Source organism: Mixophyes fleayi, chromosome 11 (assembly GCF_038048845.1).
Source record: "Mixophyes fleayi isolate aMixFle1 chromosome 11, aMixFle1.hap1, whole genome shotgun sequence".
NCBI lineage: Eukaryota > Metazoa > Chordata > Amphibia > Anura > Limnodynastidae > Mixophyes > Mixophyes fleayi.
The window spans coordinates 78,746,984-78,810,748 of NC_134412.1; the positions used below are offsets into that span (position 1 = coordinate 78,746,984).

At 41.7% G+C, this 63,765-nt stretch overlaps 2 protein-coding genes and 2 non-coding genes across 4 annotated transcripts; 3 read left to right on the plus strand and 1 right to left on the minus strand.

Moving 5' to 3' along the window:
• The first annotated feature begins 4,665 nt into the window (after positions 1 to 4,665).
• On the plus strand, positions 4,666 to 14,195 carry LOC142106825 (L-amino-acid oxidase-like). The gene is made up of 6 exons (XM_075189852.1): positions 4,666 to 4,886; positions 5,307 to 5,416; positions 6,004 to 6,205; positions 7,421 to 7,489; positions 12,180 to 12,316; positions 13,380 to 14,195. Exons 1-6 carry the CDS (start codon positions 4,692 to 4,694, stop codon positions 14,161 to 14,163), a joined length of 1,497 nt encoding a protein of 498 aa, XP_075045953.1. The 5' UTR covers positions 4,666 to 4,691; the 3' UTR covers positions 14,164 to 14,195.
• Positions 14,196 to 32,996: 18,801 nt separating this feature from the next.
• On the plus strand, positions 32,997 to 50,583 carry LOC142106823 (L-amino-acid oxidase-like). Its single transcript, XM_075189848.1, has 7 exons — positions 32,997 to 33,101; positions 39,478 to 39,698; positions 40,123 to 40,232; positions 41,650 to 41,851; positions 44,301 to 44,369; positions 48,581 to 48,717; positions 49,780 to 50,583. The coding sequence occupies exons 1-7, from the start codon at positions 33,089 to 33,091 to the stop codon at positions 50,561 to 50,563; spliced, it is 1,536 nt and encodes a 511-aa protein (XP_075045949.1). The 5' UTR covers positions 32,997 to 33,088; the 3' UTR covers positions 50,564 to 50,583.
• Positions 50,584 to 55,452: 4,869 nt separating this feature from the next.
• TRNAR-CCU (transfer RNA arginine (anticodon CCU)) lies at positions 55,453 to 55,525 on the minus strand. The gene has a single exon. It is a non-coding gene; the product is annotated as a tRNA-Arg (tRNA).
• Positions 55,526 to 55,763: 238 nt separating this feature from the next.
• On the plus strand, positions 55,764 to 55,846 carry TRNAL-CAG (transfer RNA leucine (anticodon CAG)). The gene has a single exon. It is a non-coding gene; the product is annotated as a tRNA-Leu (tRNA).
• The last annotated feature ends 7,919 nt before the right edge of the window (positions 55,847 to 63,765 follow it).

Sequence of the window (63,765 nt, forward strand, 5' to 3'; positions counted from 1 at the left end):
TATTGTATTAGCTCATAATCCAATATTATATTGGTGATTCTATTGCACATTGTGGAGTATGCAGCTAGATATGCTGTAAATTACTCCATAAGGCAAAAATAAAAATAAAAATTAAACATAACTATTTGAACTTACCAAATCTCTCTTATACAGTGTCCTATACACTGTTGGTATCAATGGTGTCTACTAGAGGTACATACATGTCTATTATGTCAAAAAAAAGTATCTTCCAGTATTGTTAATTTAGAGATGCTACATCTATTAATGTTCATGTATTTAATGGTTATTAAGAAATGTTACAAGTTCTTATTATCCAAGCCTTATTTTATTATTTTCAAATTTAGTTATATTTTATTAAATTGAGTTGATACTTATCTTATCCATATTTTTTTATTTTTATTATATATTTATTGATATTTATTGTTACTTTTGATATTTTGATATTTTTATAAGTTTTTGTTTTATTCATTAATGGTAACCCCTCTAGACCTGGAGTGCTTTAAGATTCAACTCTCGCTCTTTTTTCCTCTTTATCATTACTATATGTTGAATCAAGCACCCATTCACCCCGTATAATACTAATAGTGAGGCAGGTCATAGCTTATTGTAGGGTCTCCTTTCCCCTTTTTCCCTGTTTCACATTATGGATGTGGGAATTGTAAGCTCTGTGTTCTGGTGAACACTGGTTTAGATATTGAACAGGACACAGGAACTAGTGGGAATCTCCCAGGAGAGCTATGAAAGTCTTACTAAAATTTTAAATAGCTTTGAATTTATTGTCAAAGAATATGATAAATTCTAGTGGCAGCACAAGCAAATAAATCAAATTTGTAAATTAAAAACTGTATTTATTAATAATAAAACTAAATAAAAAAGCAATTTATCAGTAATAAATTACCAATACAATATAAAATTCTGCAATAAAAATTAAAGATCAAATACAAAAATGTATCCAAGAGGATATAAACTGCAGTACATAATTTACAATGTATCCAAATATATAATGTCACACAGAAATAGTATGAAGGTAAATTGTTAATAAATCAAAAGTTCTTCATGAATATTAACAGCTAAAGCGTTGATGTGCATGTTAGCAAAATGAAAGTTTGTATTATTGCGGGAAAACTTACCTCGTGCCTCATTTTGCACAAATTCTAAATATAACAAACAGCAGATTAGCTGCTTAGTGAAGATGAATTGCCTTTTATTTAAAATGTATTTTTATTAGATAGCTTTTAATACACCAATTTGATTTATTTGTTTGTCGCACCACTGATCATGTTCTTTGCCTGTTTTTCTGATTATTAACTATTGTTAGAGAATCTAATTTAGATTGTATTGTCATTAGTTGATTTATTGAAGTTGAACTGCTTTATAATTAAAACCTACTTTTATTGCATACAGCTTTTAATACACCAATTTAATTTATTAGTTTATTTCTCACGACTAATGCTGATTATGTTCTTTACTGTTTTTCTGATTATTTAGGTGGGTTTGGCTATGGGCAGATTGGGCATTTGGAAAAGTTTGGATATGTGCCCAGTGATGCCACATAGGAGGCTTCTTTGTAGCATGAGCAGCTGGCACCTGGGATAGTCTCCTGTGGGGGCCTCGGGAGGGGCATCAGCATTGCTGGACCCCCTTGCCACTTGACTCCAGGCACTGCAGCGGCCGCACCTGCTGCACCCACTGTAGATCAGTATCTGCCACGGTTTTCCACGGTAGATTCGTCATTTACAGTGATAAACACTTTTTATCTCTGGTATAGGAATTCTTCCTTATTGTAGCTTTGTATATAGTATTATGCTTAACCTAATTAATATTTTTTTCTAATTAAACCAAGTTTAAGCTCATATAAAGTCCTTATCTCATGTGAATGATATGGGGAGATGGTCGGCTTGAATAAGCCTTGCTCTCCTATTTTAAATCCTATTTTGTCTGGGATGGTGCACCAACGAAAAGGCAGAACTACCACTGCAGGAAAAAGCTTCTTGCTGGATTCCATGACAACCAACAAACTTGGATAATTTATATTGTCACAGGAAGATTAGGTTTAGAAAATTAGACAGCTCTGTCCCAGAGTAAAAATAGTTAATTTAAGTTCAAACTATATGATTTCATAATGAATGTAACCAATCAGGGCTCCCCTTCCATCATTTTGAAATATTGGCACCACGGCAAACCAATCCAGGCTTACCCTGTCACCTCACAGTGTCGCGACATCCGCACGTGACATCGGGCTATATAAATCAGTGAGCGCCGCCATTTTAGGCAGTCTGTTGGCGGAGAGCGCATCAAGCAGATGTCGGAAAAAAAAAGACACCAAAGAAGAGAAAGAAGATGCTAGAGAAGACAAGAAAGATGCTGGAGAAGACAAAGAAGACGCCGGAAAGAAGAAACAAGACATTGCGCTCAAGAAAAAAAATGAAGAGTTCAACGGAGAGCGGTAAAGAACAGCGGCAGGGAGCCCTTGTAAGGGCTGAGAGCTACCCTGCCCCGAAGACGTCGTGATCAAGCGGAGGGGATCCAGAAGACCAGAAGAGGTCTGCGACTGATCCTGAGGATGGCGGCAAGACAAGGAGCGAGCGGAGGTGGGTAGCAGGAGACCCAAAACAAGTAGGGCCCTTGTGGGCAACCCCTCTAACAGGCCCCTGCCCACACCTACCCCCTATCCTTTCCTAAAACAGTGGGCATTAGGCCCCCGAGCCGCATACAGGGCACAAGGCCTGAGCAGCAGTTAGGGTAACCCACTAGGAGAAGAAGAAGAGCGCAAGGCCCATAGGCCAAATAGAGCCCTTAGGTTTAGCTGGCTGTAAGGCCTTAGACTAGGAAAGGCGCTTAGACCCTGTCTAGTTAGGGGGGCAGTAGGTCCCGTTTAGTTAGGATGGCCTTAGGCCCTGTTTAGTAAGAGAGCCTTAAGCTCTATCCGGTTACGAGAGCAGTAGGCTCAGTGTAGTTAGGGGAGCACTAGGCTCCATTTAATTAGCAGGGCCCTAGGTCCTGATATAGTGGGACCATTATTCTATTCATAGGGAGCAAAATTCTAGGCCGTTGAGGGGTAAGTACGGATCCCCTCAATTAGGTCCAAAAGGATACCAAAAGTCCTGTATTCCCTATGTGACATGCTTACTAGCCGAGGTTCCAGGCAGCGGGCAGAGGCCTGCTGTAAAGCGGGTGTCGGTGGATACTGGGAGAAAGAGTCTGGTGCATCCCATAGTCGCCCTTCAGGATCAGGTGAGTACCCGGTGCTGGGAAGGGGATTCGTGGGGTATGTGTGCCTTCTTCCATTTAGGCCCAGGTTCAGACCTACTAGAGGAGGAGAGTGCTGGATCAGTCTTGCTGCTAACAGCAACAAGATGCCAGGCATAACAAAGGACACTAGACCTGATAAGCGAACCCAAGGATCTGGGTCAAGCGTGTGACCAACATGGTGGAAGGTGTGATCCAATGTTGAAAATATAACAAAATCATATCTCTGTGCTTTAATGTAGACAGGTATGGTCACTTGAAACAAGTCACAATGGAGCTACATCACTGTACTATTAAATTCTTACCGGGCCTGTCCTGTCAACCACTTCTCTGCTGACTGCTAACTCTGAACTATGCGGGACTTGGTCTTTAGTGGTCATCGAGATCTCACCAGTAATACAGGTTGGCTTGCAAACATGAACTCCCCAAAAAAACTCAAACAGTTAATCGTGGAGGGAACAGGGGAATCCTGCTCTTAGCGTGGTTAAGCTCTTTTGATTGGAAATTTAAGGACTAATTGTTTTTCCCTCTTCTCCAGTAGGGGGCCTGAGGAGGATCCAAGCATCCGTGGCAAATGACGTGTCAGCCCTCTTGGACTTGCCGAGCCAATTATGCTCTGGTACTCTATCTACAGACAGCCTTCTACAAGCTCCAAACTCATGGGAATTCAAAGGCTTTAAAGGGGTAGTGCCAGCTCGGAAGCGGGTGTGTTGATGCAGACCTGACTACCTAGGGGTTTCGGCTACAGTGATCTGGAAGATTGATTGCTACACATCAACACAAGGCCCTCTGGTTTCAGCAAAGCTGTGAGCCTGCCAGAAGCAGGGAGACAGCAAGCAAGGACCCTACCTTGCAGAATAGGAGGAAAGAATTTTTGGTGTTGGCAGACAGAAAGTTGATCCACTGGGGCATCGGGGACTGCTGTGGAGTGAGGATTGCGGAGTACTTTGAGTTATGATGATACTCCTGGCTATTGTTAATTTACTCTGCTTTGCTAAGTGTTTGCATTTCTGAAAATAAAATCTTCCTAATTGGCTTTATTCAACTGATCTCTGTCTAAGTGATTTCCGATCCCATCGATGTACCAGGTCTTCCAGCTGGTATCTAATCTGCCCTGGGCAAACCAGCCAAGCTGAGGGCTATAAGGTCTGTTATTCTACTGGTATCTCTACATGACTTTATTATGGTGCATAGAGAGTCCCATCACAATTTTTCTATGGGGCCCAGACATTTCTAGTTTTGGCCCTTGGACAGTGTGTGCACGTGCCTAAGAGAACACAATTTGGAAAATTTATTTACAAAATATACTCAAATAAAAATTGTATTAGGTTTTCATTTTTAAGATAGATATATTTAAACACAGTCTGTCCATCTCCATTAATCTACTATACTTACATGTCCATTCCTTACCTGCAGTTGTTTTTAGCCTGGTATTCTGGGCAATGATCTGTGGGGCAAGGAGTGATCAGAACATTTTGGAGGACTGCTTTGAGGATCCTGAATATGAAGAGTTACTGGATATTGCAAAATTTGGATTGCCTTCTCCTAAGACAGTTCATCGGAAAAGCATTGTGATTGTTGGTGCGGGGATGTCCGGACTTTCTGCAGCCAAAACTCTACTAGACGCCGGTCACCGGGTAAGTTGTGGTCAGCATTTGTTTTCCTGATAAAATATAATCATATCTACCCTATATAATATTGTGAGTGTTAGAGACTCATTTACAAAGGCTGTTTTCAGGAGCCATGCTGATTTATACTGGTCATGGTCAAAGCAGCTGCACAAATGAAAGTCTGTTTAGTACGGCGCTTGGTTTCTAGGATATAGGGGAAGAATAAAGCTGGAACTGCTCTGGTAAAAGGATGATAGGAAATTGTGGGGCATATGGGAGAAAGTGAGAGGTTGTGATGATGACAGTTGTCTAAAACTATACCGGTCATTTTTCATCTACTATATATTGGGAAGACAAGTGGGACAACGGGATGTGATCTGAGAGAGGTTACGTTGGGGAATCAATAGCCATTAGATATGTCATATTACACTATGTTTTACATCCCAGGTAACCGTATTGGAAGCCAGTAACCGTGTAGGAGGTCGTGTACAAACATACAGAGACCCAGAGGGCTGGTACGCAGAGCTGGGGCCCATGCGTCTGCCAACGATTCATAGGTATCAGAAAATTTTATAGTCTCAACTAAGTTCATTTACTGGAAATGCTTGTGTGAATTAAATCAGTGGGTGGCACTGGCATGTTGTTTATAAGATATATAGATAATGATCATAATGCTGAATTGGACGGATATGCATAATTAAAACATACTCAAATCAAATGCATGTAAAAAATAGCGTATGTATGTGCACATGCTCAGTCAGACGCATCTCATGATGTGTGCAGCTCTGCACCTGCAGAGTATGTGCTAGATTTACGTCAGGTGCACATTAGATACACTTACACCCAAATCAACATATTTGTGCATTGAGAATGTTCTGTTACTGCTCCACTAATATCTCACATTAATTGCATAAGAACGCATTCACTTCATTAAATTAAATACATCTAATGTATGTTCACATAAAAAACAGATTGAAATAAAAATGTTCGTGCATCGAAAAACATTTATGAAGGTGATGATGGAAGAGTGATAGGCAACTGGCCAGTGCTAACAGTCACTATATATGCTATGCAGAGGTGGATCATTTTAAGAATCCCAGCATGTAATGATCTGATATGGATGTGCATCTGCTTATGTTTACAGGATTGTGTATGAATATATTAAGAAGTTTGATTTAAAGCTGAACCCTTTTATTTCATCGGATGAAGACAATTTCTACTTGTTCAATAATATAAGACAAGTACACAAAGACATTATTAAGACACCAAACTTGTTTGCATTTGATCTCACTACTGGGGAAGAAGGAAAATCTCCTGATGATCTGTTTACTGAAGCAATATACAAGGTACACCATTTTCTATTATTAAAATGAATGCAGATGGGGTACATAAAGTGTACTTTTTGACCCAACATTAACTGCAATTAATTCTTCTCCATCTGTACCAGTGAGCATATGATCAGAATAATTACCAACTGCTGAAGCTTTTTTTTTTGTTTTGTTTTGTTGTTGTTATACACCCTTTGCGGGAACAGTGTTACACATGGGCAAACGCAGGATGTGCAGAGGGGGTTTCCACACCACGCCACCAGTAGGCGTGACCAGCATGCATGGGGGTGTGGTTATATTAGACAGTGCTTGTCTGCTCTCCAACTCTTCCTTTCCCTATAATATACATGGGCAATGCTGCATGCACTACTGTTAGGTGCACACAGCTCTCCCTTATCAAGCAGAGCCATGTGAAGCGGGGGCAAGGTCCAGCCACCTCAATTATACAGTGTCCCAGGCTTGGGTGGGGGTTTTCAGGCACTAGGAACCCCCCCCCTCCCCTCGGTTTGCCTATGTTACACCCTACAATTAGAAAGCACACTTATGCATGCAAGGTCAGGGTAAAAAGCAACTACTTTGAGTCAGGGGCGGATCTAGAAAGATTTTCTACCCAGGGCGATTTAGGGGGGGCGATTTAGGCCCCGCCCTCTTTCTGCCTTTTAAGGCTGCCGGCGGCTGCACAGTATGTGCAGGTCCGCTCGGCAGTTTAAAACACAATCGGAGCAGCCGGGCAGCACATTGTCACTGCTGAGCGGACCTGCACATAGTGTGCAGCCGCCGCAGCAAGCCCCTGCAGGGGGGGCGATTGCCCTGATCGCCCCCCCCTGGATCCGCCACTGCTTTGTGTGCAACAAATCTGGGAGCAAAAACTGTACACAATCTGATTTTCCTTTTCTTCAAAGGTGCAACAGGAAACGTGTCTGCAGTGCCAGATCTGCACTTGATCATCTGCAGACATGTAGATTACTTACTTTTCCATCACTTGTTACAGTTATACTGCATTTATATGCAGTCTATATGGCATTACACCATTTATGAAGACAGAGGGGGATGGGAATGGTTTTCTTTCAGTGATTAAACACTTTGTCCAGACACTTAGTGTATGACCTGACTTTAGATCTTCTGCATTACATTTAATAACTGTGTCTCGTGATTCCATCTTGCTTTCCTCTAATAAAGCAGACATCTTTCCTAATTGGCTCCTTCTCATATTGTTCATATTTTTTCCTTTAGTTCCTGAAAGACGTCAATGGTAAAGATTGTTCTGACATCCTGGACAGATTTGACAGAGCTTCTGCGCAGGTAAACATATTCGGCCATAGACAAAAAAACTTTGTTAAATTTGTTTAAATTGTTCACAAAAGATTTTAAAACTATTATTCATAATAAAGGATTATAAATGCCTTTTAATTCCTATTCTTCCTGTTTGTGAGCACTTGGAGTTTTGTATCTACGGGAAACACACCAACAGATGTATGGATGTGATACAGATAGAGCAGCGGTAGCTGTAGAGCATAGTTGCCTACTCTCCCAGAATGTCCGGGAGACTCCCGAATTTTTGTGAGTTCTCCCGGACTCCCGAGAGAGCAGGCAAAAATCCCGGAACCAGCATCTCCCCGTTGTTGTAGATGGCGGGGCCACGATGCTGCGGTTAGCCCCGCCCCCTGCTATGGTTGGCCAGAATTTTATAAGGTTGACAGGGGCGGAGCCTAATGGTGCATCACGCGTGGCCATGCACCCTCGACGGACCCCCTCCCGGACAGCTGGTCTCAAAAGTAGGTAAGTATGCTCCGGAGCAGGCCTGTCCAACCTGCAGCCCTCCAGATGTTGTGATACTACAAGCCCCAGCATGCCCTTCCTGGGGCTTATAGTTTCACAACATCTGGAGGGCCGCAGGTTTGACAGGACTGCTCTAGAGCCACATGTGACTCTGTGAGCTTTGAAATGTGAGTCCTGTAAGGGGCAAGTAAGCTGCATCTGAGATCTGATGGAATGTAAATCAGTTGATGGCTGTTCTGTCCTCACTATAACTTCCCTTTAGCCTGAATATAATCAGACAGACAGCATAACCACTCCTACTTTAATAATCCAGTCTAGATGTGAAAATCTGAAGAATGAGCATACTTGCCTACTTTCTGCAACTTGTTTCTGGGAGAGGGGCGTGACTGGACGGCGGGAGGGGGCGAGGGAAATGCTGTTTTGTCACGGGGCGGGGCCAAAATGACGCGATTCACCGCAAATTGCGTCATTTTGGTAGAGCAGTAGCGGGATGCGGGAGATTTGCCAGCTCTCCCGGGAGTCCGTGAGACCGACTAGAATTTCGGGAGTCTCCCGGACATTCCGAGAGAGTTGGCAAGTAGGAGAATGAAGTTTATTCAAGTAGCTTAGAATGTGATAATTCTAGTGGTAAAACTGTAATACAGAAATAATGGCATACATTTACAATATGAACAGATGCAATGTAATGCAAACATGAAAAACATAGCAAAAGTGCATAACTAGGGAGCAATCTTACCATCGATGCTGTGCTAAGGAGAGATATACTGCACCTTACTTCTAGATATTTAAAATGGGCACTTCCTGTGATTCCCATGATGCACTGAAAACTAAACTACAGTGGCCCTGAGAGTTCAATTTTAAGCTAATACCAGACTGGCCCCTAGATGGAGTTTACACAGAACACATGCATATGTAAATATAAAAATGCTGAAGGCATAACAATGGCCATGTAAGAAGATGTGATGGCATTTGGGGAATGTGTGTAGGTCTGTAGGTATGTGGAGGGGTTTGATTTTCAGGTAGGGAGTATGTGGGGAGGTCTGATGGCATATGGAGAGGTTGATGGTCATGTAAGGGACATGCGGGAAGGTCTGGTGGCATGTAAGGGACATGTGGGGAGGTCTGATGGCATGTAAGGGACATGTGGGGAGGTCTGATGGCATATGGAGAGGTTGATGGTCATGTAAGGGACATGCGGGAAGGTCTAATGGCATGTAAGGGACATGTGGGGAGGTCTGATGGGCATGTAATGGCATGTGGGAACATCTGATGGCATTTAAGGGGCATGTGGTAAGATCTAGTGGCATGTGGGAAGGTCTGCTGGTATGTAAGCAAGGCCTTGAAAAAGCACACAAGCGAAACGCGCGTCGGCGTTCGCTGTGCTTCTCACGTACTGCTGTTGTTTTATATCTGCAGCTAGATATCAGTATTCTAATTGTACAACCAAGCTTAGTTCCAGCAATTATAGGTCGGAGCTATATTACGCTAGTCACTGCTCATAATGAGATGATACAGACCTCCTAGAGATGTTATAGATTTAGCAATTGGGCAACACTTAACTAGCGGATGACACTCGTATTTGTGTCTCATTCGCGTTGTTTGTAATGCAGCAACATACTAACATTAGGCAATTAGAGCCACGACTATTCAATTAGCCAGTAATTAGTAACTATAACACTTTAGTTGATACCCGACTAGCTACAAGAGCACTATACTTGCGCCTCAATAATGAATTACTGCTGAACGAGTCTAGTTGAAAAGCTAAATCTCAATATATACTAACTGATATCAGCTGTAGACAGCTAAATCGCCGCCTTAACAATTTAGCGAGCAATGCTGCCTTGTATATTATCCAGATAGTTATCTCAACTCACTACAGTGTTCTACTTTACCATATGAATGTGTTATCAAGCACTATTACACTGACACTATCGGTAAATGAGTGATTCAACAGCTATATAAAATCAGCAGAATAATAACCCATTTAATATCCAGTACAATAACGTGAGAACACAGCGATTTTGCAGTTAGATCTGCATATGTTTTTATTTATATTTCCGCTAGTTGTATGAACCAATATTTTAAATGTATACCAATAAAACGTCATTTTAATCCCATACCCCGGAGTGCCTCTACATATACTCTCTTTCTTCTGGCCCTCTATTTAAATGTACAAGTATAAGGGAGCACCCTCCAGTTATGATAAAGATAATGATTTGGGAAATACACTATTAGTGATATTGGGGTTAAATACTGTTTACTTTATTAACCCACTTAGTGCAGTAATTTTTTCCTTTAATTTCCTAAACAACAAGATCAAAATCAAATTTTTAAAATCAAATCTTGTACAACAAGAACATTGAAACATTATACAAAAAAAAAGAACAGAACACCGGTGCCAAGCCTAGAGAAAATCTGAAATAAAAATATTTACTAATATAAAAAAACAAATACATTAATAAAAATATAAAGTCCACCTTCTAATCAAGAAAAATATTTGTATTACTATCAACAATGTAAAACAGTAAAATTCTGCCAAAGTATAATAAAATATCCCTACAGTGCACACTGTAAATCACACGTAAATTTGTGCTCAAATGAGCATGAAGTACATTTCCATCGAGATAATGGTGGTGGGTAAAGTCACATCCTTTTACATACTGTATGTAAAATATCTAAACAATGAACTGTGCCTAATTGGATACAGCGCAACTTTCCCAAGAAAAAAGGAAAATACTTATGCAGACTCATTGGTGCTTTTTTAGATTGCGTAGACTTAATAGTAGGGAGTATGATAACTCTTTAATAGATGTTCCACTCACAACAACAACATAGATATATAACCCATAGTTGCCGACTTTCTCACGTTGACGTCCGGGAGCTGCCTGGTCGTTTCGGGGGTGGGGTTATGCAAATCATGTCATTTTGGCCCCACCCCCTGGCGCAATGACACATAGGGCTAGATTTACTAAGCTGCGGGTTTGAAAAAGTGGGGATGTTGCCTATAGCAACCAATCAGATTCTAGCTGTCATTTTGTAGAATGCATTAAATATATGAAAGCTAGAATCTGATTGGTTGCTATAGGCAACATCCCCACTTTTTCAAACCCGCAGCTTAGTAAATCTAGCCCAAAGTGTTGAAACACTTAGCCTGCGGGGTCCAGACATTGCCGCTTTAAATGACCATTCATCTAAGTCGCGCACACGTCGCACTGAAGTGTCGGAGAGCTGTCCATTCGGAATCACTGCCTGTCAGCCTGCGGTGCCAGCGGACGTCTGCCTCTTCGACTTTCAGGTAAGTCTGCTTGTATTTAGTTTGTGTTTTTTTCTGCCATCGTGGTTTTTTTTTTGTAGGTATAAGACACGTCGGAATTGTGGTAATCGGTAATACAATTACCACCGTTGTGGTATAACAGCTTCATACAAAAATCCAATCTGCCTTTTATTATCAAACACACAAATGTACAGTCCATTTAAACACTTTGTGGTATAACTGCTGGATTGTATAGTTGTAGATTTTAGAAACAAATTGCATTTTACGAGAAAAATCAGAAAGTTACAATTAGTGAGAGAGGAGGGGCTAATATGATTGTAGCATAGTTGCCAACTCTCGGAAACAAGTTTCCGGGAGAGGGGGCGTGACTGGAGGGCGGGAGACTGAACCGAATTTCGGGAGTCTCCCGGACATTTCGGGAGAGTTGGCAAGTATGGATTGTAGGCAGAGATGAGTGTTGTTATTCTTACTGTACCCAGTGATATGACTAGAAATATGACCTGCTCCTCAGGGCCGGATTTACCACTAGGCAACCTAGGCAATTGCCTAGGGCCCAGCTGTCCCTCCCAGCCGGCGGTGAGACCACAATTTAAAAATGGGCAGCTACTTATGGGCCAGTGCTATTTGCTTGCCCCCCCCCTCCCGGGCTAAAGTCTGCCAGACAGCCCCTGAATAGGGGTATATGTTATGCAAAAAACTATAGTGCTATGGATTTTATCAGGGAGGGGGCCCCAAACCAGTACCTTGCCTAGGGCCCCATGAGGTCTAAATCCAGCTCTGCTGCTCCTGCAACACCATAGCAGATGGATAGAGAAAGGGGCATTCACTTGTGTGTATGCTGACCCATCAAAGTAACACTCACACTGTAAATGTGCTCCTCTCTGTAAGATTTATAAAGAGTTAATGATTGCAATTGTCTTTTTATATCTTTTATCACAGTCTATCCTGGTGGATGAAGGACGTGTGAGCGCAGGAGCTGTTCAAATGCTTGGATACTACATGAATTCTAATGGGCTTTACTACACCTCATCCATAGAATCAATTGAGGATTTGACTGTGTTTAACAACATGACCAGGTACAGTCAACAGGAAACTGGCTTTGCACTTAATAGTTTATATATTTCTCTGCTGGTATTTGCACCAGGCAAACCTTGATAAAGATATTATTGGACCCCTAGGACTGTGAATTAAATACAATCTGGGCCCTTCCGTTGTACGTATGTCCCTGATAGTCATATCTACCCATTCAAGTTTATTTGATAGAAAATGTCTATCTGCAGAACTTGTGACAACATAATAACCAGTTGAGAACTTTGGAAACCAATTTCCAGGAACACATTTTTCAATGTGAATGCACTACATCTATTAACCTTCCAAGCATAATAATATCACTGGAAATAATTATACTACAATCCTATCACCAGGTAGAGATGTTGGGAAGGGCAAAGTGCCAGCAACCATCATGGCAGTCAGCAGCCAGCTCACGGAATTCTAACTGACTAATGTCACTGAGATGCTTGTAAACTGGAATCTGAATCTACGATACAGGGAGCTTCCTACATGTCTCTCACGATTAACCAGTTAGAGTGCTGGTCTTCTGCACAGAAGTGCAGAGTGGAAAGAATACTCCTGGAAAAGTTCTCTTTCCACCCCTTTATGCGGTTTCAATAATCCTTTCCGCAGTGCCCCGTAAAACTAGATGCCCTGGTGCTGTACACCTACGCCTTACTTTAAGAGGAACACCCTCACTCTGTCCAAGTTCTCCACTGTGTATGTGAAAATGTTTGTTCTTCCACAAATGTTCTGTAAACTTATGTGCTTCGGCTCTGATTTTCGGTGCGCTTACACAAATACAGGTGCACAGTGAGAATTTTTCTACCGCTATTGGCTTTATATTTTTTTCTGTATAGGAATGCAAATACATTAGTTTATAGTTTGCATGTTCATGTTTCTAATTAAATTTGCTTCGACAAAGCTATAAAGCACCTTTTGTGCTTGACTGATCTATCTGCTGGCATGCACTCAATGAACAGATATCAAATTACTAACTTTAATGTACAGCACATCAGTGACAACACATTTCTACAGATGAGGATCAGTTTGTGTAAACATCACTACATTTTTATTGTTTTTCACTAGGTTCAATGAGATCACTGGAGGTTTCGATCAGTTGCCTTTGGCCTTTGCCCGCCGACTTGGAAGTACAATCAGACTAAACTCCACTGTAGTTAAAGTTATAAGGATGCCGAAATCTGTGATTGTCCAGTACCGCAAAGATAAATCTTCAGGTCTGACCAGCTTAGCAGCAGACTATGTCATCATCACCTCCACTGCAAAGGCCACCAGACGTATGGAGTTCAGTCCTCCACTGAGTAATGACAAGTACAACGCATTGAGTTTCATTCATTATACAAGTTCAACAAAGATTCACCTGAGCTGCAACGAGAGATTCTGGGAGAAGGACGGGATAGTGGGTGGAAAAAGTTATACTGATCGTCCATCTCGTTACATCTATTACCCAAGTCATAACTTCACCAATGGAGGAGGTGTCCTCCTAGCATCTTACACTCTGGCAGACGACTCTATGTTCTTTACATCACTCAGTAACGAGGACTGTGTTGATGTGGTTCTAGAAGACTTGGCTGCCATCCACATGAGATCAAAGGAGGAGCTCAGGAAGCTGTGTCCAAAATCTGTGGTGAAGAAGTGGAGCCTGGATCCATATTCTATGGGAGCATTTGCCTTCTTTACCCCTTACCAGTTTGGTAACATGTATCAACCATTGTCCCAACCTGAAGGCAGAATATATTTTGCTGGGGAACACACATCTTATCCCCACGGTTGGATAGACACGGCTATCAAAACTGGTCTGAAAGCTGCAAGAGACATCCACAAGGATGCCAATATGTTTCTCCATAAATAAATTCAATAAAAATATATATAAATATATATAAATGTTATACACCCATTTTATCTGATATTTTATAAAAATAATTTGAAGTTTATAATCTATTTAGTTTTGGGCGAGGTAAAGTAAAATAAGATACACCAAAAATACACTTGAAACAAATGCCAGGCAGGTTTAACACACGCCCTGTCCTTTACCTCTAGCCTAGAGGACTACAGTTATCTTTTCTCCTGGTTGCTCGAGTCCCAGCCGCTTGGCCCAATTTTCTTCCCCTCTACCAGTGTGGTAGGCATCTGATACAAATTCCCTCTGCTCCAGCAGGTCCACCAAGCTATCAGACTTGCAGGGTGATGCACTGAGGAAGCGTGAGCAAGCACTAGTCCAGCAGAAGCCAAATACTTCAAACCAAGGACTCTCCAACACAACAACCTCTCCATTCTGAACCACCTGCCCCAGGGCTGAATCCTCCATTTTAAACAAAATTACATTTCCCACATTCCTGGGAAATAGCCCATTAGTGGGCTTAGATATATCACCCTTAGAGATTTGGCAGCTGTCATGATAGGCTGATATAGGGCTGTACCTTTCATATTAATACATACTCTGGCCCCTTGCTGTTTTGACTTCAAGGTCTCTAGATGGTCACCACCTGAAACAATGGTGACAACCTGCCTCAGGTTTGTTTGCTAGATCCACAGCTGCTTCCACACCTGCTGAGACATAGTAGCCCTCTCCTCCAGGACCTCGGAGTGGCTCTGGGCCCCCTGCTGCGGATAAGTCAGAGATTACGTTACAAGAGATCCTGATTACCATTAATTCCTCTGAAAAGTGGGTTACAGATAAGATTGAGGAGGTACAGGTGGACTTGTCATTGCATCAAGATATTCAAAAATTGAGAGAGCGGGTGGGTGAGGCAGAGGCGCGCATCTCTAACTTGGAGGATGTTACTGCCCCTATGAAGCGGCAAATTGCCAACTTGGAGGCACAGATGACTACTTGTAAAGATGTCTGACATTGAGGGACGCCTCCATAGGAATATTGTTCATTTTGTGGGTCTCCTGGAGGGGAGAAGAGGAAGAGTGGTCAGAAACTTTCCTTGAAGGTCCGATGACGCAGCCATTCAGTACATTTAGGAGTTACATTTTTCTAACACATTCATAGGAAGCTAGGAGAACCTAAGAGAATTTTAACTTTAGACATGAAATTTGTGTAATAAATTTACCTAACATATAAAGTTATCTGAAGGTGTCCACCTTGTCTCCTCAATTTAATCATATCTACTGGAGGGGCTTAGTGCTAGTGGTCTTCCCAGGCTGCCAACTGACTAGGAGACGGGTCTGGGGGTGTTAAATAATAGGGACTGGGGTAGAGCCCTTGAGATTGCTTATAAGGTCACTGCGTCTTCAAGATTTAAGCAGATTCAGGTTTTTCTCTTGGATAGGGCTTACCTCACTTCCGCTTGTCTCTCTAAACTGGGTGCTGGCCTGTCCCAAATGTGGGAGCCAGCAGGGCACCTTTTGGCATTTGTTGTGGGATTGCCCCAGGGTGGCTACATTCTGGGGTGAAGTTATGGACTGTATAATGAAACTTGATTTGGGGATCCCCTCTGGTAGTCCGGGGATGTCTCTCTTTGGCCTGGGCCTGGCCAGTAGAATGCATAAATTGATTTGACAGTTATTGTCCACTCTGTTTATGCTGAATAAAGTCATTATTGTCAGGAAGTGGATGGCACGAGAGCGCCCGACCCATAGGGCCTTGATTGACCTGGTCAATGACACAGTCGGCCACTAAAAATTCATGTATACGAGCCGGAACAAGTAAGATAAATATGAGAAGATCTGCTGTCGCTGGCGGAAATCATCATTTGTTAGTAAGGAATTGTGAGAGCTGGATTGTTCCTGATAGAACAGACTGCCATGGGGGGCGCCCAGCCGTCCGAAGCACCATCAGTAGTAAATTCTCATATTTCATCATTCTTATGTGGCCTGTTCTCCCTGGAGGGCAGCTCCAACGCTGCAGAATATGTGTGATCCTAAAGGGTTTACTCAACATTTACTAACCAAACTCTCCCAAAATATACTCAGCAAATACTGGCTGATGCTTCTCAATGATGAAACCTTTAAACCTTAAAGACCTTTTCCAAAACAAATCCAAACTAGTCTACCCAATAGCAGCTATCCTCAACAAAATCAAGGCTTCTTCCACCGCGTCTCATGCATGACTGTAAGAATGAAGCAATTCAAATCACCAAACAAACAAAATAAATACTCTTCAGCATAACCACAGAAAATCACAGAATTAATTAGAAAATCTCCTGTGGAACCAAATGAGTGGTGGGACTATTAGAATGTCCTTGTACATAGGACACATTATAAGAACCACTTAATTATCATATCTTAACAACTTACATTTGTATTTAACATTATAACATGTTAATTACTGCATAATCATGTTTAATAGTAGATCTCTAATTATTTTTTTTATTTTTTTTAAACTCTTTATTTGTTACAAGGGGAAACAGCATAGAAAAGAGCAAACAACAAATAAAAACCAACTGTGTTAAGACAACAAGATGTCTCCTCTTATTTTAAAGTTTTATAGTAGAAGGAAGGGGTAGGAAAGAGACAGGAAACAAAACGGGTTAAGGAGGGGGAACGGGGGGGAGGGTTGGGAAGGACAGGCACGTATATCACCATACCTATTACAAAGGAGGTTGTAAGCAACATATTTACAGAATAACGACCTATAAAATAAATAAGAGAATAAAAAGTAGACGGCAAGATATATGGATCTCTTACCCATGGCGCACGACGACCAACCTGGAGGATCCGGAGACGGCCCAGAGTTTATGTACCATTAGAGGACAAGAGAGCCAAAGGGGGTAAACAGCTCCGGCTTTGCTGGAGATACCACGGGGTCTAAACCTTGTCAAAGTTGTAGGATTTATCATGAAGGTAGCATGTAATACTCTCCATGCTTGCGATATGCCAGATATAGTTCCGTAAGGACTGCATAGAGGGAGGGTTAGGATCTTTCCAGTGTTTAGCTATTAGGGATTTGGCAGCAGCTAGTATGTGGGATATCAGCTTGTTGGAAGGGGGCGGTCTCATTAGGGATAGGGCGAGAGAGAAGGAACGACCAAGAATCCTTAGTGATCTGTTGTTCAGATACGGAGTTAATAAGTGCAAGGACCATGTTCCAATAAGGGGTTATACGGGGGCAGGTCCACCATATATGTAGCATTGTGCCTCACTGGCCACATTCCCGCCAACAGCTCGGAGTAGCAGTGGGAAACATTCTAGACAACTTATCTGGGGTATAGTACCACCTATAGTACAGCTTGTATGCAGTTTCTTTAATAAGTGTGGATATTGAGCTCTTGACAATCCCCTCTCTGACCTCCTCCCAACAAGACTCATCCGGAGGGGGTCCCAGATCCCTCTCCCATTCACGTTCATGGCGTCCCGAAATGTCAAAGGATATCTCTATTAGCCAGTTATAGATCCTCGACACCATCCCTTTGGTGAGTGGGGAATGCAAACACATGTACTCAAAGGGAGTGAGGGGCCTAAGAGTGTCAGAGGCGGGCAAGGACATAGCGAAGTGTCGGATCTGGAAGTACTCAAAGAAAAGCGGTCGAAAAGATTCAAACTTATGCTGAAGATCTGAGATAGAGGCCCAAGTTCCGTTAACCACCAGGTCCGAGACCACACATATCTCTGCACGTTTCCAGAGTTTAAATTGCTGTGGCTGGCCACCTGGGGGGAAATACAGGTTGCTCCAGAGGGGAGTTAGAGGGGAAATAAGGGAGGATAGTTTGTGCTTGAGCCGGGACGAGTCCCATAGGGACAAACAGATCTCTAATTTTTAATTGAGGACAACCCCTGCTATAATTACAACATTTCAAAATCCAATGTACAGCCACAATCATTCACTGCTAGCCAAGGACTAGACATCACTTTGCACTGTTCAATTGCTATTTCACTGTAGGTATTTATGTTGCTTTGTACTAAATGATTTCTATTGTACCAATACAAATATTTCTGCCACTTCATTTTCCACTAAACTGGAGGTGGACTGCCCAGGAATCAGGAAGTCCAACACAGATGACCAACAACTGCAGCAGTTTCCAGAAAACAAAGTCAAAGACCGCATCTCCCATTACAATCGGGTCCTTTATAACTTTTCCAATTTTGACACCTAACCCAGTTGTGAGGATCCTTTGCTACCTTACCATTCATTAACTCTCTATGGCACCAAACAAACATTATCTGGGCTGTATGTATATTATTTATACTATTTTTTCCATGTTGCCCTGGAGGCAACTAAGACACACTGCAATAGTCCAGACACCTCTGGTCTCATCTCCTTCTCACTGGTCTCCCTTCTCCCGCCTCTCGCCACTCCAAGACTTCTTCAACGCTGCTGCCCAACTAATCTTTCTTATCCGTCGCTCCACATCTACCTCCCCTCTGCTCTCTGTCAGTCCCTTCACTGGCCCCCTCTCCACTACAGATTCCAGTTCAAAATTCTTATCCTCATCTATAAAGCCCTAACCCAAACCTCTGTCCCCAACTTCATTTCCCTCCACACTCCATCCTGTCTTTGTAATGCCAATGACCGTCGCCCTTCCTCCTTACTCATTAACTCCTCACAATCTTGTCTCAGGGTTTACAAGGGACATAGAAAACAATAAAACAGTCTCATTATTGTAAAGCAGTTCTGTAGAGACTTGTCAGCTAGAATAGTTTGCTGATCAATTGATTTTCATTTCAATCTTTAACAGACTTTACATGGACTAGTGGCTACTGGTTGTTGTTAATGCATTGCATATATAATAGTACTAGACAGTATATACATACTGAGTTAGCCATCATTCTGAACTAAGTACTACATTTATTTAGTGGAGGAAAACAGTGTGCTTTTGCTCTCTGACTAATCGCAGCAGAATCCAAAAAACTAAGATTTATTTATTTTTTACATTTTCTAGTGAAAGTAATCTTTTTTGGGGCAGCGAGAGCTAAAATAATTTTGAAAAAAAACTGGGTGTTTGCGTGTGAAATTCAGCAGCAGTGTTACACCTCAAAAAAGGCTATATATTATTAGATTCTAATCTTTTCTATTTTTCAGTACTTGTCGGTTTTGAAAGACTGATTCAATGACATCTTTTTAAAAAAAAGGGTGTTTGCGTGGGAGGGTTTTTTCGACATTCAGCGACCGCATGAAGAACATTGCAGCAGCTGCAAAAAAAATGCCATCTGCTATGCCACCGACTGAAGCAAGTCCATTGGACAAATAAAAACAACAACAAAAATTTAGTGTAAGGTGCAAGAGATATAAATGTTGAAATGCTATGCACACACTAAATTTGAAACATTAGACAGCAGGCATCATGGAGAGTGAAGAGGCAGTAGAAATCAGGTCAATAGATGGACAGAGACATCAGTAGATATTTAGACAAGTAGATACCCAATTGTAAAGATCTACCTAGTTTCCTGTTGTTATATAAATAAATGAAGATGCTGAGAAACAAAGGTGGCCTGCACCCATACTAAAAACCTTCAAAGACTAAGTAGACAATACATTTTTTATAGACAGAGCATTCATCAGTAGACAAGAGCAGGGCTTTCCTACCTTGTTTTAATTATATGCTCTATGCTGTAATGCTGCCCTTCTCAATCAAACAAGCCCTATCCTTATGGTGAGGGATGGCAAAAAGATCATACACCCGGAAGAAGTTTCGTCCAAACACAGGATAAAGGGGACTGCCCAAAACTTGCAGCAGAGGTGGTCCCCAAGAAGGGGTGTACTTACTGATGCCAGGGCAACCGGGACACTTCATACTGCCACTGTGTTCTGGCTAGAAACAGACAGCCGTGATGCGCAGCTGTAATTAAATTATTGCTGCCTCCTGAGTGGACATGGGGGGGGCGTGCTCTTGGCCCCATTTCTCCTATCTCCGTGCTATTGGTTCCTGCTCATAATCTTTTACTACGTTGAGTTAAGTCTTGGGGGTATCGGAGTACGGAGAAAGGCGGCTGCTATAGGATAAAGACCTCTCCTGCTAGTTATAAAAACTTATGACAGTTACTAGAGAGCCGTAACATTGTAAAGAATTATATCCTGTGACCAGTGGTGTAATGGCAATCTGACCTCCCACTGTAAGGTTTTTGTTTAAATAAAAACTGAACTTTTACCCAATTTACATTGTTGTCCGTGTGGTTATTTATTTATTCAATTACAGTAATAGTAAGTCTGAACTTGCGCAGGGAGTTTGGGTGCAATGAAAGGGAGATATCAACACTATGCAGTTTATTATTTTTTAAATTGAAACAGAGAAAGCCAAGGAAATGGTAGCAAAGTTACAAAATCCCTCATTAAGACAGCTCGCTGCAGACTTTAGCCAAAATTGGAACAGTTGTGAAGGGATCATTATAAAATTGACTTGAAATTAATGTTTATGCTATAAATAGTAATAAAAGAGCAAAAACAGATCAAAATGACATTATTTTACACAATGTTTTATTAAATCCAGATCCAAAACATTTCGCGATTTTTTGGCAAAACCGGCAGCAAAGCTTTAGAATTGAAACCTGTTCCAAAACCGAAACACGTGGGTCAGTGCACATCTCTAATCATTTCTTATACTTTACCATCTATTCATATATTATACCCTTCACACCACCACAAACTCATACACTTTTACACAGCAAATCAAAACACTGCTCAGCTTGGATTTTAACAGTCCTTTTTGGTCTGAGCTACACCCGTACACCTGTTATTTTTCCTGCACAGATAACCTAATTATTTATAACCCATGAAATAGAAACCCCCTCTCCCCGAAAGGCAGGATTAAGAATTATACAGAAAAAGAGAGAGTGCAGGCGCTAACATGTTACACGGATAGGTCTATGAATACTGCACAAAAAAGATAAATTAAAAACTATTAAACCAGCGCATGTACCCACTAGATAACAGCTATAGGGATGAAAAAAAAATCAAATGACCGGCATAAGTAAACATAAAATATTTAATTCAAATATAAAAAAAGATATTAGTATATCATCCAATAACAATCATATAGACAAATCATCAGTATGACTTGGTATATAAAATTGAAAGCCACCTATGGCAATGGCGGTGATAAACAAAACAGAATAATATCGTAATAAAAACAATGAGAAGTCTCATATAATCAAATGCATATATTGATATATTTAGGAAATCCAGCCCTGTATAGCACCTCAAAGCCCCAATTTATTGCTAGGGAATATAGTTCTATCCAGGATCCAGAGTGGTAAATAATATAGGAGGTACCTGTACCAATAAATAGATCAGTCTCAAGCAATGCTTTGAAAAAGTCTGGTGAACCAGACGAAACGCGTCAGGAGTCCTTCGTTTGTGATATCCAGAATATTTCGGTCACTATCTCGCTCAAGCGCTTTGAACTATTCTCCCAGGAACATCTGTGCCTCTCTCATTGTCCCAGGGCGGATCCATTTTCGGGTGTGCACCCAGAAGACATGTGACCGTATTTCATCGTGACTACTGTCTGCAACTCCTATACAAGATTGGTGAATACCTTATTATCGTTTTTGCAGAGTGTGTCCAGCGGAATACCCGGCGAGGCTTGAATTTTAAAAAATATTTTATGTTTACTTATGCCGGTCATTTGATTTTTCATCCCTATAGCTGTTGTTATCTAGTGGGTATATGCGCCGGTTTAATAGTTTTTAATTTAGGATTAAGAATTAGCCTTATCTTATCCGAAACTGAAAAATGCAAATATCCAAATATAATAACAATCCATGTTTAATAAACTACAAGACCATGTATGGTTTTGTAACTTTGCCATCATTGCATTTGCTTTCTCTGATTCAATTAAGAAAAATAATAAAGTGCATAGTGTTGATATCTCCCTTTCATTGCACCAAAACTTCCTGCGCAAGTTCAGAATTACGATTACTGAAATTGAATAAATAAATAACCACACGGAAAACAATGTATATTTGGCAGACATCGCAGTAATCTCCACGACCCATCGCCGGCATTTGAATTAGATTTTGTAAGTTTACATTGCAGAACTGAAAGCCCAAATGGGTCATCACTACATGCATTGGTTCTGTACATACCACAAAGAACAATGGGAGCCTACAGATGAGCATGTATTGTTGAGCTGCCCCCACTTTTTGCTATTAGAGACAGCGATTCTGAGTGATGCAGCTGACAGTCACCCATTAACAACATTATGGGCCCCCGGGCAAAGCAGTGCACCGGGGCCCATAGATATAGATATATAAAAGGTATACAGATACAGATACAGATATAGATATAGATATATAGAGATAGATAGATGTACTTGCTCAGTGACCCTTGTAGGTTTTTTTTGCAGGTTTTTTCTTTTGCAGGATTTTTTATTCTCATTAAGAGCCGTGCCTATGGGGCCCCCTTGCCCGTGGGCCCCCCGGGCAGCTGCCCATCGTGCCCAATGGAAGAGATGGCCCTGCAGTCACCACATTGCACCAAGAACCATCATAATAGAAAGTAATGTATTTTATAGGTAGCTGCATGCCTTTAAGACATATCCTTGGTAAAGTGAGGAGAGAGGTGACTCTCAATCCTGATCTAAATATTCATATGATGGTTACACTGAGACTGGATTAAACACAAATCATTTAGAGATAGCGACATATGTAGAGGAGAAAATTGAAGCACCCTCTAAACACATAGAAGTAGCAGGTCATTATCCTACAATGACATCTTTCACACACAGGGAAAATGCGTGTGTTATAGGATCAAACAGCGTACTGCAGCCTATAAGTATATCCTTATGTATATTTTTGTTAGAACTCCTGAATAAGAACAAAATAAAAGAGTTTTATATTATTCTTTGGACCTTTTCTCGCCCCCTGTGGAAAAATCATCACTCACTAGTTGCTACCATAGAGGAATATAAATATGTATATGTGAAGAATTGACATGAAGATCTGAAGAAATATGTGTTCCAAACCCACTTTGTGTTCCTTTGAATACTGAATGTCCAAGTCCCTAATTATTTCCAAAGAACCGTTTTTCCATAATGTATTTTTTTCTTATATGATCGTTGCGTTACAACAGAGAAAAGTTCTTGTTTAAAAAGTATAAAAAATGCCTTTGTTCTTTTTTTTCCTCAACAGTTTAATAGGAGTGGATTTTATTTATTATTTAATTTTATTTGACTTGGATGCCATAAGAAAGGAGAAAAACATATCCCTATGTTGGACACGTATTATATTCGTTCGAGTGCAAGTGAACTAATTGAGACTACATTGACTTTTACATAATAAAAAAATATTTAATGGTTATATCACTTTATATATTAAGGTCTGATGAAGATTTATGAAGGTATTTTAGTTTGCAGCCGGGAATGCACTGTTTGTATTAAAGTGATCCCGCTGTAATATATAAATACAATTAGAGGATTACGGAGTTAACAGACTTTGTTATAAGAGTTTAAATGGGATTAGAATACTCGTATGTTATCATTAGTGTGACGAGAATATAACATATCAATTTAGTGTACCTCTATTTGACAGCTGGGACTATGCTGCCAATTATGATATAAATATATTAAAGTAATCTATTATTAATATATAAAAGCGTTATAAAACCCAGCAACCTTAATTAGAGCCAGAAGATGTTTCAGGTTTAACTAGACACAGTGCAGTAAATAGATACTTATAAGTATCATCACATTCAAAATACACAAAACAAAATTACTTGTCTGTAAACCAGTATGTCGCACGAACGCGTTTCGACTGGGTGGTCTTTTCAAAGTGCCTTTGAAGACCATATGCACTGTATGAAGCATATTGTTAAAAAAAAAAAAATCATCTAGACCAGTGGTTCCCAAACTTTTGCAGTTCGCAGCACCCTTAGAGTCTCTCCATAATTTTTTCAAGGTACCCCTCCAAAATAATTACAGAGCAGTCCCGTTTTATAAGTAGTTGGGTCAAAAAAGGCAATAAGTATTTAGGTCAGGACAGAAATACTTATTTAGTTGTATGCAAAAATATACACATAAAGCCAAGGGAAAATAATAATTTTATATATTTTTTTCAATTATATTTCTGTCAAAGAATAATTTACAGCTAACTCACTCTGTGCTCCTGCATCCTCCTCTCACTCTGCCCCCTCTGCATCCTCCTCTCACTCTGCCCCCTCTGCATCCTTCTCGCACTCTGCCCCCTCTGCACCCTCCTCTCACTCTGCCCCCTCTGCCCCCTCCTCACCCTCCTCTCACTCTGCCCCCTCTGCCCCCTCCTCTCACTCTGCCCCCTCCTCTCACTCTGCCCCCTCTGCATCCTCCTCTCACTCTACCCCTCTGCATCCTCCTCTTACTCTGCCCCCTCCTCTCACTCTGCCCCCTCCTCTCACTCTGCCCCCTTCTCTCACTCTGCCCCCTCTGCATCCTCCTCTCTGTCTGCCCCCTCTGCACCCTCCTCTCACTCTGTCCCCTCCTCTCATTCTGCCCCCTGCCCCCTCCTCTCACTCTGCCCCCTCCTCTCATTCTGCCCCCTCCTCTCACTCTGCCCCCTCTGCATCCTCCTCTCACTCTGCCCCCTCCGCATCCTCCTCTCACTCTGCCCCCTCTGCATCCTCCTCTCACTCTGCCCCCTCTGCACCCTCCTCTCACTCTGCCCCCTCTGCACCCTCCTCTCACTCTGCCCCCTCTGCACCCTCCTCTCACTCTGCCCCCTCTGCACCCTCCTCTCACTCTGCACCCTCCTCTCACTCTGCACCCTCTGCACCCTCCTCTCACTCTGCCCCCTCCTCTCACTCTGCCCCCTCCTCTCACTCTGCCCCCTCTGCATCCTCCTCTCACTCTGCCCCCTCCTCTCACTCTGCCCCCTCCTCTCACTCTGCCCCCTCTGCATCCTCCTCTCACTCTGCCCCCTCCTCTCACTCTGCCCCCTCCTCTCACTCTGCCCCCTCTGCATGCCAGGGGCCAGGAAGAGGAAAAAACAAAAACAAAACAATTTACCAATCCGGCAGCGCCAGGGACCCAGCATCCTCCTCTCTCCTGACGCTTGTCACTGAATGTTGGGCATGATGTCATCATGCCCGACATTCAGCGAGAAGCGAGGAGGGAGGATGCTGGGACCCAGGCGCCGCCGGATTGGCAAGTTTTTTTTGTTTTGTTTTTTTTCTCTCTACCTGGCCGCGGCACCCCTTTGACAGCGCTACAGCACCCCTGGGAGCCACGGCGCACACTTTGGGAACAGTGGATCTAGACTATAGATTGTGCATAACAGAAGCCCCAATATCACAACTTTTGTTTTCACAATTTTGTTTGCTTATGCTAGTAAAATAAATCACTATACAAGTGTAAAAATGAAAATAATAATGTAAAAATACTATAGATTGAATCAATAGTGGTAATCAAATAACATACATTTTTATTAATAACAAACACAATAAGATCAAAATTTAAACAAGGACACTTATTAAACGTAATTCAATCACTGATAAATCATAGTCTAATTGATAGGATTTCAGTTATAAGCGAGACTGATGTTCTGAGGACAATCTCTCAGGTATCCAAAGATTAGTGTTATAACAATTGATATCAATCCAGGGAAACCACAGGACAATCCTTAGCAAGAAAACTCGTAGTATAACTAGGTCTTCATCAACTCTGTGAACAAGTGTCACAAAACTGGAGAACAGGGAATGGGATTGAAAGACTTTATTACCGGATATGCTTGCACAGGTACTGTACTTTAAAAGGTCATGGGTACAGGGTGTGACAGGATGGACCTCCAATGCAACCCTGTTGTGTTGCTGGGAACCGGCTGGGCTTGCCCTGCCACCGTCCCCTTTCTTTATCCCAATCACGCCCCTCTAAGCGCAGTAGGAGGGGCTCTGCTGCCACCACTAGGCTCCCTCACCGGTGCCTGAAACCGCTTCCTTCTGGGTAACTTTTGCTGCTAGTGTGCCCCCTTGCTGGTCACCTTGGCTGGTACACGTGACCTCTTCATTTAGTTCAGGGATGGTATGGATGGTATCTCACAATGGCCAGAGCTACAGGGTAGTGGTCAGAGCATTGGTACTAGATGCTGGATCCCAACCTCAAGACAGTGGATAATGGATTAGAATGGTCTAATCCAGCGGTTTCCAAACTGTGCGCCGCGGCTCCCAGGGGTGCCGCGGCGCTGTCTCGGGTGCCGCGAGCCAGCCATCAAAAAAAACAAACAACAGAAACACTTACCAGTCCGCGCGGCGCCGGGACTCAGCATCCTCCAACAGCTGCGTGAGAGAGGAGGATGCTGGGTCCCGGGGCCGCGCGGATTAGTAAGTGTTTGTTTGTTTTTTTATGGCTGGCACGCGGCAGAGGGGGCAAAGTGAGAGAGGACAGACGAGAGTGACAGCGTGACAGGAGAGGGACAGAGGAGAGTGACAGTGTGACAGCAGGGGGACAGAGGAGAGTGACAGCAGGGGGACAGAGGAGAGTGACAGCAGGGGGACAGAGTAGAGTGACAGCAGGGGGACAGCGTGGCAGAGGAGCTGGGACAGCATGACAGAGGGCAGAGGAGCTGGGACAGCTTGACAGAGGGCAGAGGAGCTGGGACAGCTTGACAGAGGGCAGAGGAGCTGGGACAGCTTGACAGAGGGCAGAGGAGCTGGGACAGCTTGACAGAGGGCAGAGGAGCTGGGACAGCTTGACAGAGGGCAGAGGAGGGGACCGCATGAGAGGGCAGAGGAGGGGAACAGAGGGCAGAGGAGCTGGGACAGTGTGACAGATGGCAGAGGAGCTGTGACAGAGGGCAGAGGAGCTGGGACAGCTTGACAGAGGGCAGAGGAGCTGGGACAGCTTGACAGAGGGCAGAGGAGCTGGGACAGCTTGACAGAGGGCAGAGGAGCTGGGACAGCTTGACAGAGGGCAGAGGAGGGGGACCGCATGAGATAGCAGAGGAGGGGAACAGAGGGCAGAGGAGCTGGGACAGTGTGACAGATGGCAGAGGAGCTGTGACAGAGGGCAGAGGAGCTGGGACAGCTTGACAGAGGGCAGAGGAGCTGGGACAGCTTGACAGAGGGCAGAGGAGCTGGGACAGCTTGACAGAGGGCAGAGGAGAGGGACAGTGGGCAGAGGAGAGGGACAGCGTGGCAAAGGAGCTGTGACAGCGTGGCAGAGGAGGGGGACAGCATGGCAGATGAGCTGGGACAGTGTGATAGAGGGCAGAGGAGGGGGACAGTGGGCAGAGGAGGGGGACAGTGGGCAGTGGAGGAGGGCAGCGTGAGAGGGGCAGAGGAGGGGGACAGCGTGAGAGAGGGCAGAGGAGGGGGACAGCGTGAGAGAGGGCAGAGGAGGGGGACAACATGAGAGAGGGCAGAGGAGGGGGGACAGTGGGCAGTGGAGGGGGACAGCATAACAGGAGGAGGACAACGTGAGAGAGGGCAGAGGAGGGGGGACAGCGTGAGAGAGGGCAGAGGAGGGGGGACAGCATGAGAGAGGGCAGAGTGTCTGGATGCAGTGGGGGCAGAGTGTCTGGGTGCAGAGGGGGCATTTTTGCATACAACTAAATAAGCATTTCTGTCCTGACCTAAATACTTATTACAATTTTTTGACCCAACTACTTCTAAAACAGGACTGCTCTGTAATTATTTTGGAGGGGTACCTTGAAAAAATTATGGAGACTCTAAGGGTGCCGCGAACTGCAAAAGTTTGGGAACCACTGGTCTAATCTATAGATCACAGAAATTGCAGCAGGTAAGTAGGCGTCAAAGCAGGATCTTGAAGCAGTGATGTTTTATTAGCTCAAGTAGTCCTTACAAAGACAGTTACATGCTAGTTTGAGGTACTAGCAATCTCCAGAAACTCAGATGGTATAATACAAAACATGGTCAAACAGGGCTCTATTTATACAGTTTTGGACACATACCCTGGCAGGAGGTAATCCAGTCTCCTGCCCCTTTAACCAATCCAGGCTGGTTTATGCAGCCTGCACATGAATCAGCCTGGAGGAGTTAACACCTTTTTACATTGCTGCTAGTGGCAGGGGGGAGTGTACTCTGCCCCTGTCCATGAGCTGCCAGGTAGAGGGTTGCTCAGCCTCCTCTCCTCCCTGGTGCCAGACAGTCTACTGCGGAAGTTTTATCTTTTAAATCTCCCGCCTAAAATAATTTCAGGAACTCTGCACCGGGGGCCCGCTCTCCCCCATGGCCGAACATAGTACCAGAGGGAGAGGGAGCAGATCCCGGGGCAGCACCCTCTGGCTTGCCGCTCCTGGAACTGTCCGAGCTCCATTATGCGGCTCAGTCTGCTGAGACCCCCAAGTGGCACTGCATCTTCTGGATTCACTTGAATCCAGGAGATGCATTATAGAATAATAAAACATAATAAACAGCATGTCACGATCACAATGAACATGATGGTAGCTGTTTACAAGTAGTTTGGGTAATTGGGCAAAAGGTGCGGAGTCGAACACGCCTCTGGTATCACCAGGCACCCCCGCAAGGAAGTATGGGATTACCAGCATGGGATGTGCAGGTCGCGGCCCTCAATGTCAGTCGCTGGTGGGGCAGCAGGTGAACAGAATGGTGAGACAAGCCGGGTCGGTACCAAGACGACGAACTGGGGCCAAATCAGAAACCTAAGGGAAAGTTAGGAACAAGCCAAATGTTGAACCGGAGAGTCAGAATGAAGCCAATTCAGAATCCACGAAAATGGTCAGGAAAGCAGGGTTCAAGTCAGGAAATCAATAGAGCAGATTCAAGATCCAGAAGGGTAGTCAAAAGTAGCCAAGGTCAAATCCGGGAATCAAATAGACAAGAATAATAATTCTGGAGTAGGAAACAAATAGACCCAATACTCTGGCACCCCATGGGTAGATTAGAATCAGCGGTCAGTGACATCACTGACAGCCGATGGTGGAAATTAGAATCGCGCTGACAAGCAATGGGAAACGCATGCGCAGACCGGCAACAGGAGGCCGGGGGATTGTCTCCCGTTGTTAGGCGTGCCCGGCTGTGAGAAGGTGGCTGTCCCTGGGCCTATTTAGGTTGTTGGTTGTTAGATTTATTGCCAGAAACCTATTATCAGGGCACTTGTGGTGTTATATGCAATAGGTGTCAGCAGCATTGGTAGTAGATGTTCCACCACAAGAAGCTTCTAGACTTAACCAATTTGTTGGTTTAATTTTTAGAACTTGTTGTAACAGATTATATATGTATATACAGTTGCTCACAGTTGATACTGACTGCAACAGTCAGGTAGCATGACAAACTTATGCAGTTAATGTACTTAACTCTATTATAGTACATTCATATAAGCAGGTGGTAAGCTCATATTTGCCTACTTGCCCACTCTCCCGGAATGTCTGGGAGATTCCCAAATTCTGGCTAGGTCTCCCGGACTCCCGAGAGAGCAGGCAAGTCTCTCGCATTCTCCCCATGGGGTGTCAAAATAATGCGATTTTTGGGGAATCGCGTCATTTTGGCCACGCCACTTGCAACAAAATGACGATTTTGTCGCGGGAGGGCAAAATGACGCGAATTACCAAGCCCTTTCCCGCCCTCCCACCTCAGCCCTTCCCCAGGATCTCCCGGATGCCAGCTACATAAATTTGGCAAGCATGGGTAAGCACGTATTGTGGGCAATGTCAGAGAACAGGTTGCTCATATATATTTTGTGTCGCTGGTCACTTAATATATCTATATATAAGTAAGCTTAAAGCAAAAAGGATGCAGCTCCAGTTTTAACGGCTTTACAGTTCAACTGTCACTGGAAGAACAGCTGAGAGCCGAACTTCTTGTCTGTGCATGCTCAGTAGAGCGATATGGATGGCTGGAGGCTGCCCCACTTCCTGTCCTTACTAGATCACAGGAGACACCACTACCAAGATGGAAGGCAGAGTGTAGCGCTCAATATTAACAAGATTTACATTTGACTTTAGCCCAACAAATTAGATTTAGCTTATGGACTCTTGGTGTTCAAAAAATGCTGACATTGCTTGGGGCGTATATACCTTGAGACCAATTTGTTTGTAAAAGCATTGCAATTATTATGTTAAAATTCTGACCCAGTTAATTAATTGACTGTAAAAACAGACTGACAAGGAAGTTAAGAAGATAATGAAACAGGTTTGTGAAGTAATGCAAACAAATTTGTATTGCAAATGTGTGTGCAATTGTTACTTCACTGGTTTGTGAAGTAACAATTGCACACACATTTTCCCTCCCAAAGAAAAGGAAACGCAAATGGCACATTAAAGGACAAAATTGCTAAAACTACTTCAAAGTGGTCTAATGTTTTACCACTAGTCCTAATACTCATGGGATACACACACTCCAGATTTACAGGGCTGTTCTTATTAAATATTATTGGAGAGATCAGTGATGCAGCGAGCACAAACAGTTTTTCAATAAATAAATTGGTTTGCAATAAATGCAATTTCCTAACGAAAAAAATCGGAACACATTTTTCAAAGGGGGGTGCTGAAACATAATTTGAGATTCAATGGGGAGGTGATCACTAAAAAGGTTAAGAATTGCTGGATTATATGTTGCAAATCAAATTATGAAAGATTGGGCCAAAGTGTTGAAATGTCATTAACCGTATGAGGTGAGGTCGTGCAATTTTATCATTCCTTTTTGCCACCTAAATTTACTATAATTTTGTCTTTGGCTTTGTTTGAGCTGGTGTTTGTTTTAGCCGCAATGGATGCTCGGATCCCCATCACCGATTGCCTATATTTGACAAAGCCAAGTTGTTCGGGCGAGATAATACCAGGCAGGAGAGTTTGTAATCTCTTTGCCATTATTTTGGTGAGGATTTTAAAGACCTGATTGAGGGTAAATCGGCTTATATGAATGATTGCAGAGAGGCCATAGCCGGAGGCTAGAGTGCTGGTTAGAGATTGGAGAAGAATTACAATATTGTTTTTGTCCACACAAGGAGGATTATCTCTTTATCCAGTAATTTGACAGTTACTCCAGTATAATATTTGTTATGTATTGTCCTAACATTCCTGGTTAAACAAGGGGATACTATCAAACATCAGCCAACTCATAACTTAAAGATCGGAATGTTGAAAATAGTAGAGCACTCAAATCCACTAGTTTTCAGTATAATGATCAAATCTATATGAATTGCACGGCCTACGTCAACTGTTTTATCAATGTCTATATGTGTCTTATTTCATAGTGTGTGTGTGTGTGTATATCACAAATTATATTGTAATTCCCTTCTAGATTATTTCAGCTCCTATCAGCAAAGCACATGGCCTAATAGCGGCCATCTTTAACAAAGCACATGACCTAATGACGGCCATCTTTAACAAAGCACATGGCCTATTGGTGGCCATCTTTAACAAAGCACATGACCTAATGGCGGCCATCTTTAACAAAGCATATGGCCAACTGGCAGCCATCTTATCTATTGCCTGCACACAAACATGTCCATGAAAATAAACCCACAGCTCAATCCTAACTGCCTGTGTTATGCCAATACGACTCCCATCAGATCACTCATGGTATGTGGATTCAGTACACAGTATTCTAAACGCATGTCTTTTGCAGTAATAATCTGTAAAACAATTACAGTATAACATTAACCCTATATACACACAATCATGTAACACGCACATTACACAACACAGTATTAAACTATACAACCAATATTAGCAATATTAATACTGAAACTCCAATAATACAGTATAGTCCACAGTACATAGTGTCAGGATGTCTACACAAACGCCAACAGTAACAGCATACAGCATTGTATGGGTTCAGCAATATTAACGCTAAGGGGTAAATGTATCAAGCTGAGAGTTTGCCGGCGGGTTTGAAAAGTGGAGATGTTGCCTATAGCAACCAATCAGATTCTAGCTGTCATTTTGTAGAATGCACTAAATAAATGACAGCTAGAATCTGATTGGTTTTTCAAACCCGCCGGAAAACTCTCAGCTTGATACATTTACCCCTAAATCTCCAATAACACTGTACAGTACTTACAAGTCCACATAACACAGTGTCCCCTTTAACATCATTTTGTGGGGCAGGGCGAGAGGAATATCTACACAAACACAAGCTCTATTACATGCACACATAGGGGCAGAGTCAATTAGCCGCGTCGTTCTTTAGCACAACGCGGCTGCGCTTTATTTCCGCTAGTACGGTAATTTGTCCGTGGATGTTTGCTCTCGGCTCACAGAGCTGCGAGCAAAAATCAGCGGAGAAATGACCAAAGTAACGGTAATAATGTGCAGCAATTGCTGTAGTAACAGTAATAATAATGAATAGTGAGTAATAATAAAGTAATAATGTGCAGCCATGTTGGGTTTTTTTTTTAAGAACAACGCAGCTAACTGAATCTGCCCCATAAACCCCTAAAAGACAATGTAACAATATTATTTATCACTTACTAACAATGCAACAATATAATTTCTTATCTTTCCCAAGTCATAATTTTGTAAACTGTCGGTATATAGACAGCAGCATGAAGTGGGATGAATACATTAGAAGGCAGTTTTGTGTACTGGACGTTATTTGGTGGAGGTAAATGAAGATGGCATTATAAAATAATAATATTATTATTATTATTATTATTATTATTAATATCCTGGATGGTACCTGCATCCCATCCCAACAAAGCAATGAACTCATGTTTGGTTAAATGTTTTGTTTTTTTTTTTAAATAACTTTAGTGTGAGCGGAGCAGTCTGCAATAAAATCTCTCCGGACATGTTGGAATCTGATCACATTGAGCCATCACACACTGCTAGTAGTATAATTATTTATTGCATATATCACTGTGAGCACATTAATGTTAGGAATAAGATGACACAATAGGATTATAGTTGCTAGAGGTTACTCCCCTATCCTGATCCTCGGAATTCTATATAAGAAACACAAACAATGAAAATGTAGTATATTTGGACTACAGGAATTATAAGAAGACATGGACAACATTGGCAAGTAGTGTTTGCATATCTGTTCCACTTTCATCGTGTATTGTTAGATTGCTATTCTTATTTTTATAACTATCATTTTTATTAATTTTTATTTTATTGCTGGATGTAGGAATTGTAAGCTCTGTGTTCAGCTGAAGACTGGATTAGATATTGAATAGGACACAGGAACTAGTGGGAATCTCCCAGGAGAGCTATGAAAGTCTTACTCCACTTTTAAATAGCTTTGAATTTGTTGTCAAAGAATATGATTAATGCTAGTGTCAGCACAAGCAAATAAATCAAATTGGTAAATTAAAAAACGTATATATTAATAATAAAACTAAATAAAAAAGCAATTCGTCTGTAATAAATTACCAACTAATACAATATAAATTAAATTCTGTAATGTAGAGTAAAGATCAAATACAAAAAGGTATCCAAGAGGATATAAACTGCATTACATAATTTACAATGTATCCAAATATATAATGTCATACAGAAATAGTATGAAGGTAAATTGTTAATAAATCAAAAGTTCTCTATGAATATTAACCGCTAAAGTGCTGATGAGCGTGCATGTTAGCAAAATGAAAGTACGTGTTATTGCGGGTAAACTTAACACTATAAGTGACTCATTTTGCACAAATTCTCTTCTAAATATAACAAACAGCAGATTAGTTGCTTAGTGAATATGAATTGCTTTTTATTTAAAATGTACTTGTATTACATAGGTTTTAATACACCAATTTGATATATTTGTCACATCACTGATCATGTTCTTTGCCTGTTTTTCTGAATATTAATTATTGTTAGAGAATCTAATTTATATTGTATTGTCATTAATTGATTTATTGAAGATGAACTGCTTTATATTTAAAACCTACTTTTATTACATACAGTTTTTAATACACCAATTTAATTTATTTGTTTATGCCTCACGACTAGTGCTGATTATGTTATTTACTGTTTTTCTGATTATTTAGGTGGGTCTGGCTATGGGCAGATTGGGCATTTGGAAAAGTTTGGATATGTGCCCAGTGATGCCACAAAGGAGGCTTTTTTTTTTTTTTTAGCATGAGCAGCTGGCACATGGGATAGTCTCCTGTGGGGGCCTCAGGAGGGGCATCAGCATTACTGGACCCCCTTGCCACTTTGTGTTTAGTATTATGCCTAACCTAATATTTATTTTCTAATTGAACCACCAAGTTTAAGCCCATATAAAGTCCTTATCTTATGTGAATGATATGGGGAGATGGACGGCTTGAATAAGCCCTGCTCTCCTATTTTAAATCCTATTTTGTCTGGGATGGTGCACCAACGAAAAGGCAGAACTACCACTGCAGGAAAAAAGCTTCTTGCTGGATTCCATGACAACCAACAAACTTGGATAATTTATATTGTCCCAGGAAGACTAGGTTTAGAAGATTAGACAGCTCTGTCCCAGGGGAAATATAATTAATATAATTTAAGTACAAACTATATGATTTCATAATGAATGTAACCAATCAGGGCTCCACGTCCATCATTTTTACATTTTGGCACCACGGCGAACCAATCCAGGCTTGCCGCATCACCTCACCACAGTGTCGAGACATCGGCACGTGACATCGGGCTATATAAATCAGTGAGCGCCGCCATTTTAGGCAGTCTGTTGGCGGAGAGAGCATCAAGCAGATCTCAGGAAAAAGAGGACGCCGGTGAAGAGAACGAAGATGCTGGAGAAGACAAAGAAGACGCCAGAAAGAATAAACAAGACGTCGCACTCAAGAAAAGAAGAAAGAGTTCAACGAAGATCGGTGGAGAACACCGGCAAAGAGCCCTTGTAAGGGCTGAGAGCTACCCTGCCCCGAAGACGTCAGGATCAAGCGGAGAAGAGCCAGAAGAGGTCTGCGGCTGATCCAGAGGACGGCGGCAGAACAAGAAGCAGGACAAGGAGCGGAGTGGAGGTGGCCAGCATGAGCTACAATACAGATAAGGCCCTTGTGGGCACCCCCTCTACCTGGACCCCTGTCCGCACCTACCCCCTATCATTTCTTAGCACAGTGGGCATTAGGCCACGAGCCAAATACAGGACACAAGGCCCGAGCAGCAGTTAGGGTAACCCACTAGGAGAAGAAGAAGGGCGCAAGGCCCATAGGGTAAATAGGGCCTATAGGTTTAGCTGGCCGTAAGGCCTTAGACTAGTAGGGTGCTTAGGCCTTGTCTAATTTGGGGGGTCAGTAGATCCCGTTTAGTTAGGAGGGTCTTAGGCCCAGATTAGTAAGAGCTTTAAGCTCTATCCGGTTAGTAGGGCATTAGGCTCTGTTTGGTTAAGAGAGCAATAGGCTCTGTGTAGTTAGGGGAGCACTAGGCTCCGTTTGATTAGGAGGGCCCTAGGTCCTGATATAGTGGGACCATTAGTCTCTTCATAGGGAGCAAAATTCTAGGCCGTTAAGGGAAGAGTATGGATGCCCTCAATTAGGTCCGAAAAGACACCAAAAGTCCTGTGTTCCCTATGTGACAGGCTTATCAGCCGGGATTCCAGGCAGCGGGCAGAGGCCTGCTGTGTAGCGGGTGTCTGTGGATACTGGAAGAAAAAGTCTGGTGTGTACCATAGTCGCTCTTCAAGAACGAGTGAGTACCTGGTGCTGGGAAGGGGGTTGTGGGGTGTGTGTGCCTTCTTCCATTTAGGCCTGGGTTCAGACCTACTAGAGGAGGAGAAAGCTGGATCAGGCTTGCTGCTAACAGAAACAAGATGCCAGGTACCACCTGCAAAGGTACACAATGGACACTGGACCTGGTAAGCGAGCCCAAGGATCTGGGTCAAGCATGTGACCAACATGGTGGAAGGTGTGATCCAATGTTGAAAATTTAATCAAAATCATAACTCACAAGTCACAATGGAGCTACATGACTGTACTATTAGATTACATCCTTACCGGACCGGTCTTGTCAGCTCCTTCTCTGCTGACTGCTAACTCAGAACAATGCGGGACTTGGTGCTTTAGTGGTCGTTGAGATCTCACCAGAAGTACCGGTCAGCGTGAAAATATGAACTCCCCAAAAATACCTCAGCGGTTAACTGCGGGTGGGAATAGGGGAATCATGTTCTTAACATGGTTAAGCTCTTTTGTGTGGAAATTCAAGGACTTATTTTTCCCTCTTCTCCAGTAAGGGGACCTGAGGAGAGTCCAAGCATTGGTGGCAAATGCGGTGTCAGCCCTCTTGGGCTTGCTGAGCCAATTATGCTCTGGACCTCTATCTACAGTAAGCCTTCTACAAGCTCCACACCCATGGGAATTCAAGGGCTTTAAAGGGGGGGGGGGTGCTAGCTCGGAAGCGGGTGTGTTGATGCAGACCTCACTATCTAGAGGTTTCAGCTACAGTGATCTGGAAGATTGATCGCTGTACATCAACACAAGCCCCTCTGGTTTCAGCAAAGCTGTGAGCCTGCCAGAAGCAGGGAGATGGCAAGCGAGGACCGTACCTTGCATTATAGGAGGAAAGACTTTTCTGTGTTGGCAGACGGAAAGTTGATGCACTGGGGCATCGGGGACTGCTGTGGAGTGAGAATTGCTGAGTACTTTGAGTTATGACGATTCTCCTGGTTATTGTTAATTTACTCTGCTTTGCTAAGTGTTTGTATTTCTAAAAATAACATCTTTCTATTTGGCCTTATTCAACTGATCTTTGTCTAAGTGATTTCCAAACCCATCAATGTACCGGGTCTTCTAGTTGGCATCTAGTCTGCACTGGGCAAACCAGCCAAGCTGATGGCTATAAGGTCTGTTATTCTCCTGGTATCTCTACGTGATTTTATGATGGTGCATAGAAAGTCCCATCACAAATTTTCTGTGGGGCCCAGACATTTCTTGTTACGGCCCAGGGGCAAATGCAGGATTTGAGGAGGGGGATTTCCACTCCACGCCACCAGTGGGCGTGAACAGCATGTGTGGGGAAGTGGATATAACATTTACAACATTCCATTGGTCCATCAAAATGCATATGACTTGCTATCTATGCAGCTAAATACATGACACTAAGAACTGAATAAAAAAAACCAGTTATAATTACAATAAATGATAAGCAAAGTGACACACTGCAGTCATAGTGAATGTGGCCAAACATCATACAACCTGAAAGATTATTGTAGATTATTTTGGTTATACATACAACTAAATGCTTCTATGCTGTTACAGAAGCATAGATACAGCTGCATACAGAGAATCATTCTTGACACTAAACACATCCCAGCGGGCTCCTGTACGCTTTACAACACTGCTCTTTAACATAAACGTCATGTGCTGTATATCTTCCTATAGTAACAAACCCTGCTTACTGAGTATTCTTAAGTACAATCCCATATAACATGGTTGTTTGTTTATCATTGCAGTATCATACAAGCTGAATTCTTCAGACATGGTCAAATGTTATACTGTACAGACATTAAAATTACTGTATTGCTACTCAGAATAGGTGGTCTGTATGTATTGTACTTTTAGGTGATATACTGTTTTGTATGCTAATGTAATGATATTCAGTGTTTGCTGCTTCATGGAAAATAATGATGAAATGGGTTTTTGGCACAAGCTGATTAGCAATTCACAGAGTTTTGTGTCTTGTTTCAGCTGATAATTATCTAACTAGAATAGTCAGACTATATCACAAATGCATATCTCCTATCTGTCCCAATTTAGGCAGGATAGGTAGAATAGATAATCAATTCTATCAGGCGCTCCACTTCGGCATGCAGCCGCGTGTGTACTCTAGAATTTCCACAACTAATTCAAAATCACATAGACATATACAAAAATTGAGTACATACACTTGCGCTTCCGTTCATGCCCATAGATGTTCATAAACCAAATGTGCTATTCATAATTGGATGGTATTCCTCGCTTAGGACTCAGATGTCATCATATGAAATGTGTACATGTATGGAAAAACACAAAAAAACATACAAGACCACATAGCGTATTATGTAAACATATGATCTAATACTTTCAACTCCACCACCAGAATGATAGTATGTGTCAGAGTCCTAAGATATGTTGTTTTTCCTCACAGCACCACACTCGTGATATCTTCTCCTCAAAGCCCCTCTCGGGTATATGCTTACATCTCCATAGAATAATTTGCGCTTTTCAAATCCAACCTCCTCTTCCTCATACAAACAAATATGGAAAATGTCTCCAGAAGAGCGATGGGGCATGGAATATTTTGCACAAGCTCAACAGATTTCGTTTACTCTTCTAACATAGGTGGTATAGCATAGATGTTCCTTTAGTGGTTAGCACTGGCGTCACAAGTTCAAATACCAAACATGTCCTTAGCATCTGTGTGCAGCTTTCAGCTGTGAATCATTAAGGAAACAAGCACAACAGTGCTTGTTTCCTTAATGATTCACAGCTGAAAGCTGCACACAGATGCTAAGGACATGTTTGGTATTTGAACTTGTGACGCCAGTGCTAACCACTAAAGGAACATCTATGCTATACCACCTATGTTAGAAGAGTAAACGAAATCTGTTGAGCTTGTGCAAAATATTCCATGCCCCATCGCTCTTCTGGAGACATTTTCCATATTTGTTTGTATGAGGAAGAGGAGGTTGGATTTGAAAAGCGCAAATTATTCTATGGAGATGTAAGCATATACCCGAGAGGGGCTTTGAGGAGAAGATATCACGAGTGTGGTGCTGTGAGGAAAAACAACATATCTTAGGACTCTGACACATACTATCATTCTGGTGGTGGAGTTGAAAGTATTAGATCATATGTTTACATAATACGCTATGTGGTCTTGTATGTTTTTTTGTGTTTTTCCATACATGTACACATTTCATATGATGACATCTGAGTCCTAAGCGAGGAATACCATCCAATTATGAATAGCACATTTGGTTTATGAACATCTATGGGCATGAACGGAAGCGCAAGTGTATGTACTCAATTTTTGTATATGTCTTAGGCAGGATAGGGTCACACTCGCAAACACACACAAGGTCAAACGCACAAACACATAAACTGTCACATACACAGACAAGCACAGAGTCACACATACACAAACAGGTTCAAACACACAGACATGTAAGCGGTCACATACACAGACTCACACAGGACCAAACACACAGACTCTCTTACCATCTTCTTCTGCCTCCTGCATCACACACATGCCAGCCAGGTAGGAGTAAGGGGCAGAGCCAGACTGCAGGTCAGAGAGTGCTGTATACACACAGCAGCGGAAGCGATCCAGGGGCCAGTGACTGCAAGCATCGGCACCTTAGGGAGGACAGAGGTTTCTTGGGACTAGGAAACCCCCTAATTTGATTAGGTATTAATTTTTATAATAGATCTATTTAAACACAGTCTGTCCATCTCCATTAATCTACTATACTTACATGTCCATTCCTTACTTGCAGTGTTTTTCAGCCTGGTATTCTGGGCAATGATCTGTGGGGCAAGGAGTGATCTGAGCATGTTGTATGACTGCTTTGAGGATCCTGAATATGAAGAGTTACTGGATATTGCAAAATATGGATTGCCTCCTACTAAGACACTTCATCGGAAACACATTGTGATTGTTGGTGCGGGGATGTCCGGACTTTCTGCAGCCAGAACTCTACTAGACGCCGGTCACAGCGTAAGTAGAGGTCAGCATTTGTTTCCCTTATAAAATATAATCATATCTACCCCATATAATATTGTGAGTCTTAGAGACTCATTTACAAATACTACAGGGCTGCTTTCAGAAGCTGTGACCAGTAGTGGTCATGGTCAAGGCAGCTGCACAAATGAAATTCTATTTAGTACGGTGCTTGGTTTGTAGGACATAGGGGAAGAATAAAGCTGGAATAGCTCTGGTAAAGGATGATAGGAAATTGTGGGATCTATGAGAGAAAGTGAGAGGTTGTGATGATGACAGTTGTCTAAAACTATACCTGTCATTTTTCATCTACTATATATTGGGAAGACAAGTGGGACAACGGGATGTGATCTGAGAGAGGTTACGTTGGGGAATCACTAGCTATTAGATATGTCATATTACACTATGTTTTACATCCCAGGTGACTGTATTGGAAGCCAGTAACCGTGTAGGAGGTCGTGTACAAACATACAGAGATCCAGAGGGCTGGTACGCAGAGCTGGGGCCCATGCGTCTGCCAACGAATCATAGGTATCTGAACATTTTTATAGTATCAACTAAGTTCATTTACTGGAAATGCTTGTGTGAAATGAGTCAGTGGGTGGCACTGGCATGTTGTTATAAGATATACAGATAATGATCCGGATGCTGAATAGGACAGATATGCATAATAAAAACATACTCAAATCAAACGCATGTAATAATAGCGTATATAAGTGCACATGCTCAGTCAGAGGGATCTCATGATGTGTGCAGCTCTGCACTGCATAGTATTGTTATGCACGTCTAATTGCTATCCAATAACGATTGTCGAATCCCGATGTGTGGTTCCAAAGCACAAAGTAATTTAATAGCCAAAAGTAGCAGAATAACAAGTCAGAATAAAATAAGGCGTTCCTTATCGGAGGCGCTCTGGATCCAGTGAACAGTCATTCAGGTCTGAAGGCTGTGGTCAAAGAAGACTGGTCACTAGGTCCATAGCCCCTGCTTATATACAGTGAGTGAATACAGTAAAACAATGCAGATGGTGTGGCTTGCTTCTATTAGTCCAGGCTTCAGGGAGGTCCAGTGTACTGCAGGTCATAGGCCAGTTCAAAACCAAAATATCCAAAGGTGGGGGTCAGCTCTCCAGGGGATGCACTCCGATTTTCCCGCCAAGAATCCAGTTTCAACTAGTCTATTTGCATTATACAGTCAGTACCACTTTAAACATTTATTCCCTAACATCGCTAACTAGAGTATGCAATGTGCGATCTCTTCGGCGAATGAACCGGACAACTGCTGATGAATAGGGGATTAAAATGATACTAAACATGACATATTTCCTGCAACCTGAACTTTTGGTTTCACCAACATGTATATAACTTTTAATACTAAACATAAATACTGCTATATTTTGACATAAATAACTATGTGTTGCAACTACGATTAATGTGTACTAATTACAAATGTGTATGTTCGTGTGAATGTGTGTAAAAGTGTAAAACTTGTTATTGCCACATGTTTCGGCTTGATACGTCCCTCCACGCCGTAGAGTGCTCTACGCATAATTTCAGACAAAGACAACCAAATTTGCTCGAGATTAATTGAAATGACTTTATCTAATTTGCTGACTTCGACAGTATGTACCAGCTTTTCGTCAGATGCACATCGGATACACTTACACCCAAATCAACATATATGTGCATTGAGAATGTTCTGTGACTGCTCCACTAATATCTCACATTAATCGCATAAGAACGCATTCACTTCATTAGATTAAATACATCTAATATATGTTCACATATAAATTTTTGAATCGAAAGACATTTATGAAGGTGATGATGGAAGAGTGATAGGCAACTGGCCAGTGCTAACAGTCACTATATATGTTATGCAGAGGTGGACATTTTTAAGAATCCCAGCATGTGATGATCTGATATGGTTGTGCATCTGCTTATGTTTACAGGATTGTTGTTGAATATATTCAGAAGTTTGGTTTAAAGCTGAACCCTTTTATTTCATCGGATGAAGACAGTTTTTACTTGTTCAATAATTTAAGACAAGTACACAAAGACATTATTAAGACACCAAACTTCTTTGGGCTCGATCTCACTCCTGGGGAAGAAGGAAAATCTCCTGATGATCTGTTTACTGAAACAATATACAAGGTACACCATTTTCTATTATTAAAATGAATGCAGATGGGGTACAAAGTGCAAGAGATATCCGATCTACATTGGGATATTCAAATTAATTATATAAAAAAGTGTATGCTTTGACCCAACATTCACTGTAATTAATTCTACTCCATCGGTACCAGTGGGTACATGATCAGAAAAATTACCAACTGAATTTGAATCTATATACAAAGTGAAGGCTTACTTTCAGATCTGACACAATTATTATAGGGAAACTGGAACCTGTTTTTTACATTTTTAGAATAAAATTGCAAACAATGCTTTTTCATCTATTTTTCCCATTTACCTTACCTTTCTTACAAGCCTGGTATTCAGCCATGATCCAAAATATCTCCCAACTCGGCAACTCCGTTCTACACAAGATCTGCGTCTCTCATCCACCCTCATTACATCCTCCCATTACCGGTTACAGGACTTTTTTCGGGCTGCACCCACTCTATGGAATTCTCTCCCTCGCACAATAAGACTCTCCTCTGGTCTACAAACTTTCAAGCGTTCTCTGAAAACCTACCTCTTCAGACAAGCTTATAATATCCCTCAACCACCCTCTTAACCTCACTACCTTAACCTATTACCGCCTGTTACACAATTTCACACAAGACAACTACCCCCTGACCAACATTGTTGTGTGACAGGATAATTTAGCCTATGAGTCACTTTTACCTTTGCAGCCTGGCTGGGCCAAAATGCAAAATGTAGACTTAACCTCATGTGTCAATCTCCCATAGATTGTAAGCTTGCGAGCAGGGCCTTCTCACCTCTTTGTCTGTTTTACCCAGTTTGTTTATTAGGTTTGTCCCCAATTGTAAAGCACCAAGGAATATGTTGGCGCTATATAAATAAATGATGATGATGATCCCATACAAGAAGAGTACTTGGTCTGGACCTCCTTTGTGACTAATGCCCACCCATAACAATCATGGACGATTTTGCAAACATCTTGACTTGGGAGACAGAGAGGATTTGTGGGTGAAAATGCTAATGAGTATCATGATCCCTACCTTTTCTTAGTTTCGTAACCAGGTAGTGAACAAAAGGGGATATTTGACCTCTTACTGCTGGAATTCAAAAAGGATTAATATGTTTAATTTTTAATTTTATATTTATATATTTCCTGGATGTTTTTTCTGTCCAGATCAAGAGGTCACATCTATGGGTCAAATATTACATTTTGGGACAGACTTAGCTGTCTATAGTTATGTAGACCTCATTGATTAGGAAAAGATGGGTTATTGGTGAGTCTAGGCCAGTGTTGGCTAACCTGTGACACTCCTGGTGTGGTGAAACTACAATTCCCAGCTCACCCTTCCAGCAATAAACTGCCATATATTGGCAAAGCATGCTGGGACTTGTAGTTTCACACCACCTGGAGTGTCACAGGTTAGCTAACACTGGTCCAGGCTGAAGAAGCCTTAATGGTGCAAGTATAAATGAATGCAGATATGGGTTCACAAACAACAAATGTCTAAGGGGAGGTTGACAATGAGTTTATAAATGAAACATCATCAGCACAGAACAGAGCACCCTAGGGGGCTGGCAGAGCTGGGGGGCTAGTTTTCCCCGGCCGGTCCAATAATGGGCTACTTTGAGCTGGCTCACTGGGCCACCTACATTTTTTTCCTTTTAAAATAGGCTGCTGAGTCGAGACTTGCCCCCTGGGCTAATTATTGCCAGCCCTTCCCTCAGCACCCTATGATTATAAACAAATAAACAATCTTAGACGACAGCACATCCTCATCCTAGCATGGAAACAGAATGATCCACCTTAGCCATGCCTCTGTAGAAGCTCTTGCTTTGAGTCATTACATGCAAAGCAGGCAAGATGGTGACACGGTTTTATCCTTTATTTCAGCATAGTTAAATGATATGAAAATCAGCAAAGCCAACTGACCAGTTTTACACACAGTGGTTATTTATGCTGAGGCTTGTTTTTTGTTTTTTTATACACCCTTTTCAAGAACAGTGTTACACCCTTCAATTAGAAAGCACACTTATGCATGCAAGGTCAGGGTAAGACATCATTACTTTGAGTGCAACAAATCTGGGAGCAAAAACTGTACACAATCTGATTTTCCTTTTCTTCAAAAGGTGCAACAGGAAACGTGTCTGCAGTGCCAGATCTGCACTTGATCATCTGCAGCCATGTAGATTACTTACTTTTCCATCACTTGTTACAGTTATACTGCATTTATATGCAGTCTATATGGCATTACACCATTTATGAAGACAGAGAGGGATGGGAATGGTTTTCTTTCAGTGATTAAACACTTTGTCCAGACACTTAGTGTATGACCTGACTTTAGATCTTCTGCATTACATTTAATAACTGTGTCTCGTGATTCCATCTTGCTTTCCTCTACTAAAGCAGACATCTTTCCTAATTGGCTCTTTCTCATATTGTTCATATTTTTTCCTTTAGTTCCTGAAAGACGTCAATGGTAAAGATTGTTCTGACATCCTGGACAGATTTGACAGAGCTTCTGCGCAGGTAAACATATTCGGCCATAGACAAAAAAACTTTGTTAAATTTGTTTAATTGTCCACAAAATATTTTAAAACTATTATTCAAAATAAAGGATTATAAATTCCTTTTAATTCCTATTCTTCCTGTTTGTGAGCACTTGGAGTTTTGTATCTAAGGGGGAACACACCAACAGATGTATGGATGCGATACAGATAGAGCAACGGTGGCCCTAGAGCCACATGCGACTCCGTGAGCTTGGAAATGTGGCTCCTGTAAGGGGCAAGTAAGCTGCATGGGAGATCTGATGGCATGTAAAGTGGTTTATGGGCATGTAAGGGGCATGTGGGGAGGTCTGATGGCATGCAGGGAGGCTGATGGGCATGTAAGGGCATGTGGAGAGGTCTGATGGCATACAGGGAGGCTGATGGGCATGTAAGGGCATGTGGAGAGGTCTGATGGCATGCAGGGAGGCTGATGGGCATGTAAGGGCATGTGGGGAGGTCTGATGGCATGTAAAGGGCATGTGGAGAGGTCTGATGGCATGCAGGGAGGCTGATGGGCATGTAAGGGCATGTGGGGAGGTCTGATGGCATGCAGGGAGGCTGATGGGCATGTAAGGGCATGTGGGGAGGTCTGATGGCATGTAAAGGGCATGTGGAGAGGTCTGATGGCATGCAGGGAGGCTGATAGGCATGTAAGGGCATGTGGGGAAGTTGATGGGCATGAAAGGGGCATGTGGGAAGGTCTGATGGCATGTATGGGGTGTGTAGTGAAATATGGTGGCAGAAATGTGAGGTGCACTGTTTGATTAGCAAGTAGCGTGCAGTAAGGTACATGGAGGTGTTGGCACTGTTAAGCCCGTAAAAGGATACAACGGATTATATCGCAGTGACCCTGCAGAACAGAGAGAAACAACAAGTGTAGCGGAATACACACACAGATGACAATAACTAGCAGGTGAGATTGACACAACCAAATACACTGGTATGGAGTTTGAGGAGTGCACTCAGCAGGTTCTTATAGTGGCCGGTTGATTGGTGATTCCCCCCATGTGTCATCAGTACTGGAGGTTAGTGGTAACACCTGAGAGAGGCGTTACGTCATCTCTAGCCTGAGGCTGAGCCCAGCTGGGTTCTGTTAAGGATTCTAATTGGGAAGGCAGCAGTCAGTGATCTGCTGAGTGTTGGAGGCCAGTGGTGTCTAAGACTGCTGGTACTGAGCTGTCTTCAGCTGGTGATATTGACCTAATTATGGCCAATGCCTTTCTCCAAGTGCCAATATCGCTTACACTGAACCTTACAAGCTCCCAAATGGGCTCTTTGTCATCCATGTACCTAAACTGGCTGAATTAAGAGTTACTTTCTTAAAGAAATGTGATTGAAACATAAAATATATCCTTCATGGATGTTCCGGGTTTTTTTATAAGATCTATAAGAACTATCTATAAGATTTCTAAGAACTAAGAAAGCAGGGGGGTCTTTTGTCTGGCTCCTGTGCTCCATGTACGGGTTGGTTACGGTTTACAGATTATGATAACTCCGACAAGGTTGACACCATAAAAAAAAAATCCGACTGGCTAAAAAAGAACAAATAGAATAAAAACAGACTTACCTGAAAACCAAAGTTCTAGATGTCCGATGGCAGCGGCATGATGACAGCCAGTGATTCCGAAGATCCAGCTGTCCGGCACTTCAGTGCGACGTCAGCGAGACTTAGATGTAGGTTAATTTAAAGCGGCAATGTGTGGACCCCGCAGGTTAAGTGTTTAAATTAACATTGATTTTAACATTGATTTAAGTCGCGCTGACGTCACACTGAAGTGCCTGACAGCTGGATCTTCGGAATCGGACATCTAGAACTTTGGTTTTCAGGCAAGTCTGTTTTTATGCTATTTGTTCTTTTTTAGCCAGTCAGATTTTTTTTGGAGGTGTCAACCTTGTCGAAGTTCTCGTAATAAGTAAAATCATTACCACCGCCATCTGGATTAGAGAAGAGAAGACAAACTAAGTATTCATATGCAAACATTATTGCTGGCATCTATCAACCCCTCAAAGTCTCTCTCCAGTGTTGTACAATTTCTTAGTAGCATTGTTTCTTTTAAAAGAAAAAAAGTGAGCTTGTGGACTTTAATCTGAATTAGATTGACCCCAAAAATTGTAAATTCATCAGAAAATTGTGTGCCCAATCAACAATCTAAACCTAAACTAATTTCCTAAACAAGAAGATCAAAATCCCAAAAAATTTAAATAAAATCTTGTACAAGAACATTGAAACATATACAAAAAAGAAAGGAACACCAGCACCAAGCCTAGGGTAAATCTGAGATAATAATATTTACAAATATATAAAAAAAAATAATGAAAAAATAAAGTCTGCCTTCTAATTAAGAAAAATATTTTTATTACCATCAATAACAATGTAAAACAATAAAAGTAGGTCAAATAAACTAAATTAAAATACCCCCACAGTGTACACTGTAAAATCACACGTAAATTTGTGCTCAAATGAGCATGAAGTATATTTTCAATCAAGATAATGGTGAGGTATCTTGGTGGGTAAAGTCACATCCTTACTGAAACACACTGTATGTAAAACATAGTTGCCTACTCTCCCGACTCCCGAATTTTTGGGAGTTCTCTCGGACTCCCGGGAGAGCAGGACAACATCCTGGGTCCAGCTCACCTCGTTTGTGAAATGGGCGGGGCGGAGCTAAATACGTTATCCTGGCCCGCCCCCACCCACCGATAGACTGAAATGGGCAAAGATTGACAGGGGGCGCGGCCTAGCGGCGCAATTCACGTGGTCACGCCCCCGAGATGGAGTCCCCTTCCGGACAACTGGCTGCAAAAGTTGGCAAGTATGATGTAAAATATATAAACAATGAACTGTGCCTAAAATGTATACAGCGGTACAGTCTCTAATGAGCTGATAGACCACGCAATTATCACAAGAAAAAAGGTATATACTTATCCGGAATCCTTGGTGCTTTTTTAGATCTTGTAGATTTAATAGTAGGGATTGTGATGTCCTTAATAGACTCTCCACTCACAACAACAACATAGATGTACCCACAATCATATGTAGTGGTGTCTCTCAAGCTTAAGTATAAGCTTGAGTATAACATTGGTGGACAGATTTCGCAAGGTGAAAGGTGACTGTCAATGTATTTCTTCCTGGTAAATACTTCATAAAGAAATAATATTTACTTAAAAGCTCCACACTTACTTCCACTACAAAAAAGTGGTAATATTTTTGTAGAATATTTGATATGATTACCATCATTTTACTACCAATTCACAGGCCACTTTCTGATTGCGCCACCATTGCAGCAGCTCTGAATCCAAGAGATTTACGGTCAGCATTTGTGGTACAACAGCTTCATACAAAAATCCAATACTGCCTTTTATTATCAAACACACAAATGTACAGTCCATTTAAACACTTTGGGCTAGATTTACTAAACTGCGGGTTTGGAAAAGTGGAGATGTTGCCTATAGCAACCAATCAGATTCTAGCTGTCATTTATTTATTGCATTCTACAAAATGACAGTTACAATTAGTGAGAGGGGAGAGGCCAATATGATTGTAGGCAGTGATGAGTGTTGTTATTCTTACTGTTCCCAGTGATGTGCCTAGAAATATGCCCTGCTCCTGCAAACCACCATAGCAGATGGATAGAGAAAAGGGGCATTCACTTGTGTGTATGCTAACCCACCAAAGTAACACTCTGTCATAAACTTACCTGTCCTCGCTCCAGTGCTGTCTGCCCTCTGCAATCAGAAGCCGCACTTCCGGGTATCAGCAGTCACATGATCGCTAGCTCAGGGAGGGGATTTTGAACTGCTGGTTATTTAAACCTCACTCCGACACTCAGTGAGTAACACAGCAACTTGTATGCTTCCTGGCTCCTATTCTTTGTGGATCCTGTACCAGATTCAGCTGTCTGACTATGAGTGCCTGCCTGTTCACCTCATCCGCTAGTGCTACATCCAGAGGAAGACCAGAGTACCGCGACCTGCGAACGCCCACCAGCTAAGCCCTTCCCGCCTTGCAGCGGTTCTTGGTGAACACCGAGGAGTTTGTTAGACTCCGCACCTCTGATAAGCCAGCGTCAATCGAGATTAGCACTAAGATCCAGCCTAATCCATTATACACTCACACTGTAAATGTGCTGCTCCGTGTAAGATTTATAGAGAGTTAATGAACGTAATTGTTTTTTTTATATCTTTTATAAGTCTATCCTGGTGGATGAAGGACGTTTGAGCGAAGGAGCTGTTCAAATGCTTGGACACTACATGAGTTTTAATGGGCTTTACTACATCTCATCCATGGAATCAGTTAAGGCTTTGACGGTGTTTAACAACATGACCAGGTACAGTCAACAGAAAACTGGTTTTGCACTTAATAGTTTATATTTTCACTGCTGGTATTTGCACCAGGTACACCTTGATAAAGATATTATTGGACCACTAGTACTGTAAATTAAATACAATGTGGGCCCTTTCATTGTATGCATGTCCCTGATAGTCATATCTACCCTTTCAAGTTTATTTGACAGAAAATTTCTATCTGCAGAACTTGTGACAACATAATCACCAGTTGAGAACTTTGGAAACCAATTTCCAGGAACACATTTTTCAATGTGAATGCACTAGATCTATTAACCTTCCAAGCATAATAATATCACTGGAAATAATTATACTACAATCCTATCACCAGGTAGAGATGTTGGGAAGGGCAAAGTGCCAGCAACCATCATGGCAGCCAGCAGCCAGCTCACGGAATTCTAACTGAGTAATCTTACTGAGATGCTTATAAAGTGGAATCTGAATCTACGATACAGGGAGCTTCCTACATGTCTCTCACTATTAGCCAGTTAGAGTGCTGGTCTTCTGCACAGAAGTGCAAAGTGGAAAGAATACTCCTGGAAAAGTGCTTTTTAGATCCCTTTATGCTGTTTCAATAAACTTTTCTGCAGTGTCCCCTAAAACTAGATGCCCTGGTGCTGTACACCTACGCCTTACTTTAAGAGGAACACCCTCACTCTGTCCAAGTTCTCCACTGTGTATGTGAAAATGTTTGTTCTTCCACAAATGCTCTGTAAACTTATGTGCTTCGGCTCACATTTTCGGTGCGCTTACACAAATACAGGCGCTTAGGGAAACTTTTTGTAAGTGACCTCTATTGGCGTTATATTTTTTTTCTATATAGAAATGCAAATACTTTAGTTCATAGTTTGCATGTTCATGTTGAAGTTGGTTTCGACAAAGCTATAAAGCACCTTTTGTGCTTGACTGATCTATCTGCTGACATGCACTCAATAATCAGATATAAAATTGATAACTTTAATGTACAGCACATCAGTGACAACACATTTATACAGATGAGGATCACTTTGTGTAAACATCACTACATTTTCATTGTTTTTTACTAGGTTCAATGAGATCACTGGAGGTTTCGATCAGTTGCCTTTGGCCTTTGCCCGCCGACTTGGAAGTACAATCAGACTAAACTCCACTGTAGTTAAAGTTATGAGGAGACAGAAATCTGTGATTGTCCAGTACCGCAAAGATAAATCTTCAGGTCTGACCAGCTTAGCAGCAGACTATGTCATCATCACCTCCACCGCAAAAGCCACCAGACGTATGGAGTTCAGTCCTCCACTGAGTAAGGACAAGTACAACGCATTGAGTTTCATTCATTATACAAGTTCAACAAAGATTCACCTGAGCTGCAATGAGAGATTCTGGGAGAAGGACGGGATAGTGGGTGGAAGAAGTTCTACTGATCGTCCATCTCGTTCCATCTATTACCCAAGTCATAACTCCACCAATGGAGGAGGTGTCCTCCTAGCATCCTACACTCTGGCAGATGACTCGATGTTCTTTACATCACTCAGTAATGAAGACTGCATTGATGTGGTTCTAGAAGACTTGGCTGCCATCCACAGGAGATCAAAGGAGGAGCTCAGAAAGATGTGTCCTAAATCTGTGATGAAGAAGTGGAGCCTGGATCCGTATTCTATGGGAGCGTTTGCCTACTTTACCCCTTACCAGTTTGGTAACATGTATCAACCATTGTCCCAACCTGAAGGCAGAATATATTTTGCTGGAGAACACACATCTTATCCCCACGGTTGGATAGACACTGCTATCAAAACTGGTCTGAAAGCTGCAAGAGACATCCACAAGGATGCCAATATGTTTCTCCATAAATAAATTCAATAAAAATATATATAAATATATATAAAAAATGTTATACACCCATTTTATCTGATATTCCGTAAAAATAATTTGAAGTTTATAATGTATTAAGCTAGTTTTTGGTGAGATAAAGCAAAATAAGATATACTAAAAAGTTCTATTTACCTTCACCTCCGTGAATGGGAAGGTCATGGAGGAGGAATATAGACAATCCGTTAGCTGTTTCAGTTCAGTAAATTCAAACTCTCCATCAGCCTAACAGTGCAGAGACTTGGATGCAATCATGCCCATAACTTCAAGGACAAGGTTGGCATTATCCACCAAAAAATGTTATTACAATCTACCCATCTTTCTCTTTGCCTATTGATGTTTGCACCATTTCCTATTTGATGTACTTATTGTAGACAATACTTATACACTTCTGACAACCAGCTCTTCCCCACTTGTTCCTCTCCCTCACATTTTGCTCTTTTTCAGGTTCTAGCCTACAAAAGTCTTCTACTTTATATATTCCCTATAATACAATTGAGCATTTCTTGGTTATCCAAATCTAAACCCCTTTGGTCTTTAAAAGGCATTGTCCTATCGCTCTTCTTGTCTTATCAGTTCAGTTCTTCCTTTGCAAACTAATTTTGTTTCCATTCACTTGTCTTTTATAATCTGGAGGCCCAGATAGGTTAGTAAAAATCCCACATTATGTCCCATCATTTTACTCAATTCAGTCATAAAGATCTTTGCTAATTGATTGTCAATAGAGTCAAGATGTGGCCTGAGTTGTAGCCTGATTAATACGTATTGTATCACGTGTGTCTTACAGTTCTGTTAGAATTTTGGGCTATCAATAAGCCAATTCTTCTATGTACAGTGTCTCATGCAGTTCCCCTTTCACAGAAGTCATCAGAGTGAAGTGGAGGCTACAACAAAATGGCAGGAGGCAGGGCTGTTCCCCCGACAAGGTCAGCAAACAATCTCACCTCAGGCAGCACCATTCTAGTCTGATTTTGCTTCTTTCCTTTCATCCCACCTCGGTCACCTCACTTCCTGAGTACAGGGGTTACACGGGGGTTCAATAGCAGAGCGGTGACTGGAAATGTGAATAGAGTAGGTACAGGAAAAGAAGGACTTCCTCTCCACTAAAAACTTCATTCACTGCTCTATTAATGCATAACTTGATGACTGTGAAGACCACAGGGAATTCATATGAAGTATTAAAAATGAACTCCCCCCAAAATAGGTTTTCTCCCCCTAAGCTACTAAGCTAGGGCTCCGCTTTAAAAGACATAGGAGTCACCGTGTTCTGATACTCACAGGCTCCGGAGAGCCCCACGGGCACTGGAAACCCTGGATAGAAGTGTAGACAGTGTCTGCATGTAATATTTACTGAAAGCTGCATCTGTTGTGATGAAAAAGCAACTAATGAAAAAGTAAATGCTTAATGTGAAGACACTGGGTTTATCTAACCCAACTATACCCACTTCGTGCTGACTGTCCACCCTGGGGTACCTTACAATACCAGGGAAGTATGCCCAGTACCTTCTAGGGGTAAACCAATTACTCAGGCAAAGTCGTTATAAAGTACAACAATACTTGTATTATTATACAATGCACCAGAATAAAAATACACTTTAAACAAATACCAGGTAGTATTAACACTCCAACACAACAACCTCTGCACTCTGTTTTAGTCTCTCCATTCTGAACCACCTACCCCAAGGCTGAATCCCTCATTATAAACACAGTTACATTTCCTACATACCTGGGACTAGCCCATTTGTGGGCTTAGATATATCACCCCTTTGGCAGCTGTCATGAAGGGCTGATACAGGGCTGTACCTTTCATATCAATACTTCTTCTGGCCACCTGCTGGTTTGACTCCTATGTGTCTAGCTGGCCACCACCTGAGACAATGGGGACATTAATTAAGGGCCCAGGTGACAACAATTAAGTGACTCGCCCCTTACAAACTTTCAGCCAGAACTAACTTCCAGCTGAGAAAGGAGGGGGGAATGAACGTCGTCCCCTCAACTGAGTCCTGGAACCAGCCCCCACCTGAGCTTTACCCACAACCCACCTGGCCACCTTAAAGAAAACATATATTCATTTAAACATTGTAGCAATGTTATGACATCATCATACATAATTAGAAAGCACACCATAGTTATAAACACTGAGTAAAGTTACCCCCCAAGTAATGGGACGCTGCATTTACATTCTGGGAATCTGCGGAAGACTAGAGGGCTAAAAAAAGTACATATTGTTATAGCCTACTCTACCCGTTTGTCACACTTAATAAGTCAAAATAGTGAACAATGTCAGCAGGGCCGGATTAACCATAGGGCTAACTGGGCTACAGCCCAGGGGCCTATGGCATTCAGGAGGCCCTTGAAAGTGCTCAGCAGCAGTATTGATCGGTCGGGGGCGGGGGCGCCCCTGGCGCGATCAGTGCTGCTGAGCACTTTCACTGCGGTCCTTCTCTACTCCACTTTCACTGCGGTCCATCACTGCTGTAGTCTCCTTACTGAGATCTCGTGAGTCTCACTCTCACGAGATCTCCTCAGTAAAAAGCGTACAGCGCGCCGGAGAAGGAGGTAAGTGCCGGGGGGACGCGGGCAGCTCGGATCATGGGGGGGGGCCCTCACGGGGGAATGGAGGCCCCCTTAGCCCAGGGGCCTCCATTCCCTTAATCCGGCCCTGAATGTCAGCGATGTCAGTATATTATTAAACCCCCGTTACATCATAACAGCTCATGTCCAGCTTCTTAACAATCGGAATGCACCATAGAAAATATAGGGCCTGATTCATCAAGACACGTATACTGAGTGCAGCGTATGTTTGTTAAACAACGCACGTTAATGGGCTCTGAGTACTTCCGAATTCACCAAGGAATGGATCTGCAGATACCTGCGCTGAAGAATTCGGTCTGCTGTGCTGTACTACACAGAACACTGCAGGATACGTCCAATACCTAATGTGGAATATAAATTTGCAGTAACTTTGAGATGCCCATAGCTTGATTCAGATATGGCTGTATGCGCTCCAATTTGGTGCACCCTTACTGTACATTGGCTACAGCCAAACGCCCCTTCCCCGCCCACCCAGAAATCGTAGGCTGTAGTAAGTGTTCTATGAGTTTGAAGACAGATCATACAAGGCTGTGTTTACTCCTGTATGGTGCGGTTCTGGGCAGGCATGGACTGATTTTGTGTACGATACACTCAAGATCGGCAGCTACGGTCCTGATTAATCAGGTCCGTAGTCTTAATGCTATAATATGAGTGCAGGTTTACTATATAATATATAGCAGAGAACCCAGGTTGTCAAACGTATTGCCCCAGCCAGGGGCCGATCTAGACTTTAGTTTTAGGAGGGGTGATTTAGCATAGTCATGCCTCCCTTAATGCTGACTGGCTGGTCCCGGTTGGCCCTGCCCCTTCTGTCATTTTGATCGGCGTATAGGCTGCAATTTACAGGAATGTTTGTGCTTCTTGGGGGGCGATTGCCCCGCTCCTGTATCCGCCACTGGCCCCAACAAGGATGCATGTTGTGAAGTCGTGTGATATAGCTCCCTCACAGGGGCATTTTAAGAATTTAGAGGGCCAGTGCGCAGGAATAGTGCTTGCTGCCCCTCCACATCCCCCCACCTCACACAAACACACATACAAAAAATAAAGAAATGAGTATCCATGGATATTAGTTCTACAGAAGCAGTAGAGGCTTGCCAGTATAATTTTTTTTAAAGTTTTTTAAACCAACATGTTTTACCATGGAAATACCTAGTGCAGGTTTTCCCAAACCCAGTCCTCAGGGCTCCCTAACAGTGCAGGATATCCAAATCTCCTTGCTGGAGCACAGGTGTAATCATTACTGACTGATACATTGTAACAGATCCACAGGTGGTCCTAATTATGTCACATGTGATCCAGAAAACCTGCACTGTTGGGGAGCCCTGAGGACTGGGTTTGGGAGACCCTGACCTAGTGGGATTTAGCTATGTAGAATTGAACTAATATAAAGGGATTATAACATCCATTTGTACAGCTAAAATTGCTGATGATACATTTGTTGCATTACTAATTAGCAGAGAGCATGCTCAGTATTAAATGCACTACAACAACACACTTTCTACCAGTGAATATTTTGTACCAACCTGATCTGTTCCTGAACCACCCTGCTCCCACAGCTCTCACTCCTGCAATATTCAGAGAGGAAGTGTGATATATACATTCTGTGAGCACTTTTACAATTGAGGCTCTTCAATGCTGGCCCCTGTGCACGCCATTCTCCAGCGTCAATTTGATTAAGGGGTTGGTGGTCACAATGCTTCCTGGAAATGGGCAGCAGAGATTAAGATAATTGGGTTAATCTGGACTGTATAGGAAATCAATGTGTGCAGGAGGTTTCTGTACAGGAATTTGGTACGACATATCGACCCGTACCACCTAACTTGCAGCTGATAATCAGCTCTGCTATAGACTAATTCTCATTCACTCAGAAAGTCCACATCATGTAACTAGCTCAAGCAGGTGCCGGTATTATTCAGCTGTTCATAATTGTTTGCAGTTTACTTTTTAACCAGTAGAAGGCAGTAGAGCAACAGCTCATCGTGGATACTACAGAGCAGAGGTTTTGGAGGATTTGTTATTTCGTGTGCAATAAATATCCAAATCCAAACATAAGTATCATGTAATAACGAGTTAAGTATGTCACGTATAAGTTATAATATATATACTACATTAATCATCTAGTGGCATGAGAATGAAGTGATCAATGTTTCTACCTTATGACAATTAACTCGTTATTTGTTGACGCTTTAATATGCAAACAAAGGTTGTCACTATTATTTAATAATTGTTTATTAAACTGTAGTCGTTCAACTACAAAAACGTTAAATAAAAAATATTATCACCCCAGATGGGACTCGAACCCACAATCCCTGGCTTAGGAGGCCAGTGCCTTATCCATTAGGCCACTGGGGCTGTTATGAAAGAAACAGAAAATGCTTTGACTGATGTCTTTTACAGTGTTGATTATATATTGAATTGCATATAGTATTTTTAATATATATGTTACTAATAACATAAATACCATATATAGTTATATTATATATGGTATTTAAACATATTTAAACATAAAAACGGCTGCAGTTACTGTAATTAAAAAAGCTGCAGACAGAGAACTGAGCAGTCTGGAAACTGAAGAACATGTAAGTGTATTGTCAGGATGGCCGAGCGGTCTAAGGCGCTGCGTTCAGGTCGCAGTCTCCTCTGGAGGCGTGGGTTCGAATCCCACTTCTGACATCACTATTTTGTTACAAATTGTTTCTTGTATTAAACATACTTGTCTGGTTTACATATTGTGTGATTAGATCAATCAAACATTACATTCAACCCCACATTTGGTTGCTATTAACAGCCATATTTGTTGCTGTTTTAAGCTACCCTTCCATTAAGTGATTACTGACTACATGCTGACATCAAATTCTAATCCCTATACATAGATGTTAACAATACTTGATGGTTTAAAGTTGATGTTTAGACGTGGTATGTATACCTACTAAGGAAAATATAAGTGAAAACACTTAAGTCTCATACCTACTGTAATTTTCCTAGCAGTTTTCAGATATTTAAAATACATATCAAAAACTAACACGTTCAGTATGCGGTTTATTTTGCTATAGGCTACCCATGCGTTTACCTGCCGCAACTGCAAAAAATGGAACAAGAAGCATTCCGAGAAACGCTACTGCAACGCTACCACAAGTGGTAACTAAGATACCTATAAAAACACTAAAGAATAACGGTATCGGCCGTCAGACTCTTTTATATGCGATAAATACCGGTTTAAAACACATTTAAAAAATGCCAGTGGGTATGAGCCTTAAGAGTACTGGGTCAAATATATTGTTACTCGTTTTGACCATCTGGAGTGGGGAAAGAAAATACAACAGTAAAAACAACAGCAAAACCAGAATAAAAAAAACAATATTGAATGTTAAAAATTCAATTTATTTTCATTTGCAATCGAGTTAGATGCTAATTATTATTGGAAAACTTTGTTTAGAAAAATATCAGTAGGGGGTAAGCTAAGCATCAGTTGAGAGTGCAGTAAAATATTGGGGTGACCTGTGTAGTTCCTCTTCTGTACAGTATAAAGAAATCACAGCTTCAAAGTGTACTATATAGTCAGAAAGGAATTATGGTAGAGCCGGACAGGCTAAATGTGAATAAGTACTGCAATAATTATGAATGACTTAAGTACTGCAATAAATGTTATAATCAACTGCACTGAAGTGAACCATCTAAGAAGAACTGTTACAATTGTTTAATTCAGAATGAAATCAATTAAATAATCAGGATACTAGTATGAGACAGTGACATATTAGTTTGGAACATCAATACAAGATTATATGTGTGCAAGCTTGATACATCTGTTGAATTTTAGTCTGGGGCAGGGTTTCCCAAACCCAGTCCTCAGGGCTCCCCAACAGTGCAGGTTTTCCACATCTCCTTGCTGGAGCACAGGTGTATTCATTACTGACTGACACATTGTAACAGATCCACAGGTGGTCCTAATTATGTCACATGTGATCTGGAAAACCTGCACTGTTGGGGAGCCCTGAGGACTGGGTTTGGGAAACCCTGGTCTGGGGTATATTTAAGTACAACAGAACAGTTTAGAAACAGACAGTGTAAGATCTCAGAACTTAACTTGACACAGTTAAGTTGATCTGTGAATGAAACAACTCATGTTAGATCGTGCTGCTGCCATACTAATCAGTGGAATAGACCTCATGAGTGATGAGAATACAGTAAGATAAAATAATTATGTTTAATACCTACAAAAATTCTAGGTCTATTGAAATAAACAAATATAGATAATATCATCATCATCAAAATTTATTTATATAGCGCCAGCAAATTCCGTAGCGCTTTACAATTGGGAACAAACATTAATAAAACAATACTGGGTAATACATACAGACAGAGAGGTAAGAGAATCCTGCTCGCAAGCTTACAATCTATGGGACAATGGGAGTTTGAAACACACGGGCACGTGCTACATCATATTGCACACTGGAGCAGCTAAAATGCAAAGGTACAAGCATTGAGTTGGCTGTGTGTGTAGCAATGCTGGTCAGAGGGTTGTTGTCTTGTGTTAGTTGTGTAGATGGTGGTAATAGGGTAATCTAGGGAGATTAAGATGGTGGTTGAGGAATATTATAAGCTTGTCTGAAGAGGTGGGTTTTCAGAGAATGCTTAAAGGTTTGATGACTAATATATTGTATTTCCCTGTATTAACAGGTAAAGACCATACCCCCTATGAACTAATTGATCAATAAACTTGTATTGATTCCGAGTAGTATACTAGGATATTGGAATCAGATATAATTAGACTGACCAATTTTATTTGATCACATTTTGTTTTACTTTGATCACAGTTCATTAACACAATCTATATAACATAATATGCACAAGTTGTAAAGATTTTGCAAAGCTTTAATCTACATTGGCAAATAGATTTGATTTATACATAAGGGCATTGATTACTAAGTTTTATAATGTAATATATTTTCTCTAAAGAAAAGGGATTGGTTTGGATGTAAAATAAAGCAGATCGATTTGCTGTTTTTACAAGGTATTCACTTAATATTTTTAGTGACTTTTGTTGTACATTCAACTCCAAATGGCACAAACCATGTTACAATACAAGGGGTACAAATTAGTTTATTATTTTGCACGTAAGGAAAATACTGGCTGCATTGTCATGTAGCACACAAATACTTGATAGCTTTATTTTTATACTGAAAATTAAAATTGATCTAGGACATACCCTACCCCAGCTATAAATCTGCCATCACATATTAAATTTACTTCCCCCTCCAATGCAACATGGTTTTGCCCAGGTGCAAAGTTACTTCTTTTTTATGCTTTTCTCTCCTTAATGACTCAGGCCCAGAGACGTCATCGGGATCATTGATTCTGATGCTTGCATGACTTAGCTCATGTGAATTATTCCCATGTCTGCAAGATTTTCAGGGCATTTTGGGCCAGTCAGACGATCAACGACTGATTGGCCCGATATCACAGTAGTGTGTGCCCTGCAAGAAGGAATGATTATCGTTCCAAAGCACATCATATAGTTGAACGAGATTTGCAAACCGAAATAAAAAATCTCGTTCAGCGATGGAACGTTGTTCCAATTCTGCAATGTGTATGCACTCTGCAGAATTGGAACGACAATTTAGCTGTCAGTGTGCCGTCACTGATAGAGAAGGCAGAGAGGAGATGAGGCCGATGGTTAATACAGATGAAGAGCACTGATCTGAAGGTAAATCGTATATAGTGTGCACACATGAATCCGCCTAGCTATCGCATCGCTAGAATTTTCTGGTAGTGTGTAGAAGAATAAAAGCTTGTACCCAAGTTTGTTTCTATTTTTCAAATTAGTCAAGGAAGCATCCACCTTCGTAGTGAGGAAGAGGTGTAATGGAAATTATTCGGGAGGCATTATTAATTTAGTATATCAGTGCCATTTCTTGTTTTAATTACTCAGTCTACGTTCATATGTGGATCAAAGCCTAGATTCAGACGGCTGCTTGTGGTTGGCTGATTAACCTGTATGTCTTTTGTTCCATACTGGGATGTGCTTATACAGAGACAAGCTAAGATCGCTATTTAAGGCAGCAGAAAGTGGTAGAGGAAACACAAAATTAGGGAGTTTGAGGTTTTATACACACAGGCAATGCTATGTGCCTGTGGTATGCAATCTCTCAGTTGTGTTCAGCAGCTGAGTGAATGCAGCTTATAATGTGATGGAACAGAACTGTTCTCTATAGAGTTGTATCCTTGGGACAATCTAATGGGAGCTGTCTGCAGTATAAAGTATACTGCTGATGTAAAGGTAAAAAAACTGCAATAATACACACAATTTAATTTTTATTATACTTTTCTATGCCTGCATTTTTATTCCATACAGATTGTATTTATGATTTGCTACAGTGGTATAGCTGCTAATTGTAATGTATTTAGAAAAATTTCAACTTGAGTTTGATCTTATTAGCAGTAGAATAACAAATAAAGTAAGTTACTTTGAGTGTGCGCCTTCAGATATATTACCTTACGATTTCACAAACAAAAATTTTTTTAAAGAGGTGGCTGGTGATACAATCACTTGGTGATCTCTCATTTTTTTTCTGTCAAAGGTCACTGCAGACTTATTCTGTAGGATGAGCTATTGTTTTTCCCCATTTGTTTATCCCATTGCATTCAAATACCTGCACTGAACTGAACACGCAGGAACGGAAGATTCAGGCTTTTAATTCCAAATCCATTGCCACTTCCAAAGCAGTTTCGCCTAATGAGCCTGGAAAATACGTTTGTGGAACGGTCACCTAGACCTTCTTAAAGTCTTATTACTACAGTGTCTGTTATTTTAGGACAGCAGATGTCAAAGAAGCGATAAGTGAAGAGTGATGAGGGACAAAGGACAAGAAATGAGTGACCAGCGAGGAGAGAGTGTCAATGAACAAAATATAACAGATGTTATGAGTGACAAGGGACATCTTATGCGTAATTCCCAAGACGTCAGAATGATGCTGTGTGTTCCGATAGATGGCGCTACTATCCATATAGAACCTTACAAAGAAGTTGAAATGTAGGAGTTAGTGGTTCTCTAACTGACGTCAGTATTAAGGACTAGTAATGTATTTTATATATGGTAAAGATTACCTCTGAATTGCACCACCCATTGGAATATACATTTATCTTATCTTTCATTTAAAATCCAACAGAAGCAAGAGGTGGTAAATGAATACAAACCATCATACATTGCTCATCATTCTGACAGCTTAGGAGTTGTCACTTGTCATTCAACCCATGTCATTCCATCCCATCTTGTCATTCCACATTGCAGGTCACTCATTGCTCGCAACTTCTGGCTCACCGTGGCTCAATTATTACTTCATACACTTCACAATGGTTTTATTCAGAAAGCTGATGATGTCAATAAATGGAAAGTTCTAGCATTGAAGAGATAGGCATATGGTGGGACGATCCAATATTTGTGACATTATGGAGATATGATGCACTGGACCATGTGCAGGGGCGGATTGGGAACTTAAAGTGGCCCGGGAAAAAATTATTCAAGTGGCCTCATGTCGGCGGGACCAAAATAACTGTAGGTGGGGTCAACACAAAAGTAGGCGGGATTTAGAACTACAGGAATTTGGTTGTAGTAACATTTTGGAAAACCTAGATGTGATGACTTTACACACAGTGGGTCACCTCTAAAGCCATGCAGGGCAAATGTATAGTATACTATAGGCAGCCCCCTCTTAGTATAGTATAGTATAGGTAGCCCCCCTTAGTATAGTATACTATAGGCAGCCCCCTCTTAGTATAGTATAGGTAGCCCCCCAATAGTATAGTATAGTATAGGTAGCCCCCCTTAGTATAGTATAGTATAGTTTCCCCCCTTAGTATAGTATAGGACCCCCCTTAGTATAGGTAGCCCCCCTTAGTATAGTATACTATAGGCAGCCCCCTCTTAGTATAGTATAGTATAGGTAGCCCCCCAATAGTATAGTATAGGTAGCACCCCTTAGTATAGTATAGTATAGATTGCCCCCCTTAGTATAGTATAGGTAGCTCCCCTTAGTATAGTATAGATTGCCCCCCTTAGTATAGTATAGGTAGCTCCCCTTAGTATAGTATAGTATAGATTGCCCCCCTTAGTATAGTATAGGTAACCCACCTTAGTATAGTATAGTATAGATTGCCCCCTTAGTATAGTATAGTATAGGTAACCCACCTTAGTATAGTATAGGTAGCTCCCCTTAGTATAGTATAGATTGCCCCCCTTAGTATAGTATAGGTAGCTCCCCTTAGTATAGTATAGTATAGATTGCCCCCCTTAGTATAGTATAGGTAGCTTCCCTTAGTATAGTATAGTATAGATTGCCCCCCTTAGTATAGTATAGTATAGGTAACCCACCTTAGTATAGTATAGTATAGATTGCCCCCCTTAGTATAGTATAGTATAGGTAACCCACCTTAGTATAGTATAGTATAGATTGCCCCCCTTAGTATAGTATAGTATAGGTAACCCCCCTTAGTATAGTATAGGCAGCCACCTCTTAGTATAGTATAGGCAGCCCCCCTTAGTATAGTATAGGCAGCCCCCCTTAGTATAGTATAGGTAACCCACCTTAGTATAGTATAGTATAGATTGCCCCCCTTAGTATAGTATAGGTAACCCCCCTTAGTATAGTATAGGCAGCCCCCCTTAGTATAGTATAGGCAGCCCCCCTTAGTATAGTATACTATAGGCAGCCCCCTCTTAGTATAGTATAGGTAGCCCCCCAATAGTATAGTATAGTATAGGTAGCCCCCCTTAGTATAGTATAGTATAGATTGCCCCCTTAGTATAGTATAGGACCCCCCTTAGTATAGTATAGGTAGCCCCCCTTAGTATAGTATACTATAGGCAGCCCCCTCTTAGTATAGTATAGTATAGGTAGCCCCCCAATAGTATAGTATAGGCAGCACCCCTTAGTATAGTATAGTATAGATTGCCCCCCTTAGTATAGTATAGGTAGCTCCCCTTAGTATAGTATAGATTGCCCCCCTTAGTATAGTATAGGTAGCTCCCCTTAGTATAGTATAGTATAGATTGCCCCCCTTAGTATAGTATAGGTAACCCACCTTAGTATAGTATAGTATAGATTGCCCCCCTTAGTATAGTATAGTATAGGTAACCCACCTTAGTATAGTATAGGCAGCCCCCCTTAGTATAGTATAGGTAGCCCCCCTTAGTATAGTATACTATAGGCAGCCCCCTCTTAGTATAGTATAGGTAGCCCCCCAATAGTATAGTATAGTATAGGTAGCCCCCCTTAGTATAGTACAGTATAGATTGCCCCCTTAGTATAGTATAGGACCCCCCTTAGTATAGTATAGGTAGCCCCCCTTAGTATAGTATACTATAGGCAGCCCCCTCTTAGTATAGTATAGTATAGGTAGCCCCCCAATAGTATAGTATAGGTAGCACCCCTTAGTATAGTATAGTATAGATTGCCCCCCTTAGTATAGTATAGTATAGGTAACCCACCTTAGTATAGTATAGTATAGATTGCCCCCCTTAGTATAGTATAGTATAGGTAACCCCCCTTAGTATAGTATAGGCAGCCACCTCTTAGTATAGTATAGGCAGCCCCCCTTAGTATAGTATAGGCAGCCCCCCTTAGTATAGTATAGGTAACCCACCTTAGTATAGTATAGTATAGATTGCCCCCCTTAGTATAGTATAGTATAGGTAACCCCCCTTAGTATAGTATAGGCAGCCCCCCTTAGTATAGTATAGGCAGCCCCCCTTAGTATAGTATACTATAGGCAGCCCACTCTTAGTATAGTATAGGTAGCCCCCCAATAGTATAGTATAGTATAGGTAGCCCCCCTTAGTATAGTATAGTATAGATTGCCCCCTTAGTATAGTATAGGACCCCCCTTAGTATAGTATAGGTAGCCCCCCTTAGTATAGTATACTATAGGCAGCCCCCTCTTAGTATAGTATAGTATAGGTAGCCCCCCAATAGTATAGTATAGGCAGCACCCCTTAGTATAGTATAGTATAGATTGCCCCCCTTAGTATAGTATAGGTAGCTCCCCTTAGTATAGTATAGATTGCCCCCCTTAGTATAGTATAGGTAGCTCCCCTTAGTATAGTATAGTATAGATTGCCCCCCTTAGTATAGTATAGGTAACCCACCTTAGTATAGTATAGTATAGATTGCCCCCCTTAGTATAGTATAGTATAGGTAACCCACCTTAGTATAGTATAGGCAGCCCCCCTTAGTATAGTATAGGTAGCCCCCCTTAGTATAGTATACTATAGGCAGCCCCCTCTTAGTATAGTATAGGTAGCCCCCCAATAGTATAGTATAGGTAGCCCCCCTTAGTATAGTACAGTATAGATTGCCCCCTTAGTATAGTATAGGACCCCCCTTAGTATAGTATAGGTAGCCCCCCTTAGTATAGTATACTATAGGCAGCCCCCTCTTAGTATAGTATAGTATAGGTAGCCCCCCAATAGTATAGTATAGGTAGCACCCCTTAGTATAGTATAGTATAGATTGCCCCCCTTAGTATAGTATAGGTAGCTCCCCTTAGTATAGTATAGATTGCCCCCCTTAGTATAGTATAGGTAGCTCCCCTTAGTA

What these genes read in the sequence shown, in the direction of transcription:
- LOC142106825 (XM_075189852.1), top strand. Translation starts at nt 4,692, where the DNA reads ATGATCTGTGGGGCAAGGAGTGATCAGAACATTTTGGAGGACTGCTTT. An exon ending in TTACTGAAGCAATATACAAG is followed by an intron (nt 6,206 to 7,420) that starts GTACACCATTTT and finishes TTTTTCCTTTAG; the next exon opens with TTCCTGAAAGACGTCAATGG. An exon ending in GTGTTTAACAACATGACCAG is followed by an intron (nt 12,317 to 13,379) that starts GTACAGTCAACA and finishes GTTTTTCACTAG; the next exon opens with GTTCAATGAGATCACTGGAG.
- LOC142106823 (XM_075189848.1), top strand. An exon ending in TACTAGACGCCGGTCACAGC is followed by an intron (nt 39,699 to 40,122) that starts GTAAGTAGAGGT and finishes TTTACATCCCAG; the next exon opens with GTGACTGTATTGGAAGCCAG. An exon ending in TTACTGAAACAATATACAAG is followed by an intron (nt 41,852 to 44,300) that starts GTACACCATTTT and finishes TTTTTCCTTTAG; the next exon opens with TTCCTGAAAGACGTCAATGG.